This window comes from Uloborus diversus, chromosome 9 (assembly GCF_026930045.1).
Source record: "Uloborus diversus isolate 005 chromosome 9, Udiv.v.3.1, whole genome shotgun sequence".
NCBI lineage: Eukaryota > Metazoa > Arthropoda > Arachnida > Araneae > Uloboridae > Uloborus > Uloborus diversus.
The window spans coordinates 103604507-103676595 of NC_072739.1; the positions used below are offsets into that span (position 1 = coordinate 103604507).

General features: G+C 32.9%; 1 protein-coding gene and 2 non-coding genes across 3 annotated transcripts; all 3 read right to left on the minus strand.

The window, feature by feature from the left end:
- Positions 1–1388: 1388 nt before the first annotated feature.
- Positions 1389–1549, minus strand: LOC129230802 (U1 spliceosomal RNA). The gene has a single exon (XR_008581203.1). It is a non-coding gene; the product is annotated as a U1 spliceosomal RNA (small nuclear RNA).
- Positions 1550–2185: 636 nt separating this feature from the next.
- LOC129230788 (U1 spliceosomal RNA) lies at positions 2186–2347 on the minus strand. Its single transcript, XR_008581190.1, has one exon. It is a non-coding gene; the product is annotated as a U1 spliceosomal RNA (small nuclear RNA).
- Positions 2348–18493: 16146 nt separating this feature from the next.
- Positions 18494–33247, minus strand: LOC129229641 (uncharacterized). The gene is made up of 5 exons (XM_054863995.1): positions 32269–33247; positions 31902–31976; positions 30367–30417; positions 23980–24038; positions 18494–19985 (listed from the first exon to the last, which is right to left on the minus strand). Coding segments are annotated over exons 1-5 (1092 nt in total). The 5' UTR covers positions 33175–33247; the 3' UTR covers positions 18494–19984.
- Positions 33248–72089: the final 38842 nt, after the last annotated feature.

Here is a 72089-nt window from a genome sequence, read left to right on the forward strand (position 1 = left end):
AGAAACATCAAAACAGTCAAATAAGAACAATAAGCAATGTAAATGCTCAAAAAAAAAAAAAAAAAAAATAAATAAATAAATAAATAAATAATTTAAATTCTGAAATTTTGAATTCAGATTATGTTTTTCGCAATCACAAAATGAGACAGGACCCTACTCATTGGAGTTGTTGCTTCTAGAAACGACTCCTGCCCCCCCCCCCCCCCCAAGCCTGCCTCTCCTCCTGGGCGGTTACGTGTGCATAGTTGTGTGTGTAAGTGTGTAGACTTGTGTGTGTGTGTATGTACGTAGGCGTGTGTGAGTGTATGTGTGGGAAGTCGTGTGTGTATGTGTGTGAGCGTGCGTGTGTGTAGGACATGGACGCCTCCGACCAGGAGAATCGGACAGCTGAGGACCGGAGCAGCCGCGCCGCCTACAGAGGACGGTGGACAGTGGTGCTGCAGAGGCTTCTGGTCCAAGCTGAAAAAGGCACGGACCTCAAAAACGGTCAAATGAGAACAATAAGCAATCGTGATTGCTCAAAAAACATAGTATTCTTACAAATTCACACAAAACAATTGAAAAAATTCACCTGGTATAACGTTATCCTCTTTCAAAGAAAAGAGCATCGAATAGATAGCATATTCGTTGCTGATTTCATGCAATGCGTTAATAAATGCTCATAACAAACTGCCTATGTTTACCAACAGACACACGTGGAACGCAATGTTTTACCTTTTTCTTTAATTTTGTAAATCAGCGCAAGGTAGCGTATTCGAGCGCTGGAGTTGTGAATTGGGAACAACGCTCTTGAAAGCACAAGCAAAGACGTTGCCCCAAAATATTAATTTTATTAGCACAATATTTATTTTTTAATTTTGTTTTCTTTCTTTTTTTTTTTTTTTAAATATCCGATTTCGGAAATAAGTCACGGTCTTTATGACGTCACAAGTGATGTACTTTGGCGCGCTAAATGTGTGCACTTTGCTGTCAACCGCGTTGCCGGTTATGATAATTTGTGCTACACGCTAATGGCATCAGTGAATGGCATTTCATCACTTGTGATGTCACGCGCAAAACATGTATTTGAATTTGCGCAACAATTTAAATAATCGTTGAAAGTATTAAACTTTGTCAAATAATTTTAAAAATGGATAATTCCATGTTTTTAAGCATGTTCTTTCAGAAAATAAAAACTTTTAAAACTTCGGAGAACCCCTATATTGTATCCTCAGAGCACACTAAGACATCTTATCGTGGCTTACAACGGTCACGATCTAATTCAAGGTACTTATTACAAAAAATATACCTTGCGATAACCAAAAAATAAACCTTAGATCACATACAGCTCGTTTTAGATCCTTCAGGCATAGATAATACTTCTGCGTCGCACACTAATGTTTCACCATGAGGGACAGCGCGAACGCAGTCCCAGCTACCAAAAATTACGCACCCCAAGCAACCGCAATTTGCGGATGTGGCGAGCGTCAACCCTTCCAAGTGCAATGAAGGGCCTCTGCTCGGGGGAGCCTCCTTGTTGATCAAGGCATCCCCAGTGCCAGGTAAGTATGCTCGAGAAAGTAACGAACACATCTATATACTGCTCTTCGTCTCAAAATAAACTGGTTATAAAGAAAAAATTAGTTCTGTCGACAAAATGTCGTTCCTTGCTTCAAACAAATTGTGATGATAAATACCGTATCAAGTATTCTGTCAAGCGTTGGGTTTTGCTTGTCGAAAATAAAATTTTAGTTGAAAATTCTTTCCAATTAAACAGTTTTATTGAACTCTCAAAACGAATTCTTTTCAGCTTGTCAGCAAGACGTAATGATGCATCGGATGCGTAAGAGAGAAAATGACTCCAGGATTGAAAGAAATTATTATATCCTTTTCCAAAGGTTGCTAAACATTCTGATAGTTAAAAAATCAATATTGGGAGTACAAACGCAATGAAACATCATGTCTACGTGGTGTTGCAGTAACAAGAAATGCTTTTCAATTTCAGTAAATTTAGAAGTGCAACAAAATAAGGCACTTTCTTACATATTCTCGTAAAAACAGAAGTTTGCTCAAACCATTTTTTTTTTTTTTAAATGTCGTCTTGTCTTATGATTAAAATGAAAAAATCAATAAAATGTTATTGCTTTAAATGCAACACAACATTGCAAACTTACTACCTCTCATTGAGTTTAATAATTTCTAAAGACCGGGAGCAGCGCGAACGCAGTCCCGACACCCAAAAATTGCGCGCCCCAACCAACCGCAATTTGCGGAAGTGGCAGTCTTCAGCCGCCCGTAGTGCAATGGACGACCTCTGACTGGGGAAGCCCCCTCCTTGATCAAGGCATTCCCGACGCCAAGTAAGTATGAACGAAGAAAAGTCGTTTCTAGCTAGTATCATTGCAAGGGATTCTGGCGACTGGTAGTACATAAATCGGCCTGGCCTTGCTATGTTGAACAGGTAGGTAGTAGTTCTGTAGGATATAAGTGAAAGTGCCGAAGCACACCACGAGAAAAATGGGGGGGGGGGGGGGGGGGGGGGGGGGGGGGGGGGGCTCGCTAGGGCTGCGAGACTGCTTATGAGGACTTCAATCTGCTTTTGCTGGGCTTGAAGTTGAGCGAGTCATACACAAGCGAAGAACACAATCATAAGTTGCTTTGTTACGACAAATACAAAATCCTCATGCAAACCAAACTGTAAAAGAGAGATCGATACTCAAAATCCTTCATTCGAACCAAACCGTAAAATGGTGGAACGCTTCCCGATTTTGCGTGTCATCCTTGTGCAAGGGCCACACGGGCGCCCATATACAAAATTTTTAGGGGGGGGGGGCTCAAAAATTTTCACCATGGTTTAGCAGAATATTTTCCCCATGGAAAGCGATTTCAGTACATGTTAGACATATTAAAATTTGACATTTTTAATAAGTTTTTCATTAATAGCTGGAAAAGAAATTTGTATACATTTTTGCAAAGAAAAAAGCACTAAACGCAAGGAAGTTCTCATTCCCTTGCCCCCTTTAAGAAAATTTAACCAGTTGTTTCGTTTCTGAAATGTCTCTTAGACAGGACAGGTGGCTTTTACCTTCCAAAATTTTTAAACTTTGCAAAAGTACTAAAGCTGAAGGGGATTGATCCAATAAATTCGCATTCACTGCAATGTTTGTAGAAATGTATAAAAATTAACTACTTGTAATGAATTAATGTTTGATAATACTTTCCTCAGAAATGTTCATCAAAAAAATATTTCACGCAAAAAAATTGCTCAAAACTTCCACCTATTCGAGTTGGTTGTGTTTTGCAAAGAAATTTGCAACGCTACTGAAGTAGTTCTATTTATAACTCAAAGGAATGCTATGAAATATGCAATATTTAGGAGCAAAAAAAGATTGTTTTTGAAAAGTGTTTTAGCATAATATTTTACATGATGTTTTAATGATAATTTTTTTTTAGATCATAGATTTAAGAATAATAGATTAATAATAAAATTGAAGCAAAATTTAAAAACCTACGCAATTTTTATTTTAAATTTACATTTTTAATATTACGCATTCTATAACTAAAATAAACTATTTTTTTCGAGCTTGATAAATTTCACAAAAATTTTTCTGCATTTTCCTAAAATAGATTGGTGGTAACTTAATTTAAGGTCATGAAACTTAATTTTTGATCATGATTACTAGTCAAGAGAAGAAAAATTACAAGAGCTGTAAAAGAGTTTCACACATAATAAATTTTTTTTTTCGTGACATGAAAAATTGAAGCTGTGAAAGAAGTAATTGAAAAAATAATGTTGCAAAGTTTCCTGAGATTGTGCACAAAAATTTTATGAAATTTAGGAATAATATATTGCAAAAGAGTAAAATCGGACAGAAGTCATTAGGGTAAAAAAACATTTGTTGAGATGCATTTAGTTGATCATTTTGCCCCTCTCCCCTGTTGTATTTATCTATTTAATCTCTCTGTTTTGTTTTGTATGCTTATTTCCCCCGTTATTTTTTTTTTTTTTTTGATCATTTTGTTTTTGATTTTAATTGTTTCTATCTCTCGTTATATTTTCAGCATTTGTGTGTTGAGACTATCTTTTTGCAACTTAACCGGAACTGAAATTTTTGCGTTCAGAGTGTCCTGCAATCATCTTAAAAGTGTAGAATGACACTTTGTATCATTATTTTTATTTAACTCTAGTTTATTTAGTCTTTCATGCGACCGAAGCAAATAACCATTTTTGAAACTATACTTCGCTTAACTATTTTTCCTTCCAAAACAGTGATCAATGAAATTTTTATGTTACTCAATAAAAAATAAGATTTATATATTTTTTCTAACCATATATACATATGTTATGTCTTTGCATTTGATGCTTATGTGTGTACCTCAAGTTTCGCCGACTGAAATCACCTCCCACCCCCCAGTGGCGGATCATGAGATTGTGAGGCCCCAGGCGCAGCCTGATCCAGAGGACCTCCATTGACACAACAAAAATGATGTAATTTACTACAATGCAGAAAATCATAGCTTTTTTTATTTTTAAATTAAAAAACAAGTGTGGAGGGGGGAGGGGCAGTGGTATTTTTAGTTCAAAGAGAAAAAATGACATTTCTGACCAAGAAAAAAAAACGAGCTGATGTGTGCATCACGTCTTCCGTATTTCCTTCCTTCCTTATATTCCTTCCATTCCTTTCTTGCCCCATTATTGGCAATTTTAATGTGATTCAATAGTTTACTCTCTAAATATCACAAACAATGGCCACATTGAAACCAGATTTTAAAAAAAAATCGCCAAATTTGTCGCCAAGTTGGCGACCAAAAGACTGGCGATATATTGCCAAGTGCCCGCCAAATTATAACACCACTTGAGTTTGCATCGAAATTAACAAAGATTTCCCCTAAAAAGGTGTAAAAGACCCTGGAGAGCGGATGGGGTCGAATCGGATTGGGGTAGAGTGTAACCTTCGAATCTCGCCAATGTTCCCCTCGTTAGGCTTAGGAGATGGTCTTAGCATTGGAGTCTACGAGGAAGCTCGCAAGCTTTAAAAAATATTTAAAAATAACCCATTTGCTTTCTTGTTATCAAATGACCGGTTTTTAACCACATCACGTTGTCGGTCTGCTGAATATATACATCATTAAACAAAACAATTCTTTACTTTTATTTAGTAAAAGAATAAAAATTTGGCTCCTTTTCGGCAACCATTATTGCCAAGACTCGGGCTGACGTGAGATGACGTAGAAGGAGAGGGAGGAAACTTCCATCGCTCGGAGCGCTCGGAGATATGTTTTTCTTTTCCTTCGTTTTTTGTTTGTTTCGCTTAATAAGAGAAATAATTAACAGATAATTTGTTAATTAAAATTTTAATTGTATAATTAAAAATTTTAGTATTTTTCATCGAGAATGTAGGATTATTTAACACAGTAACACAGTACTTTTTAAACAAATGCAGATTTATTTCAATTTATTAACCATTTACCTTCTGTAAAAACAGTTACACGAGTCGTAATTTTTGCGAAAATGAACGTATCGGTGACTTTGCGAGATAAAAAATTTAGTGAATTGTATGTGAATAGAACAGAAAGTTTAAATATTTCGCGTGACTTAAATTTTCGCGATAATGATGAGCTAGCGAAAATTAAAGTAAAACGAAAACAAGGGTTTTCACATTCACAATATTGTTTTTGAATGTTTATCTCTTTTCTGCAGGGAAGTTTTAGGTTTTCTTTCTCAAATATTCAGCAGATATTTTGTAAGTATTGTGTTGTCTTCATAATATTTATTAAAATTTTTTTTTTTCAAAAACATTTAAAAAAAAACCCTCTTAATTTGGCTTTTAGCTATAATTATGAGGTAGATACTAATTTTTGAATCACAGATTTTTTTTTTTTTTTTTTTTTTTTTTGATCGTTAGAAAAGAATTTATAGAAGAAAAGAACTTATCAATTTTCCTTTTACACAATTCCCAGTTTTTTTTTACAGATTTGTAACGTATCGCATTATATTTTCATCTTTTTGAGAACTATTTCTTTTGCAATATAAAGAAATAGTTGGAAAAAAAAATATGTCTAAATTCCCAACTTTATTATTAATTATTTTAAATCGTTTATTCATTTATTCTTCGTTGATAGAAAAAAGTACAAATTATGTATTAATATCCTCTTGGTTTAATCATTATGAAAATGTTTCTAAGTAATACCGTGTATTTTTATACAATTATGGTGAAATTATATAAGGTTAAACAGTTTATAGGTATAAAATTCCAAAAAAAAAAGAAAAGATTTTGCGACCACATTGGAAGAAATCAATATTGACTTTCTCTTTGAACACTCCGTAATGTGAACACCCCCGATATTCTGAACACATTTTGAGGGCGAATCCATATAGTAAGATATCCTGCTGTTGCTTTTGCGGCGACAATGTTTTATCCAATCCCCCTTTATGGTGCACCGCCCCCCCCCCAATCAGAATATTTTTGTTCCATTCCATAAGTGTCCAGGTTAGAAATAATTTACTGTACAATATTTCTGCTCTTTAAAGAAGATTTATTGGCTTAAGGGCTTTTTGAAAACATTATTAAAAAAACCCATGATATTGTTTATTTTATTTTTTAATTGTATCGGGGGGGGGTTACCTTTCGGTGCCCCTCCCAAAAATTATTTCTGTGTCCGCCCTTGCACGTATGGGGGATTTTTGTTAGTGAAATATTTTTTTATATTTCTAAAATAGGTTTGTGACTGAATTGAAACTCATTATTTCAATCAAGTCCATGTTCTTGTATGCTATGTATAATAGTACAATTACTTCCAATTGTTCCTAAAAATGAAGATGAAAGAAAGAATAAAATTTCAACTCAATACATTTGCAAAAAAAAAAAAAATATGTATTTCAGTTCCTGTTCGTACTATAAATAAAACAAGTGTAATAAATCAACGAATTCAAAAATCGAAATATAAAATTCATGAAACCATTTCTTGTATACACAAAACAATACAAATGATAATAATGAAATGATACAAGTTTTCTATAGTAAGTCAAACATACACTTCTTTTTGACTTTGATTGCATGAGCAAAATATGTAGAAAGATAAATTTTTGAATTTTTAAAAACTGCGGAAAATGAATAGACTGGATATGGATATGTTGTGAGAAAGTGGACGCTTTGAATCAATCGTGAGAAAGTGTTTTTCTGCGATGACCAATGCTTGTTTTTCTTCTGCTTTTTATCGAAAGCATCACAATGCTGAGGATGTGTGTTCTTCGAATGAAACCCCCCTCCCCCGCTTGAAGATAGCAGTACAAAGAAGACAACACTTAAAAGGTCCTCTTTTCCCTTAAAACCGTAATAAAACTGTCCTCTTCCTCCTTGCGTTGACGAATTGTTTTCCGGCCATTTCCGTGGGAAAAGTACGAAAATGGTTAAAATTAAAGGCACATTTTTGAGCCTATATCCCAATCCTTTATTTTATTATATAAAGTTGAAGGAATAAGTTAATGAAAATGTGTACGCAAACGTAAAATGAAAAATACAAAATGAAATAAAAAATGCACTTTTGTAGCTGTATGAACTAAGAAGTAAAAAATAAATATCAGTAGCGAGATCCTCAGTAAGGAACCTTCCTGTATTATAATTAATGTATTGTTATATTTCTGGGGTAATGCATCGCCCTCATAGTTCATCAAATTTTGCTGTAGTACCCCCCATGAGTGAGTACGGAATGGGGGAAGGGGGGTACTCCCCCATGGGGGGAGGGATAAAGAGGGGTCCTTGCCACAAATGTTCATGCTTTTGAACGTTTTACCTCTCCTGCACCTCAGATGAATGTTCTCTTCCCCTCCAAATAAAATAATGAATATTTAAACTGTCTACTGGAAACTAATTATGCGATGCGACTTCGAAAAAGTTTTAAGTGAGGGGAGGGGGACAGTGGTCATATTTAGATTCAGGGGCTCATTTTTCCACAAAAAAATAGTTACTGCAAATCAGCAAGTTGTGGCAATCGTAAAATAATTATGAAAACGAAACAAAACATAAAAAGAATTCGCTTAGAATTAGAAAATACGTGATAAAACAAATGTATTTGAAATTCAGAGTGATGTTTCAGAATTAATATTTCAGAATCATTCCCCCATTGTATACATTAGTGAAGGGATGACAATGAGGGACTTGCTGCAATTTGATTTCAATAGCCAGGACCCAGGCGTAATAAATTTCTGACTTTAAGCACACAAATAATCTTAAACAAGGAAGTAACGATGATTATTCACTTTTCATGCATTGTTTTATTATACCTTTCTTATGAAAACAGCGTGGGGATTGACAAATGTTAAAAAAACGTTACCTGATTTGGTGAACTCGGATCTCTACTTTTTTCAGCTGTTAACTATACTAAAGGTGAATTCCAAGAAAAAGGAAACATGACACTTGAGTTTTAAAAATTAATAATCTGCCACTTGCCATATACCATTCTCTTCAGAGAGAAAAAAATCATTTAAATTTTGATATCTTGACGTTTCCGCAAACACGAATTGCGATAGGACCCCACTCGTTGAAGTTCATATTTCTACAGATGGAATGGAAATGGTAAAGAAATCTGCACCCGTCCTATTACGACTCATGATTTTCCAGAATAGATAATACGAGGCATATCCATGAAAAATAAAATAGTGATATGGATGCAGTAATTAAGATTGTGATTTTATGGCCGATATTCACCAGTACATTTATCATAAAGATTATTTACAGCGTATTACGTTATGTATTTTTATTTCTTATCAGTGTTAACTGATGGGAATGAGTAATCGGGAAATTTTGAATTTAGATAGTTTTATTGTTTAAATTCATCCATACAGGTGTTTTCGCCTGAAAAAACGCAATTTTTACCCAAAAAACCTTCTTTTTTAAATGTTAAGTCTGCTTGAGTTAGGCCCTGAAAAAAAAAAAATAATAATTATAATAATAAAACCAATCCACCGACGATTTGTAACTATGATGACGAAAATTTCGCTCTCTAAATAAATACTAAAAACAACCATCGTCATGGTAGTCTGTTAAAGGAGAGTAACATCCTTTCTGGTGAAGCGAGGATAGTATATAATTCGTTATTGCTGAAAAAAAAACCAGCCCTGAAAAAAATATAAATAAAATCAAACCGCACATGGTTTGTAACTATGAAGGCGAAATTTTCCCTCCTAAATAAGTACTAAAAACAACCATTGTCATGGAAATCTGAAAAATCAGAGCAACATCAAACTTGGGAAAGTGAGAATAGTACGCAATTCGTGATTGCTCAAAAAAAAAAAGTATTTTATTTTATGTGTTTGGACTGACCCGTTGATAGCAATCGAAAGAACACATTTTTCCTGCTTATGAAAGCATTCGTTTGGGACTTTAGATTCATATTGAACTGAAGTTATAAATAACCTTTCTCAAGTAAGTTTCAAGAACAATTCTAAACCTTTATTTACGCAATTGGTAACGATTTCATTATTATATTGGCACTCAATAGTAGAAAACTTAATCATTTAAAATTCTTATCTACTGTCAATTCTTTTGAGTTAACAAACAAAACACTCGTAATTTGTTTTAGTAAGGGATTTTCAATTTTCTCTCATGATTCTGCTTTTACGACTAGCAAAACTCAGTAGTTGTGATTATCTTTCTTTTTTGCTTGTTTTTTCATTTCTTTTAAAAAAATTTGAATTTAACGCGCGCTTTTTCCCGCGAGATTCATCTGAAAATGAGCTAAGGCAATCGAGGTCGCGATTATTTTATTTTTTTAATTTAATATAAGTTCTTGTACTACTAACTACTGTAATATATTTCACGTAAAATATAAGTGTCAAGTCCACCCTTTATGGTTTTACAACAGGATACGGTACACAACACAACAATACTTCATTTAAGTTTCATTTGCATCAGTTATTTCCTTTCAAGAGAAAAGCAAAACTGCCAGTCTTCCCAAAAAGCGCAGCTATTACATCACTGGTTGCATCCAATGAGATCAGCGATCGCATCCTCGTTAACACGCCCTCCAGTGCATCAGCAAAAATCGTAACGCCAGCGAAACAGCGATAATCTTACAAATCTAGTCTTCCGCTCTACCCCGTTCTCCCGCCAAGCGAGCTCAAGTTTCCACTATTGTAGGTTTTCTCCATTTTATAGAGCTCACTGGACGCTACTAGGAGTCTACATACCATTCAACTTTCTAGGACATACTATTCTTGAGTTATGCGACATACATCGGTAACGCATACATACGCACATATACACATACGTGCATACATACATACACACAGACGTCACAAGAAAACTCGTTGTAATTAACACAGGAATCGTCAAAATGGATATTTCGGCCCTCTATACCTTCTTAGGTATATGTGCACGTGTGGTTGGGTTGAGAAAAAATAACTCTACATTCATTCGGGCAGGCACGTAGCTAAAACTTCGTTAACGGGGGGGGGGGGGGGGGGGGGGATCCAAGGTTGCACATACTTCAAAAGAGAAGGCATGCTAAAGCAGAATTAGTAGCTCATATTTAAGTTAAAAAAATAAATCCAATTAAATCTAATTATGAAAATATGATAATTAATTAAAATTAATTAAATAATTGAAATTGATAGAGCATTTAGTTAGAATTAGTTTAAAAATTTTTTATATTAAGTGGCAAAGAAATTATTGTCAGTTTATAAAATTAACATTAAACTAAAAATTATCCCATACTAAGTTTCCAAATGTGGATAGAAAAATTCCATCACATAAGCTTCCTCTGTTCTGAGGCTTTGAAAATGAGCGATATAACTCATATTAATAAAAAATTCACAATAAAAGAAAATCAAAAAACGAAAATTGTTCTAGGGATTACTTGGAAAATGCAGGTGATAATTTAATAAAGTATTAAAGCTTTGTAATATATTTCAACAAAATATGTACAAGTCATTTTATTTGAAAAAATAAAGAAATCTATATCTCTCGAGTCGAATGTATATCTGTATGAATGCTATATAACATAATTCCGCCACCCTGCTCGATTTGAACAAGAATTCTGGCAAAATTTAACCACCTTCTAGACAAAAATATTAGCAAGGTTTCATTTAAAAAACTTGAACTAGTTCTTTATTTATTTATGTTTATAACATTCTCTTGATAATACGAAATTGAATGAAATTTCTAATTTTATCCGTTATCTAATTATTTCTAACCATCATTTAAAAGTTTGAACAAACTATTAACTCTTTGAGAGACAGAGACTTCCTCTGCTGCAACCATTTTTTTTAAAAAAAAGGCATATTACCGTTTTTTTATGGTTATTATTCTTTTTCCAACGAGTTGGTAAAATAAGCTGTCTTAGGATCCGTTATATTTTTTTTCCTTTCTAATGAGGATTCGTTAAAGGCTTCAGCCTTTTCGGACCTAGTGCAAAACACCGATATGGCATCTAGTCTGGCACAGGAAGATTTTTTGTCCCCTTTCACAATTTATTTATTCATTGTTCTGTGTATTTTTCAGAGCTGTTGTCTGGTTTTCATTTTTTACATTATTATTTTGAGTTAAAATTGTGAAACTAAATTTAAAATTCAATTAGGAATAAAAATGTTATCACAAAATTTCTACAAGTTTACTAATAGAAATGAACTTTTGAAGTTAGTGAACAAAGCACTGTCAGCCTAGTTTAAGTGTGTTAATTTTTCATATTTGATGTATTTTTTTGGCATATTAGATTTCAATTATTAACTATGGTTGTTGAAAATCTATCCTGACAGTGTCGTAATGCTGTGATTAGGATCTATGTTGCGTTTGCATTTTACTTACTGTTTGACCACGGATTGTATGTAATTCGACAATGTGCCAAGTAAAGACGATTCCATCTGATGAATCTAGCAGGGGAGAAGGGAAAATAATGATGGGATTTTGATGCACGCGTTTTATAATGTCACTAGTGCCTTATTCATTTATTGCATTCTCAAAAATAAAATAAGGGGAAACAAAATTAGTTACCATGGAAATAATAAAAAGAAAAAAAAATATTTTCATTTCGTTCAGGAACGTAAAAGCAAAATGGTAAGCTACTTTTTGTTGTGAATAAATATAAATCAATTATTTTTTGTCGTGGGAATATAGATCAAATATACTTTAGATTAAAAAAAAGTTGCTGTGAGCAAATTTTCATTTTTACAAAACTAAGCCTAAATAATAGAGAGGCAAAAGTGCACGTATGAAACAAACCAACTAACATCCCTATAAACCAAGAGATACTTCCATTTCCGCCTATAAACCGGATATTAGCCTTTCCATGTAATCGATGGTCAAACAGTACAATATGAACATCGTCATGTTCGCAAAATTAATTATTGTGTAGCGTGTTTACTAACGAGGGGGAGGGGGAGAGGCTGCTGTGCCCTGCATGTACTTAAGCAAGAACTTTTTTATTTCTCATAAATGTGCTTTCTTTTTTTCAAAAAATATCGTTACTCGTTCTACAATATCAATTATATTTAATGTTTTAGCTCGATAGCACCGTGAACCTCCTGGTATGGACTCGCGGACCACAATTTGGAAAACTCTGTTCTAGTAGATAACACTTTCATGTAAGAACGAGAAAAAAAGAAAATAGAAGGTTTCGAAATTGAAAAATTTTTGCGTTCAAAAGTTAGATTTTCTAGAGAATGACCCATATAAAACAAGGCTTGGGTCTTTTTTTCTTAAAATGCTGTTGAATATGCCCCGTTTTCTAATTTGTATGACTTTTATAGAAAGGGAATTTGAAAAGAGACATAGCTTAATGTTTGAAACTTCTCAAGGTTAAGTCATTTTTTGAAATGAAGGCTTCAAGACGTTATTCCAGGTTTTCTTTTGCAGTATTGTTGGAAATTCGAGCGTACTTCCAATATTTTTTTTTTCAAAATTGAAATCCTAAAAATGCATTTTAGACTTGATGACTTTGGAAGAAAGGTCAAGGTTCAGTATTCCCTTTGAAACTTTTTGACATTGAAGTTCAAAACTATAACTTTACGCTATGTTGAAGCAATTGGGTGCTCTTCTGCTTAAAATTTGTTTTGATATTAAAGGCTAAAACCCAAAAATTTCCAACACTTCCTTTTCTTTAGAAATATGACTTTTGAGAGCCGCAGTCATGGGTGCAAGTTAGGTGAAGTGTTCAAGACGGAAAATATTTTCAGCCCCTTGTCCGCATGTGGGCTTAAGGAAAAATTTATGTGTATAAATGTTGTACAGCAAAGTTTCAAAATTGAAGTTCCAAAAGTGCAATTTTAGATGGTGTTGGATAATGTTAGGAGTAAAAGCGTTCGCAGCTCCCCACCATTAGTTTTTTTCCGATCATTAGCATTTTTATTGCAGCAATAAAATCGCTTAGAACATAAGATTTTCACTTTTGCAACATAAATCAGTTCTGTTCGGAAAGTTTATCCAAGGTAGCACCAACAAACCAGAAAAGAAGGAAAAGTGGGGGGAGGGTATGGCCGACAAATGATATGAACTGGCACCATTCCCCCATATAGTCTTCACTTGAAAAATAATTCTTTTATAAAATAGCAGGTAGTGAAATTAGCAAAAAAAAAAAAAAAAAATCGCTTCAGTGAAGTAGATATATTTTTTAAACAAGGTACACTTTCCAATATTCATTAATTAAAAAAAGAAATAGGGGATCTGAATCCTAACCCCAGGCAGGGTCCTCGAATCACATCCCACTTAAGGCACTCAAATATAGCCTAAAGTGGCGCTTTAAATATTTCAGCATCAAAAAATTTTCGGAGGAGAACTCCCGAACCACTTCCACTGAGTTCACCACAAATGCCTTAAATTTCAATTTTTAAGGCTTCAGTTTCTGAATTTTTTTCTAGTAGTAATACCCCCTAACCTATAAACATGACTTATGACAGACTAAAAGTTTTAATACTTTCATTTTGGAAACTTTTTGAAAGAATCTTTCTATACCCTCCCCCAGGGGCGGCAAAGAGGGGGTTCAAGAGGGGGCGGTCCCAAAGTTTTTGAGCAGAATGGTAGAAAATGGATGAATTCAATTTATGTAAGTCGGAAATCAATGTTCATTAAAAAAATCTCACTCGTTCTCAGCAACTATTTCATGAAACTCAACACATTCCCAGACTAGAAAAAGTGTTTTTCATTATTTGGATGATGACTTAGAAATTCATGAAGTATTTTCCGGTTTTTTCACAACATAGAAAACTAATAGAGAACCATGGTTAATTTTAACTAAAGAAGACATTCCTTCATATAGGCTAAATATTTCATACTTGTGTGCCCACAGTGTAACGATGGTATGTCCAATAGGAGAGTCTCGTGCAAAGTGGTGTGGCTGAATGGTTTTCACAAGAAAATTCCTTGATATCTTACATTCACTTTTACGCTCATTTTTTAAGTGTATATTTATTTAATGAGTGTTCATTGCTTTCTTTTGCTAGAAACATGTTTCAGCTGCTCAATGCATTATCTGCTTTCATAGAAACTTCTTAAAAACGCATGTGCTTATTGAATAAAAAAAACATATCAACAAATACCTTTTATGAGGTTCTATAATGCAATCTCGGAGTAACACTAGATGGACTTCAAGAGTTGAAGCCATAAAAAGATTTCTCTTTAACTTCAAAGCAGTGATTTGACGACTGGAAGAATTATTGCAAAACGATTCTTTCAATATTGAAAAAGCTCTGCCCTTTAATATATGACTTGGTTTGAATTTTTATTCAATTTGTTTGTGTTGAGGAAAGTTTTTGAAAAATGCTTTACTCTATTAAAACATCTTCAATCCGCTACCCTTAATTTTCGAACTATTCAAGCACCAGTTCAATCTACAATTGATCTGTGCGTTCATACTTCCACAGTTCAAGCTACAAATGAAACTGAAAATAGATTTTACATAGATGTATATTTCACTCAATCGTGAAACTTTAAAAGAAAAAAATTCTTCCTCCGAGCCAACTTTAAAAAGACGCAGAAAAAAAAAAGACAAATTCACATGATGATGTGAAGTCAAACATTGATTTTTTTAATATTTTTTATGAGGTAATAGATTCAGTTTCGAATGAAATTAACTCAAGATTTGATGATAATTATTTTTCTGTGGTTTTCTTTATATTATCCTGGACTCGATTTTTAAAAATAAAATGTTTCAATTCTGAGTAAAATTTTTAGCATGAAGCAAGAAAACTTACAAGCAATATACCGACAGACCGGTTATCATATTTTCTTCAGTTTCGTCTTTGTTATGGACTTTTCAGTCTGGAATAGTGGATAACAGAGCAGGAGGCAGATGACATCTCATTGAAGCTGAGAGCGTCGACGCGACTAGATTACTCAATGATGAAAAATTAAGCCCCTCAGAATTTTTGAAGTTGCCTGTGTGATTTTGAAGAGCAAGACATAAAAAGTGTTTTCATGCATAACTTTGTTACTTCAATTATTTTTTAACTATTCCAATCTGCTCAGATGGTAGAGAAAGATTTCTTTTTATGTCTCGGGAGGTTAGAGAATTATTTTCGAAGCACAATGGGCAAAAAATAAATAAACCTTTCTATTTAGCAGTACTGTCAAAACAGCATGACACTCGGCACTGACAAATTCGTAACACGATTCCCTGCTCTTCCGAATTCCAAAAATCATGCATCAAAACTTTTCCAAAAGGTATAAAAACTTTAGTATCGTGATGCTTTGTATGATAACTTATTAGAAAATTAATCAAAATTTTAATTGCTTATAAACACTAATTTTTATTCACATTAAACCGATTTTACGACCACTTCCTGTTAGCTAATGTGTGTTTCGTATCGCACTGTGGTAATACATATTCAAGAAACTCGACCCCCCAAATGAAATGCTGAAATGCCGCCCCTGCCCTCCCCCCTTAAGTCATCCAAAGATAGCCCAAAGCACTTAAAGTTTCAGAAACTGAAATATTTCGTGCTGAGGTGCGGAATACCCACGCAGTGTAAGTTTGTGCTTAAGATTTATTTTTCTATTGAGAGAGCAACTCCCATCCACGCATCGCCAAAGACAACCCAAAGTTTTAAGACTTCAATTTTGAAAATGTTTCGAGAAAGACCCCTTAATTCCTTAACTCATTCCAAAATAGCCAAAATAGCATTTCAAAACTTCAGCGCAAAGAAATTTTCGGGGAGAGAAACCCCTCCTCCCCGGACACCTTCTCCTAAGCTCACTAAATGTGACTTAAATTTGTGGTTCCCCCTTTTCATCACCGAAGATTTAAGAATTTGAATTCTAAAATTTACTGAGAGAAAGCCTTCGCATTCCCTCGTCTTAAGTCCTCCAAAGATTACCTAAAGCTGAGTTCTGAACACTTCATCTTTGAATATTTTTCGGGGAAGGGGAACCCTGAACCCCAAGACGGTCTTAAGTTGCGCTTTTAAGACTCCAGTTTCGGAATTTTGTCTAAAAAGAGCCCCTCCTTCCTACTTCAAAGATAGCCTAAAAATTTTAAGACTTCAATTACAAACACTTTTCGGGGGAGGGTTCCAAATTCCCTTTCACTTTGTCATATAAGTATAGTCTCAAATAGTTTTTAATGCATAAGCTCCAAAACATTTTCATGTTAGAACACCAAAACCATCTCTCAAAAATTCACCGAAGATTGCCTAAATTAGTGTTTTTAAGACTCCAGTTTTCGATTTTTTTAAAAACCTCCCCCTCCCCACTTTTACATCATTAAAGACAGCCTAGAACTTTTTGATTTTTAAAAGTTTGCAAAGGAGAAATATCAAACCACTCCTAGCTTCAAAAACGGCTTTCAATTCAGTTTTTTGATATTTCATACTGGAGCCCTTGAGTAGCCCTACCCCCTCTTAGATTGTCGAAGATATAAACGTTTTAAGACCTCAGATTTGCGGACTTACCCTCTTTGCAAGAGCAGCGTTTTTTCGCTAACTCATGCTGCCGTTATTTTTCTCGTTTCGTTTTTCTCTCTCTCTCTCCCAATCGTACCCCATATTTCCATTCTAGCGAATGTTAGGTTCAGTGACATTGGAATTTAGTGATTCCTCAAGTCTTTGTCAAAAATGCAGGAACAGTTGCCCATCGGTGTTTCCAATAAGCTTGAAATTTCCCCTCGATTATTTCCAAAATTCTCATTTTCATTAAAATCTTCAAAATCCCTGACAGTTTCTGCTTTACCTGGTATGTGGAGGCCCTTTGCTTGGGCGAAAACATTTCATCTCGTCAGCAATCATTCTCAATCGGTGATTCAGATTCAACTCTTAAGACATTTTAAGAGCGTACATAATTTTCATTTTATGCGTGTAAAGTTTGCAAAAAAAAAAAAAACGCAAATGAAAAAAAAATCGAAAGGATGATTGAAAATAGCATGAGAAAAGGCTAAATTTTCAATTAGAGTCGATTATTTCAAAAAATCAGGGAGAATAGCGAGCAACTCCGCGGTCTGCAATGCAGTGAGTTGGAAACAACAGAGCTATACCTAAAAACAGTCAAATGACACAAGACTAAAAGCCACTCCTCCAAAAGCAGGTTGCAAAGAAAACAAACCCGTAGCAGAAAATTGAGAGAATGTCGAAGTAAATTCGTGGTTATGGAGCGGTTCAGTAATATTAACGCATATTTTTCAAACTCTCAATTTTTCTTTTTTACGTAAAAACTGAAAGAAAGTCATCTAATTTCTTTCCGTCCCGACCTCCGTCTCGGAAATTGTGTCCAAGACGGAAATCCGTCCTGAGACGGAAGGTCTTGCACCCATGCCCGCAGTTGGAGACGGCACCCTAAACGAAGTAAAAAGTACCAACTACTTTTAAGAGCATAAAAAGAAATCAAAGGTTAAATGAGAAGATAGAGAGCAAAGTGTAGAAGATTTACTTGTAAAAGTAATCTTTTACTTATACATAATTTGTACCTGTGTTTTTAAAATATTGTTTTGGATTATAACAAATCAACTAAAAGGTGCACCAGAAAACATGCCTACACACAATTTAAAACTTTCGCATTGAAAGTTATGAGATGCTCTTGGGCCGTAAAAAACGATACTGAGAGTGATTAATGAAATGGCTACCAACAGACTATCATCATATACAGTAAGTTCCTTCATGTTTTTTTTAATGCATGTCGGGCATATGTACTAAATCCAGTTCATTATGTTTTTGTCTATCACTAGTCTGAAGGTTTTTTTTTTTTTTTTTGTAAATCTATGGAACCTACCCTATTTTAGCACTAATATTAGGTCTCAGTTTAACCTGATTTTGATTTAAGCGGCATTTTCATGGAATGTAACCCTCACATAAAACGAGGGTCTACTGTATTTATAAGATGTTAAAAAAATTAAACCTCCAGCATGCAATTTTTGAAGAAACATGTGTTTGATAATGGCATATGTCTAAAACATGGGTATTAGAAATGGTGGAAATGAAGAAAAAATTCAGATCAAATACAAATTATTTTATTCTTCTAAGTCAAAATTTTGTAGACCAAAAATATTATAAGAAGTAATTTCTAGCGAAAATCAGAATTTCAAAGTATTTGATTGTATTTTATTTCTACCTTTATTCTAATACTAGAAGGTTTAAAGGTAATTTTTTGGAGATTAGAAACTTCCCCGCCCCTCCAGATAGAAATAAAGCATAAAAACAGGGCCGCCAGGAGCCAAGGCCCCAGAAAACTCAAAAGGATTTTCCGCACCCTGATTTTGAGTCAGGGGCCTCCAAAGGGGCAGGCCTCTAGTTTCTGACACGGCCTCTTGTAGACCTGGCATAAAATCAGTGGATTTAAAGTAGCATAGGCAAAAAAAAACTTCCTACTGCCAAAATAATTAAAATATCTTTAATTTGCAAAACGATTGAAACCTCTGAGCATGACAAGGACAAGCAGTTATCCACAAAGTATCTTCGATATTAGCATGCTTTCAAAACTAGGTTTTATTTAAACAAGGTAGAAATTAAAAAAAGAAAAAAAAATCAAGTAAAATATTTAAGTTTTCTGCAAAAATTTGTTATATTTATCGAGATGCATTCAAAAAATATTGGCAAGAGAAGTATAATTCCTCGCAATTCTCATGTTTAATTCATTAAAAATTACTTTCCACTGCCTTAAAAGCTCATTGTTGCACTGATTCTAGCATTGGAATATTTAAAAAGCAATGTTACTCAGTTTTTAAAAGTCAAAAAGATTTCTTACAGCATAAAACAAAATTTATGCACACAAATAAGACCAATGAAAGTTTTAAAAAAACATAAAGTAATTTATTAGATAAGGAAACTTGCAACATTCAATACAAAACATTTCAGTTAATACTCCTAACATCTAAACTTCATGTACATTGGTTGCTTCGCAAAATAACAATTACAAATCAATACAACAATATTTATACTACATGAAAAATCACTTCTCATATTTAGAAGCTTTTCAACAAAGTCAAAAAATAAAAAAGAATGATGCCTATGATCCCTTAACATTTACTGAAATTATATTCAACTGTGTAGTGAAAACAGTATTCAAACTTGTGGAAGTTTTATACAATAATTGTATCATGCTCAGGCGCCATAATGAAATTGCCTAAGAAATATTTTATAAAGGAGTTTATAGGGAGCACTGGAGCTTGGTTTGCCTCTATTGAGTGGATGACACTCTCAAATGTCAAATTAATAATTTAGGTATAAGGAATATCTTACCAACTAATGATAAAAGAGGAAAAGTAACCATTTAGCTATCAAAGTCGTGAGATGCTCAACATTCAGAAAGATACAGTAAAATTTGCAATTACACTGGTTGGCACTACAGCTAGAGACAACAACTGGTTCATAATAATTACATCAAAAAAGCAAAATTCCACCTACTAAAAACCCTGAACTAAACTCTAAAAACCATATTTCAAAATAACTTTAAAGCTTTTTATGAATCTTATTTACAATATGTATAACGTTCACAACAAAACAAGAAATATGCACAGGAAGACAAGTGTGGTTGAATAATGCAGTGTTACAAATTAAACAAACTTGACATATGTCGTCCTCCATGTAGAATCTGAAACAAATCATACAATTCAATATTTATTTTCTGAACGAAAACTTCTATGAAAAACTTAAAAATGAAGACAGAAAATGACTAAACACACACACACACACACGCATATATATATAAATATATATATATACATATAAATATATATATATATAAATAAATATATATACAAAAATAAATATATATACATAAATATATATATATATATATATATATATATATATATATATATATATATATATATATATATCAGAGTTAGTAAAAAGAAAAAAAAATTTAAAAAAAAAAAAATTAACTGGATTTTTTGGTTTTAAATCTATTTTTCAGAAAAACATTTTTATTTTAGCAAAGTCATGAAGTTTTCATGAATTATTTATTAAAGAATGTTTAATACTTATATTTATACCTAATTTCTTCATAATTAATTAAATAATTAAGAGTAAAATCTTGTAATTTCATTTCCACATACATAGAGTTTTTCTATAGGGGAATATTGTTTGAAAATCTTTAACTATTAAAAAACTACAGTATCTAAATGGGCCTTGGTATAAATAATCAAAGAAATGATTTACTGTGATAGTTCAGAAATCATTAATTATAAATAACCAAGAATAAATTTTTGTAAATTAATTTCCTCATAATTATAGCTAAGTACAATAAATAAATGAATAAAACTAAAACTAAAACCATGTGCTCTTAAACATGTCTGATATACATTACACAACTTTAAAAATCCAAAGATCAACAAATTCTGTTTAAAGATTTACAAAAAACAAAATAATATAGATCAGGGTTTGAAAGAGGGCAGGATTGCGCGAAATGTGCACAAAATTGGTAAATCCTGAGGAATCCAAAGGTGGGGATTTCCCCCTCCCTAAATTCTTAAACTCGATAACAAACCCCAGACCCAGATGGGGAAAATTTCCTCCGTGCGGTAGTATTGGCGAAGAACGAACGATTTCCTCCTCCCTCCACCAGCACAATCCGGATTTCCCCGTCTCATCAAACTTAGAGAGCAACCCTACTGGAAACGCCACGTCATTCATTCTTTCATACAAATAAGTAAGAGAGATCATAGGTCACAACGTGTTTCTTTAAGCACTCGTCTTGTTTTGAAATGCATCAAATTCTTTCTGCCATTGTCTTTGCGAGTTTAAACATTGTATTTTAAAAATTTTCAAACTCCATAGCTCTTTTTTCATTTTGGAATGATGGATAAATTTTTAATAAAGCGTCTGTCAATTTCAAAGTAATTTAAGTTACATCGACGAATTCCGATCCGCCGCATCAACTGATTCCGATCCGCCGACATCAACTGATTCCGATCCGCCGACATCAACTGATTCCGATCCGCCGGTTGAAATGTGATCCGAAAGCTGAAGGAAACAACAGTCTGTTTTCAACAGGTATAGACAATTTTTTACTTAACTTTTTGATCGTCAGAAAAAAAGTCTGTGCAGTAGAAGAAATATTATTCTAATCAGGGGTGCGCATCCCCAAGGGGCGCAAATTCCCCCCCAAAAATTTTCTTGCCTTCGAATTGGGTTAAATATAACAGTGTTTAGAAGCCAAACTCGGTGTGTGAACTGAAACATTGTTAGATTGCTGACAGAGTCGCATTCACTAAACTTAGACAGGGTGGCGACAGGAACTGTGAAAAAAAGTTCCCTGACTTTTCCCTGATTTCCCTGATTAAGTTCACCAAATTTCCCTGATTTACGTTACCAATGATAATAGTTTTCTTTCTTTGCTCTACTTGAAGTCCGTTGTATGTTTGTATAAAATGCAGTATTTTAAATGTTTTAAGTTGTGTAAACTTGTTGAACTAAAGATATATTTTAAAAAGATGCTACTTTTTTAATAAAATGGTTTTAAAAAAAAGACATTTTTTTTGGGGGGGGGGGACCTACAAAACAGTATATTAAATTTTTACACATGGAAAGATTATAGAAAATTTTTAAAAAAATACTTCACTTCCAGAAACCACTTAGCATAAGAATTTTTAGAAGCTATTAAAATGACATTTAAAATCATATGTGTCCTTATGACAAAACTAAAAAGTAATTGAAATTATTTTGAACTAAGTTTTTAAACAGTATAATAATTGTTGCAAGAATAACAAGTAATAGTATTCTTATATAACTAATTGACATATTTATGCAAAACAGATGAAACCATTTGACATCCATTCATAGGGAGCTTTTCTCTAATCAAGAGCATAGGTTTTAATGAATGAATACAGCATTTTAACAATAAAAAATAAAGATATTTACTTAAGTACACAAGTTAACTCTATTTCAAATGATTTAAGTATGTAACGAAAAAAATCTTAGATTGCTTTTGTAACAAACAACTTTGAAATACAAGGAAAAAAAAAGCAATTAGTTAATTTCAAAATATATAAAAGAAGAATACAACTTGGTTATAAAATTAAAGAATTACTTAAGTCTGAAGAAAAGAAAACCCTGACGATCTGTGGTGACAACAAATAGTATAACGGCAAAAAACAAAGTTTTTTTAAATTGAAAGTTTAATTTTAGCAATTAAATTAAAAATGTGAAGAAGTTTAAGCTTTTATAGTATTAATTCAAAAACCAAAGATTTCTTCTTGAAATCGTTACAGTACTTAATTACTTCGAAACAATGAAAAAAGGCAAAGGAACTAAGGCATTAATGAAGGCTTCCTCTTTGCCAGTACAGTTGTTTATTTTACGTAGCATTGAAAGCATAAAAGGAAATTTCAAGCTAGGTAAAATAAACTACCTAACAGACATAGAAGCAATCTTAGGAAGTTCATCCTGTGGTTAATAAGTAAGATTCAATACTTTGATGTTGAGAAAAAAAAATGCACAAATATGCGGTAGTGTATAAACACACCTCATTAATTGTACCTTTTTTTTTTGAACAGAAAATTGGTGGAAAATGCGTAGGGAATTAGAGTATTTAATTTTGTAAAGTGAAAAAAAATTTTTTTTTTTCTTCATAAAATCAATTTTCCCTGATTTTTTGTTATTTTTTCGAAATTCCCAGATATTTCCCTGATTTCTCCCTGATTAATAAAGTTCCCTGACTTTTCCCTGATCTCCCTGATCTGTCGCCACCCTGTTAGAATGCGGCCCTTGCGTGGGTGCCCATATGCAAAATTTTAACGGAGGGGGGCTCAGACATTTTCCCCATGGTTTAGCAGGATATTTCCCCCTTGAAAACATTTCAAGACAGATTAGAGTTATTGAAATTTGACATTTTTAATAACTTATTCATTAATGGCTGAAGAAATGTTTTTACATTTTTGCAAAGAAAAAAGAACTAAAAGCAAGAAAGTTCTAATTTCTAGGGGGGGGGGGCTTGAGTCCCCACTTACCCCCTATATAGGCGCCCATGAATGTGATGATTGAGGGAAATAAAATATAATTGGTTCTTGAGGGAACTATGTTGTATAATAATTTGAATGCCGAATAGGCTTTAGAAAAAGACAAAGTTGAATTTTCCTGAAAATGGCACACATTTATCTCACTCCACCCTGTTTGTTTCGACTCTATCTCAAACCTAGATGAAAAGTCACAACTTAAAAGTTTTGAAAGAAAAAGTAGAATTTTTGCCTTTTTTGTCCATCAAAAATTTTTATTGAACTCTGAATTAGGAATTAGCAATTTCAATAATTGAAACTAAAAGCTGCAACTACAGAAAAGATTTTAAAATAACATGAGATTTAAGTTATATACAGTTAAATTCTATTACAATGAACTTCAGGAGACAATTTTTTTTTTGTAACAGGAATTCCACTGTAATGAGTTAAAGTAATGTGATGACAACCAAAACCAGACTGAACATCTATTTTTTCAAGCGAATATTTTTGCTGTAACGAGATTTTAGACTTGTTTAAATAACTTTTCACGTTTTTCTTTTTTTCTCTCTCATTTTTTAAAAGATGGATTTAACAAAAGAAGGAGGATTTAAGGCATTATTGATGTTTTACCAAGACTGAAAACTTGCTTACCAATCAGGATCCGGAAGCAATTTACTAAGCATGCCAAAGTCCTTGTAACTATCCGGATCCTAGAAATATATATATATTTTGTTATTAGTATTGTTAAAGATTAAAATAACCAAAAGCAATGAATTAAGTTCAATTATTTAAATGACAGAGCCAGAGTCAATGGAAAGGAAAGGATTCTAGCAAAAAATGCAGAGTATTTCATTTTTCAAAAGCAATGGGAAAATTTTAAAACAAAATGTGATATAATTCAACACAAAAAGAAATAATAAAACTAGATATATTCTTCAATTACATGGAACATGCTATTTTACTTGGATGAATTTCACTCTAAAGGTTATAATTTTAAGCATTATCAACGAAATTCAATGCAGCCCGAAACTGGTGACAACTATTTGACTGTCCATTTGTGAATTCTATTTTAATTCTTGGCCAAATATAACAACTAAGTAACTACAAACTTGGCAAAATGAAATATTTCACTTTGTGAAAGAAGTCACAAATACTTTGAATTAAATTAAAGTTAGAGAGGGTAGTTTACTAACATTTAAATCAAGTTCTGACATTTTTTTAAATTGTGAAAATACATCAACTTGCTGAATTCTTCTCCAAGCAGTATGAAAAAGTTGATTTGCATTTACCAAGTTGATGTATTTACCTCAAGATTTTACTTTGTATTTTATTTTTTCTGTAAAATGTAAAACTTTTATTTCCTATTGGTGGGTAAATTTCTGAAAAATCATTACCCACACAATATAAAAGAGCAAAAAACAGAGAAGTGTATATTTGTAACAAATATGTCACTGTCAAAATATATTCAAATGCTGAAGATGACATCAGCTTTAGAATGAAGTCCTCTTACTGGGGGGAGGGGGGTCTACAAAGGGTTTTTTACAGATCTAAAAGGACTTTTTGTACGAAAGCTCAAAGTAAACTGAATTTCTTGCTAATAGTTGTTTCATTTTCCTGTCCCTCAAAAAAGAAAAAAAGTTGAGTAAATTAAAGCTTTTGCCATCGAGGATTAAAAAACAGGCGATTACTCTATGTTCCTAACAGTTACAATTCTGTATAATTTCATTCGATCTTTTCCCTGTTTTTTCATTCAAGCAAAACATTATACAGAAAAAAAAAATCGAATGAATCATAATATTTAAAGTAATACCGTAATACATAAAGCAACGACTGAAAAAAAATATCTACACAGTAAAAAATGTGCATGTTAAATTATTTATGTTATTTAACGGGAGTAAAAAACAAAAAAGCTTTCTAATTGAATTCATTTAAATGCTTTTGGTTTCAGAAATTCTTACGTTAGATCTCATTAAAGAATAATCTATAATAATTACAGCAAGCATTTCGAGTAATAAAATAATAACGCAAAGAGAACATATTGAAAAAAAAGAGAAAATAACATGACTTAAGGAATAATCAATAATAATTATTTTTTATCCAAGCATTAAAAGGGAAAGAATAAAATAGTAATTGTACAAAGTGTAAGTATGCAATTTAGAATCCAATCAAAAAAAAATATAAATTAATTTTTTAAAAAAAGTCAATAAGATGAGATTTATTATCTTCAAAAATAAAATGATCATTTTATTGCTCACTTCTTTTAAAGAACCACCATTACCTTCCCCCATTACCTTGTGAAGCCATGGGATTCACAAGGTAATGAATCCCATGGCTTTCTATCTACTAATCACAGGGCCGGATTTGGAAGTGTGTCATCTTATTTTCAAAAATATCCGGTACTTCGATATATATCTGAATATTTTGATATATATATGTACAAATCCGATATTTTTGACCCGTAAAAGTTAGGATATTTTGTAAAAATTTTACTGTGGGGACCCCTTTGTTGTGTGAGGCCCCGAGGCAGTAGCCCCGCTTGCCCTCCCCTAAATCCGGTCCTGACCAATCATAAAGCAAATAGACCAGACAACAAGACCACGGGAAAGTGAGAAAGATAAGCAAGCTTCAGGGGCGGCAAATAGGGGGGTCAAGAGGGGGCGATTGCACCCCCAAGTTTTTTGAGCAGAATGATAGAAAATGAGTGAATTCAATTTATGTAAGTCGGAAACCAATGTTCATTAAAGGAAATCTCGCTTGTTCTCAACAACTATTTGATAAAACTCGACACATTCTCAGACTAGAAAAAGTGTTTTTCGTTATTTGGATGATGACTTAGAAATTCATGAAGTATTTTCCGGTCTTTTCAGAACACAGAAAACTGATAGAGAACCATGGTTAATTTTAACTAAAGAAGACATTGCCTCATATAGGCTAAATATTTTACACTTGTGTGCCCAGTGTAACGATAGTATGTCCAATATGAGAGGATCGTGAAAAGTGATGTGACAGCGACAGCATGGTTTTCACAAGAAAATTCCTTGATATCTTACATTCACTTTTACGCTCATTTTTTAAGTGTATATTTATTTAATGAGTGTTCATCGCTTTCTTCTGCTAGAAACACGTTTCAGCTGCTCAATACATTATAATGCTTTCATAGAAACGTCTTAAAAATGCGTGTGATTATTGAATAAAAAAAGATAATAGACTTTTTATAGATGTATATTTCAATTAATCGTGAAATTTAAAAAAAAATCTTCCTCCTAGCTAATTTTAAAAAGGCGCAAAAAAAAAAAAAAAAGTGACAAAAACCCACATGATGATGTGAAGTCAAACATTGATTTTTGAATATTTTGTATGAAGTAATAGATTCAGTTTCGAATGAAATTAACACAAGATTTGATGATAATTATTTTTCTGTATGGTTGACTGAGATTATAGTTCTTTGGATTGGATTTTGAAAACAAAAAATAAAATGTTTCAACAGTGAATAAAATTTTTAGCTTGAGCCAAGAAAAATTACAAGCAATATACCGACAGAATAGTTTTCACATCCAGAGACTGCAGTTTCGTCTTTGTAATGGACTCATCAGTCTGGAATAGTGAATAACAGAGCTGGAGGCAGATGATATCTCACTGAAGAGCGCCAACATGACTAGATTATTCAATGATGAAAAGTTTAAGCCCATCGCAGTTTTTTAAGTAGCCTAAGTGATTTTGAAGAGCAAGATATAAAAAGTGTTTTCATACGTAACTTTGTGTTACTTCAATTATTTTTAAACTATTACAATCAGCTCAGCTAGAAGAGAAAGATTTTTTTTATGTCTCAGGAGGTTACAGAAATATTTTCGAAGCACAAAGGGGAAAAAAAAAAACCTTTTCCATTTAGCTGAACTGACAAAACAGCATGACATTGAGCACTGATAGATTAGTAACACGATTCCCAGCTCTTCCGAATTCTCAAAATCATGCATATTAACTTTTCCAAAAGGTATAAAATCTTAAGTAGCGAGATGTTTTGTATGATAACTTTTTAGCCAATGAATCAAAATTTTAATTGTTTCTAAACACTAATTTTATTTATACTAAACCGATTTTATGACAACTTCTTGTTAGCTAATGTGTGTTTGGTTTTGGTTTTTGGTTATACATATTTAAGAAACTCGACCCCCCAAATGAAATGGTGAAATGCCGCCCCTGGCAAGCTTGATTGCTCAAAAAAAAAAGTGACATTGTTGTTTGGTGATTGTCTGAAAAGTGTTATTTGGCTGAAAAAGATTTTCAACCAAACAACACTTTTCCGACAATCACCTAACAACAATCTCACTTTTTTTTTGAGCAATCAACCAAATAAAGTATGAAACTCTAGTTTTCACAAATTCTTTTTTTGGAGCAAAGCTGTTATACGAGTTAGATCACCTAATAAACCACCAAAAAAAAAAAAAATGTTATAGGCAGGTTATCGTTATAAACAGTTTAATTTTTTATGCTGACCTTTCGCTGGGACCAAGGAAAATAACTTCGTAGACAGGTTTATTGTTATAGACAGTGTTGTTGTACACAGGTTTCACTGTAGCACTTTGGCCAAGTACCAAGTACTTCCACCACTCGGTCAAGTACAGAGTTACTGAGTACCAATTATGTTTTAAAAAGAACCACTAACACACACATAATGAATTTCGAACTCATTGGAATAGTAGTACAGACCTCCATGTCCATATAATAGTTTGAAAACAAAATTCCAGATGAAATTTACTTACGCATTATTTAAAAGATTTTGCTTGTGTCAAAAATTTTAAAAAACGGTAATTTTTAAAATAAAAAAATAAACGAATAAATAAAAGGTATGATTAATCAAGTTAGAATAAAAACAGATTATATCAATCTGTTATAGTTCTAGTCCGCCAAACATAATAATATAAAACTTTCATAAAATTTTTTCACTGCCCCCCTTTTTAATAAATAAGTTTTATTAACTTTGGGGACATTAAAATAAAGATTTACACCATTGAAGCATAACAAACTTCATTATGCTCAAAATTTAAATTTGACTTTTAAATGATTGCAGTATATTATATGGTTGCACTTTTTTATTAATTGTAAAATCTGTCTTAACAATATTCAATTTTTAACACCTACTGGGTATTGGCAGAGTTTCGGATCAAAATTTGGCAGAGTACTGAGTAGTTACTGAGTACTTGGTACGTCTGTAACTATAATTACAAAACTCAAACGAACACAAACTAAGGTGTCTTCTCTCTGTAGAACTACTAACTTTTTAAAATAATATGCTATTTCGATTTGGATTGGTAAGTTATATTTAAAACTGATGCAGTGCCAGACATCTCATCTAGCAGTGTATTTAGAATTACACACTTGCTGTGCCTCACTTTTTCTCTGCCTTCCGAAAGTTAAATGTTAAACAAAAAATGCTTTTAATTTAAAATTATTGTATTTTCCACAATTTTTTAAAATTATTGTATTAAGATTGCATTCTTTAGAAAGACTTTTTTTCATTTTAACTCTTCTCAGGAAAAGTCAATTTTTGATTAATGAAAAATCAGGCAAGTTTTGATTTATAGGTTGCAATTTAATTTGTCAGTTTGGATCCTTATTTGTCCCAAAGAAATCAATAAGTATTTTTCATTTCATACTTTTTAAATCTCAAACAATTATTTGGTAAGAAAAACAGAAATATACTTTTGTGTACAAAAGTAAAATTAATAACAATAATGTTTTAGCGCACAAGTAGCACACTAAAAACAATAAAACATTGTTTTTAATTTTGATTTTTGGTAAGCTCATTTTCCAAAGCTGTTTTTGCTAATACAAAACATTTTATTTCTATAGTTTACTATAGAAAAAAAATCATCCTTTACTTTTAAGTCATTCATCACAAATCCTTTGCATTTAAGTTATATAGCACATTTTCATTTTTACTGACCTCGACTACTTTACTTTTGAATACATAGTAAATTAAGGTGTCCCCCCCCCCAAAAAAAAATAGGCAGTCGATTTTTCAAGTTGCACCCCCTCTTATATTTTTTTAGGCCAAAACAATTGTGAATAAAGTTTAATAAAATTTGAACAAAAGCAACCCATGCCGACTTGCGTCTGAAAGTGTAAAATCAATATTAGGCCGTATAGTTTTTTTTCTTCCGGAAGTTCAAAATTTCACGGAGATAAAATGTTGCCCCTATAGCCCACATGTTGCACAAAAATAATTATCCAAATTAAAAGATATTTAGGTGTTCAGCAGGAGGCCAAAGATTTTTCTGATTTTTTTCTGTATAAGTATATATATATTTTTTTTAATGTAAGGTAAATTTTAAAAAGATATCAAGCTGAAAAATATAAACAATAAAGTTGATAATTAGCGTTAAATAGAAATTTTCGCTCTCTTACCATTCTTAAGTCCCTCACATAATACTCAAAATATACATTTTTTCAAGTTTAAATTAAATTTTTCATTTGAAATATATATTTTTTTATTATTCATTTGCAAATGTTGATTTGAAAATGTATTCGATAATAATTTTTGAACTTGATATTTTATTTAAATGTATATGTAATTTTTTAAAAAATAAATAGAAAAAATCAACTTTTGAGGAAAATTATAAATTTTAGGCTTTCTGCTGGACACCTAAATATTTTTCAATTCGGATAAATATTTTCGTGGTACATGCAACGTTTTATTAACATGAAATTTTGAACTTCCGGAAAAAGTTTTTTTGATACAGTTTAGTACACAAGGCTGGTTCACACTTTCAGTCGCAAGTCGGCACGGGTTGCCGTTGTTCAAAGAAAATGAAATTGTTTTGAACTAAAAGGAAAAATATAAGAGGGTGTGCAATTTGAAAAATTGACTTTCATTTTTTTGGGACCTAATAGTACATACACGCTGCTTTGCTCTCTTAGCAAGCAAACATATTGGTGTACACAAAATAGGAGGTATTAAAAAATTATTTTTGCTTATTACACTTATAATTGAATTTAAAATAATTCAATGCTAAATAAAACTATTTCCTTGAAACTTACGCTGAAGTCCATAAATTCTTCCCAATAATCCGGAATGTTTGTGCTTTCATCCTGCAATTAAAAATAAACAAATACATATATCCTCAATTCTTAAAAGAAAACATGAAATTAGAAAATATAAATTATTCAAAATGTTTTACTACAAACAAAAAAATTTCCAACATACAAATTTTAGTTTTAATTTTTTTTTCTAAATTTTCAAACTTTTAAAAAACACACATGCTTTATGTTTTTAATGTACTTAAAAATCAAATATATTTTATAAATATATTTTATTCATTACTTTTTTAGTCAAAATAGAGAATGATGCATAGAGGGAAAGGAAACAAAATAATCATAGGTAATGAATTTGATTTTGAGTATCAATTTAAAATGTTAACTCTTGTTTAATGTTTCAGTTAAGTGATTCAGAGATGCTTTTTCTCTCCCCTTCCAGAAAGGTTAATTGATCTGAACTTCTTCAACTTACTAACTTGGGTTACCTGACAAATTTATGAAAAGAAGAAGAAAATAAAATGGCAATGAAGTGATTTCTTGCTGCATTTTTGTGTTATTGAGATTTTAATTTAAAAATTCCTTTTTGCAAAATAATCAAAGTAACGATTTTCTCAATCAAGTGCCTTAAATCCTGTTTTAATCAAGTTGTTTTAAATCAAACTATTCTAGTTTCAAAAACATTAATACATAGCAATCAAGTAGTTAAAAATATTTTTTTGCAATCTAACATTCTAGGCTAACAGGAAAATAAAATTAAACTGAAGGCTTGAAAAATAACATTAGTATGCAATTTAATAGGCGTTAAACAGAAATGAGGAAATATTTTAGATCAATTATGGCTTAGGGGAAACATTTTAGTTATCGATGAAAGGTAATAAATTTAAGAAAAGTTTGATTGGCAAACACGGTTTTCCTATGCTTTAAAAACTTGATTAATACGAAGCAGTTGGGGAGAAATAAGATGTTTTTGAGTTTAAAAGAAAGTAATAATAATTACATAATTTCATAAAAGATAATACTGTACACAGGGTTGCCAAACTTGGAGGAAGAATTTGAGGAACATCAATGGTGATGTTGAGGAGCAATTTGTAATTTTGCAGAGCAGTTTTGGTATTTTGTATAGGAATCAATAAAGTAACTAAAACCACTTATCTAAAATTGATTTAGAGCTTTAACAATCATTTTAATCACTAGTATTGAAATAAATATTTTTTAATTAATAAAACAGCTTTAAACACTATTTCAATCTTTTAGTATAAGCATTTTTAATTTCCTATATTTACAAGTTTGACATGAAAAAAGCAGAATATAAGCTTGAAAACATCAGACCGGGAAATGAGGAGCAAAGTAACTTCTTTGCGGAGCCACGGAGTTTCGCCATTTTTGCGGAGCAGTTGGCAACCCTGCTGTACATGATAAATCAAAGGATGAAGAAAAAAAAAGTGTGACAGCAGTGTGTGGCTATAACATTTGTTATAAACTTTTGATTAAGTTTCTAATAAAAAAAAAAAGGATTTAAAAGATTCATCAATGCTTACCACAGTTTTGGGTGCAATGGTCGATCCAGTATTAATTACAATGGTAGGGTTAATTAAAATAGGTCGATCTTGAGCCTAAAATTTAAAAAAAAAAAAAAAAAAAAAAAAAAAAAAAACAGAAGTATAGTTTATAAAAGTTAAGTAAACAACAAACAAATGCTTAAAATGTAATGAAAGCTTTAAGAACCAATTAAACTCACTACCAAGCCTATGAAGTCACATATAATATGTCACTAATACTTTCTAAATGCTTAAACTAAAATCTATCATAATCAATCATTAATATTAACAAATAAATAAGTAAAAAATCTTCATGCTGAATATTGCAAACTTTAAGGATATATTAGTTAAAATTTTAGATACTTACCATACGTTCAAGAGGTATTCTTTTTCCATTCTGGTCAAAATAATGGATTTCAAAATTTTCAGCTTGAGGAACATTACCATCTCGAGTTTGACAAAATGGTAGTTGTGTGTAAGTAATATTTTTCGATAATTCTTCCATTTCAAAAGTTGAAATTGTTTCCTTTTCTTTAATAATAGGTAAAATAGTAACATTGGATACATATTTATTTTCATTTTCATGAACAGCAACTGATTTCATTTCTTTGCTAATAAGTTTAGCATTGGCATTGACAAGTTTTTCATCTCCTTGTACAGTTATTTCTTCCATTAAAAAATTATCAAACATGGGATTGAAATTTGATTCATAATTTTTTTTATTTTTTGATTCAGGAACTACATTATTTTTCTTATCAATGAGTGAGTTTGCATTGAAAATATAATTATTTCCATGTCCTTGCTCAGTAACTATTTCCATTTCCTTCCTAGGAAGAAATAATTTCGTAACATAATTATTTCCATTTCCTTGTTCCCCGATTACTGCCATTTCTTTCTTAAGAAGTAGTTTCTTGCTGGTTCTGGAAACATAATTATTTCCATTTCCTTGCTCCGTAACTACTGTCATTTCCTTCTTAGGAAAAAGTAACTTGCTGGCTTTGGAAACATAATTATTTCCATTTCCTTGTTCCGTAACTGCTTCCATTTCCTTCCTAGGAAGAAGGAACCAGCCACCTTTGGAAACATAATTATTTTTATTTCCTTGCTCAGTAACTACTTCCATTTCCTTCCTAGGATGGAATATGTCAGGACTGAATACGTCATTATTTCCATCTCCTTGTTCAGTAACTACTTCCATTTCCTTCCTAGGATGGAATATGTCAGGACTGAATACGTCATTATTTCCATTTCCTTGTTCAGTAACTACTTCCATTTCCTTGTGAGGAAATAATGTGTCAGAGCTGGAAACATAATTATTTCCATTTCTTTGGACAGTAACTACTTTCATTTCCTTGTTAATGGGTGGCATGTTTGCATTCAAAGAGTAAATATTTAAATTCTTGAGTAAAGCTATATCCTTAATTTGACTGAGGGCAGGTAAATCATCAAAAGAAATCTGATTTACATTTCTTTCTATCCCAGTTTCAACCTTCTTAACAACTGGTTTAATTAAGTATGGACTAACAGTTTTTTCACGTTCGTTAACTTCTTGAGATAAAATCTGGAACAGAAAAAAAACAGGAAACATTATTAAACACAAATTGATATACGTTAAAATAGTTTACTCAATAAAGCACTTTAATTACATACTGTTTACTAGCATAGTAATAACAAGCTTGAATTGTATATTTACACAAATTTGCATGCAAATGGGCTCCTAGTTTCCGACTAGGCTGACTCTGTTGACATCTCGTTGGTCCTGCCCCCTAAATCCATTTCTTTCCTCTAACTCCTCTAACGCTTTTATACGAAGCCTAACAGCATAGGCTCCCACCAAAGATCAAAGTGTAGGCTGTACCATCGAACTTTTAGGAAGTATTTTTCTCTTTTTGAGGTGGCTCTCTTTCTTGGGGAACTTCGCTCAGTTTGAAGATAGTGTGCCTTTGCTCTTGAGGGTCACGAACACCCCAGCTGCAACTGCATTTTTTAAACCTTCAGTTTCAAAAAATACCTGAGAGAAAACACCTCCCATTCTTTTCTTTCCAACCCGATAGCTAGAAATTGCGTTTCTGAAACTTGAATCAAAAAATTCTGGGGGCAGCTTTCGAATAATCTTGACCCTGTTTCTAGCGTCATTAAAGATCACCTACAGAAATGCGTTTTCATGAGATCTATTTCGAAACATTTCCAGAAAAGGGTCCCTAAACCACCACCCTATTCCTTAAGTTACTGCCAAAGTAGTCTGAAATAATACCGATTTTGAAAAATTTTGGAGGGAGATTTCTAACCAGCTCTTGCCACTTACAGTCTCCAAAGATAACCTGAAATTGCTTTTTTCAATTTTCGAAAAACTTTCAGGGGAATATTTCTGGACTCCAAAAGATAGCTTAAAATTGACTCCAGGTTTGAAAAAAAAATTATGAGGGAACATCTTCTCCTTTCCTTTATCATTATCAAACATGCCTTGAGTTGCACTTTAGTGTCGAAATATTTTGGGAGAGATTGCTTGTGTCCTCCTAATCCTCTTAATGTCATCAAACCTAATCGAAACTTGCATATTTAGAACTTTAGTTTCAGTAAGTTTTACAGAGGAGCTCTGATTACCAAACACCAAATATAGCCTACATTAACTTCAATTTTGAAAAAAAGTTCTGGAGGGAACCCAAACTTCTCCCTTTTCTTATCTATACCAATAACTACACTATATTTTACTTCAATTTTGAAAATTTCTTCCAGGCAGCCTCCTCTCAAAACACTCATGTTCTCCTTTTCCTAATAAATACCCCAAAAGATTGACTGAAAGAATGTTTTTACACTTCAATTTTCCACGGAACTTCCACGATGTCCCGATACCACTTTTCTACTGACGTCGCCAGACATTTTAAAATTGGTGTTATAAGACTTTTGTAACTATTAGTATCCATTTTGCTTCAAAGTAATAAGTTACACATAAAGAATTTCTCACTATTAAACTAATTTTAGTTTCTACAAATTCTCTTTTTCTACGTTTAAAAATAAATAAGTAAAACTTGATAAAGAATCTTGAAGAAGGATGAATAGAGAGACAGTATTGTCTTTGCCCCATCTCAAAAAGAAACTGAAGATCTCGCACTATTGCTTCCCTTTCCAAAAAACTGAAATTACAAAAAAAAAGGGGGGGAAGGGGGTCTAAATTTGGTTTATCGGCACCCTCCAAATTAAAAACATGTTATACGCCACTGATATAAACATAGCTCTAATACAGCGGTTCCCAACCTTTTTCTCTTTGCGAACCCCTTGGAACAGGCAAAAAAGTTCGCGAACCCCCTGATGTTGAAATTAGTAACATGTAAGAAACAATAAAAAAACAGCATGTTTGCTTTCCATTTTTTGCAGCATTTGATTGCAATAAACAAAAATATAATTGTAAAATATCATTAAGTGCAAACATTAATAAAAAGTTAAAACTACATCTACAAGAAAAATTATAAACAAGAAGTTTTATAAACCAACTATTTTTTTAAGCATACTTTAAATTGGGGGGAAATTCCTTAATGCGATATTTGTGGCTGTTTGACGGAACAAAGAAACTGAAAGTTTGGTTCAATGTCTGACAGTTTGAGTCTTAAATCAGGCTCTGCATTCAATCTGCTTCGGTATTTATCTTTGAGATAAGTATAGGAGGAAAATCCTTTCTCGTACAGATATGTTGTACAAAATAGTAATAAAATTCGAATTGCTTTTTTGGACAAAACGGTATAGTCATTTCTTACACTGAGCCAGAAGTCAATTAACGAGAGCTCTTTAAAGGTAGTTTTCAATGAATTATCACAGGATAACTCGATGAGCATTTCCTTTTCAGGTAATGTCAGGGTGTTCTCTAAGCATGGATTTCCTTCAAAAGGATTGCGTATCCAGTTGTTTGAGAGAGGGACGTTACGCCTATTAGGAAAATACTCGTCAAAAGTTAGTTCAAGATGTTGCAGATGTTCACATACATTTCTTTTAACGCTTTCATCAAGTTTCATTGAGTTTTCTGATAAAAAACTACTAAGAGAAGTGAAACAAGAAAACTCACCCATTTCCAGGCATTGGATCCAGAAATTCAATTTTTTTTTACCATAGCTTCAATTTTATCATATACAACGAAAATATTAACAACTGCACCTTGCAAGAATAAATTTAATTCATTTAATTTTGAAAAGATGTCAGCTAAATATGCAAGCCTTTGCGTCCAAAGAGGATCGAATATGCAAGTGGACAAGTGAAATGGATGATCAACATAAAATGCTTGGACTTCTGACTTCAATTCAAATAAGCGTGTCAAAATTTTGCCACGGGAAAGCCATCTAACTTCTTTGTGAAGAAGTAAAGTAACATGAAGGCTTCTCAATTCCTCACAAAGCGCGTGAAATAGACGGCAGTTTGTGGCTTGTGATTTTATGAAATTTACAATTTTTACCGCATCATTCAAAGTAGCGGATAATTCTGCGGGAATACGCTTACATGCTAATGCTTGTCTATGAATGCAGCAATGAGTCCATTCAATATTCTCGTTAATCTTCTTTACTCGCACCACAAAGCCAACAAATTTTCCTGTCATTGATTTTACACCATCCGTGCACACACCCACACACAAAGACCAATCTATTCCATTTTCTTCAAAGTAACTGTTGACCAGTTCGAAAATTGCTTCTCCAGTTGTGTTGGTTTTCAAAGGTTTTGCAAATAGTACATCTTCTTTAATTGTATCGTTAAAAATATACCTAAAATAGACAAGTAATATTGCAGCGTTTGCTACATCAGTCGACTCATCAAGCTGGATCGCAAAATTATTCTCTTTTATTCTATTCACAAGTTCTTCCTCCACATTACTTGCCAAATCAGTAATTCTGCGTGATACTGTGTTGTTTGATAGCGGAACCAGGTCAATTTTTTTTGCTGACTTTTCTCCCAGCATAAACTTAGCAATATCTTTAGCATACGGTCCAATTAAATTTTCTGCAATTGTATGTGGCTGTCCAGATCTTGCAATTCTATAACTGACTCTATATGAAGCTTCAAGGGCCATTTTACTATCTTCGTTGGATTCTAACAGAAACGTAGAGACGCTACACTTTTTATTATATTCCAATTTTCTTTTAAAATATTCGATAGGTTTGTCCTTGTGTGTCGGATGCTTTGTTTCGAGGTGTCTTCTCAGAAGTGACGGTTTCAAACTGCTGTTCCCTAGAACTTCGTTGCAGAGAAGACAAAGCGGTCTAGGTTCAGACTCTTCTCCAGTAAAATAAAAGCCCATTTGTAAATAGTCACTGTCATATTTTCGGTTTTTTCCTTTTTTCTCCCCTAGTTCACTTTTCTATTTAGTCGGGGGAGGCGGCAGTTCATTACAGCTATCTATTTCAATATCCTGTGTTGATTCGAAAGTTGCTGCTGATGTTGAGGGTTGATTGATTGACTGCTTGTCCATTTGTCGCTCAACCAAACTACCAGTTTTCAACCATCGATCCATAACAGCAGAAAGTTATTAAATCATAAAAATTACCAACACGATTATAACTTCACAAACAGAGTAGCAAGTTCACGTAGCAAAACCAATTGCAAACAAAATCACTTGTTTTCAAGCATCTCTAAAGTATCTCTAAATACGTCTGTTAACAATTATTTCCCCAGAACTATGAGCATGCTGATGTTATATATTTTTGAAAACGAACAGATGGGTAAAATCCAGTAATAAATTTTAAGTTTGGAGCCTTTTGCTGTCATGTCTGCTATTCGATGACTGAATTCGACGGAAATTCCAGAGTTATATTTCAACCAGATTAGAAATAATACCCCTATGATGCATTGTTTGAGAATTCTTTATATTTTTCAACATATGTATAGTATGTATATTGTTTGATTGACTCCACGCGATGGCGCCTTTTTAAGGTCATCGTGATCCCCGCCACAGCTTAATACAATGTTTCTGCATGGCGCCTCGCAATAAAGAAGGAAGGATATCTCTTTTTGGTGTCTATCGAAAAAAAAATGAGAAAATTTCTTTTTAACCAAGATTATAAAACCGCTGAAAGATTTTTTTTTTTTTTTGAGCTTAATACAAGAGTCTGGAGCGTTTTCAAATTAAAAAAAAATTTAGTAACTATGTGTGCAAATTGAATATTTTATAATTTTTTACCAAACTAGGAAAAATCCGCCATTGCACCGAAATTTTCGCGAACCCCCTTCCTGCACCTCGCGAACCCCTGGGGGTTCGCGAACCACCGGTTGGGAACCTCTGCTCTAATACATGCATTTGGTGCATAAAAGCTTACACACAGATTGTCACACAGATATCTTACCTCATTTATTAATCTACCAGGATAAAAATCCTGGTATTTAGAAAGAGTAGAGTAGTGAGATGAGGTATTGAAAAGATAGAGATTTCTCATTTGATTTTGCCTTGATTGTGGCCCATTTTGGACAGAATCAATCTACATAAATACAGATATACAAATATATACATTAGGGTGGTTCAAAAAAACTTTTTTTCAGCTAGAATCCAGGACACACCCTATTTTATTAGACTTACTAATAGTATTATGCTGTAAAAGTTTTAGCTTCTAACTCGAATTTTAAGAGGGCGCTCAATGACCCCTCAATTTAACATTAGCTGTAGCATAGAAAAAGTCACACATTTAGAAACATTTAATTTCCCTAGGTGTTTTTTTGTAAATATTTATTTTATTGCAATGCATATGCATATTATTTGCGTATATTATGATATATAGCATTGTTTTTTCAGTTTGATGTATTTTTTAACCCCCCTCCCCACACTTATGAAGTTTGGGGGAGGGGGTTGAGCACTCCTTCAGTTGAAATAGGAAGCTAAAATTCTTCCAGTATATTACTATCCACAAGTCTAAAAATATTGAGGGGTGCCCTGTTATCTAGGAGAAACTATTTTTTTACATGTATTTTTGAACCACCCTAATATACATATATGTATAGTTATAGTAAATAATTGCATAAAAAAGCATACATACTCTGAAATGTCATAAAAATTTATTTAATTTGTAACAAAAAAAGGTTTATAACTTCGGAGAAAAATAAGGCTAACTTGGCACCAAGTGAATTTCAAACTAACTATTCCAAAAAGTGGTAAAATGCTTTAAAGAGTGGCCCGAAGCATTAATGTAGACTTCTGGACATTATCTTCACACTAAAGCAGCCGAATGAGATTCCTTTGCATACAGCCTGAATTCTCATCTCAATGAGTATGTCTAGGTATGGTGTAATGTGTTAGTTAGCATTATGTGCTGAATCTTTTTTACTTGCAGTTCTCTTAAATTGAAGGCCTAGCTTGGATATTAATCAGTAACTTACTGTCCCTAAGACAGGGGTAAGGGAGAACTACATGCAATATACCGACAGCCTGGTTATCCCAGTAAGAGATGCAGTCAGTTTGCGAGTTGAACCGCACCATGTCTGTGGACTCTTGCTCGTGAGATAAATTTATTTTATCTACCAGTTTGCACGCTCAGCTTCAATGAGATGACATCTGCCTCCAGCTATTCCCTATTACAGACTGATGAGTCCAAGCAAGGTAGAAATTTCAATCTCTGGATGGGATAACCAGAGTGCCGGTATATTGCATGTAGTTCTGTCTTAGCCCTGGATTAGGGGGTGATAGTTTATTGCTTAATATAAAAATTACAAAGATTTTTCAATACTTATTCTCCCTAAAATAAGATGAAAGGTTTTATCCAAAACCAAATTGAAATTATCCATTTAATTACGTACAGGGCTCATAGTAAGTGAGAAAAAATATATAGGAGTTTAACAGGAAAAATATAGGAGTTAGATAGCAAAATAATATAGGAGTTTGATAGAAAAACAATAGGAATTTCAAAAATGTATAGCATCTAGTATGTTTAGAGTCCTAAAAAAATATAAAAAACAGAGAGCCAGTATCAATACAATTCCAGAATTCATGAAGTCATAGCAATGAAAACAATCACAGAAGTGAGAGCAAATGAATTTTTGTACCCATGGTTACTTATATTAATCCTGCTCGTTTAAGACAACTTTGATTCAACTAAGCAAAATTGTTTGTGCATGTTTTTTTTTTCTTTCTTTTTTTGTAAAACGTGGAATTCACCATACAATTTCAGAGAACTTTATTAAATTTTCGGTCAAACGAGATATCATAAGAAGTGTACCGCCAAATGATCCATTCTCTGATTATTTAAAGAATTTTTTCCTAAAACAGTATGAAAAAGTAGTTATAAAATTCAGATTTTAGCTTACATACTTCAGAAAATACATCTTATTGATTGCTAAAACTAGGTAATAATTAATTTGACATTCTTTTTTCAATATCATAAATCTACCCATAGTTCTCAATATGAGTACCTCATTGCTTCAATGCTAACACTAACGATGAAAAGTTGAAAAGTCCATTCAACTCCATGTTTCTCTCGTCTCACTGGTTTTGTTGGACATATCATGAGAAAATCGTTACAAAAAGTGTGCAACACTCTGCCTCCCCATTGTTTCACTATTTACAGAAAAAGAAACTAATTTTTCTAAGCAAAGGCAAAGAAAAAAAGACTGTGCTAATGCATCACGTTTTTGGGAAATGGTCAGTCTCATAGGCTTGATTCATTTAAGCGGCAAGTTTGACTCAAATATTCTGCAATTTTTTAATGTTAAACCTGGATTTTATTTCACTTTTGAGGAATTGATTCATTAAAGTGACGATTCAATTACCTGGCGCTCACTGTAACGGCATTATCCATAACTTACAGTTAATGTGTGTATTTATATGCGCACACATGAATAAAGAATGAATTTTACCTAATCTGCCAAACGAAAGGGGGTGTTTAGAGAGCCTAAGTGGAGCATAGATCCATCTATTATCCTCTCCAATTTGTAACCATAACGTAGTAGATAGAAATAATAAAAAAAAAACTGAGAAGAACGAATTCTGAAATCTTCGGAAAATCTACATGGAAAATAAGTACACATTTGAAAAAAGCAGACAAATTCCCAAAAAATGATTTTTTTTTCACTGAGATAGTTACATTTTTCAGCGAGCTACAAGCTTTGAAAAATTTGAAGCACCCAAATTTGAATTAGTACCAAAATCTGTACGTACCATTTTCGAAAACAATCGTTTGAGCTACAGCCGGTCATTTCAACTACGTAATGTAAGATTATTTGTGACAAAATTAAAAGCTTTCAAAACCTTTACAGCAGTACACTTAAAGTTAACATGTTATACTATTAAAATTACAAAGTAAACTCATTGAAAGAAAAGGAATTAATTGAACACAAGTTTAAAGTTGCAAGTAAAACCATCTATTTTGTATATTTCATAAGAATAATTGAACAGAAGTTTAGTACAAATGCCAACATTAAAGATGCAAGAATGCACAGTGCAGGAGAGAAAAAAGAAAAATTGATCAAAAGTTTTCGTATTTTTGGGGAGAATTTAACACCCAATGAAGAAAATATAGGAGTTAGTGAGAAAATATAGGAATTATAGGAGAATATCTGACGAATTGTGAAAATATAGGAAATATAGGAGATATAGGAGGACTATGAGCCCTGTACGTAACTGAACCAACAAACTTAAAGACAGTTCACAAGAATAATCTTATAAATAATTTGAAATATTGCAATAACAAGAGAAAAACTCACTTTTGAATTTGAAACCTGAACACATGCATCTAAACTTAATTCTGCACCTGAAAATCAAACAATTAAAATTATTAATTAATTTGATAAAGTCAATCATCTATTGTTTTAATTGAACATTAAAAGAGAATAAAAAAGAAAATAGTGGATCAAGTCAGATAATATTAAATACAGTCATTTTCATTAAGTTAATTAGAACTTTCACTCTTCACTTATTTCTAATTTATTTCTTTACTGTATGATAATTAACCATTTATTTAATGTTCAACTTTTTTTTCAAAGTTTTCATTAAAATAAAAAGCAAGACAGTAGCTTTCTTTGTTTGAAACATCAAAAAGTATCTAAATTAGCCTGCTCATCATTTAACTGTTGATTTTGAAAAAAGATGTGATTTTTGTAAATAGTTCAATGATTATATATATATATATATATATATATATATATATATATATATATATATATATATATATATATATATATATATATATATATATATATATATAATAATAAAAGTGAAAAATATTGAAAAGACCACACCAAGAGCCCATAGATGTGCAATGCAGCAAAACTAAAAAGCCAAGTAAATATAAAATCAAGCAATCAGAATTTCAAATATTAAACAAATTATAAATAACAAATGATGATAAAAAGGAAAAATGCAAACAGATACCGTGGAAGGCTAATTATCGGAACTTGTTTTCCTAATTAGTCGAGGCGAAACCCCCTGCTTTTAGTTTTAGGTTTGAGCTCTAGTTTATTGTTTTTAGCTTAGCAAGTGGTGCTTTTGCCCATTATATTGCATGTACTGGAGCTTAAACATTCTCTTCTAGTTCATAGTTAAAATTTTGGTCTTTTGACCATAATTAATGAATCCTCCACGGCTGATGAGCTCTGGATTCATACTTTATCTATTCCTACTTAATAGCTGTTTGCATTTTTCCTTTTTATCATCATTTATTATTTATAATTTGTTTAATATTTGAAATTCTGATTGCTTAATTTATATATATATATATATATATATATATATATATATATATATATATATATATATATATATATATATATATATATATATATATAGTTTAAAAAAAGAAAGATTTTTCCTTTCTTAATTGTGAGATTTTAGGATGTTTTCATAATTTTATATATTTTCTTTTCTTGCTCTGACTGCCTCGTCTATTGGGGATTTAAAAAGTGTGCAGGCATAAGCACAATTTTATGCCTACTGTAAGTGTTCTTGGACTTCTTTAGTAATTTCATTTCTCTTGTAATTTAAATATTCCAGTATTAAGATATTTTTACACTATGCATTGCTTTGATGGTACATAATCTATCTCAATAAATCTTAAGTAATCAAGCAAATTAGGTAGCATATGAAGTTTTGGTTGAAATATGCTTTTTGGGCTATTTTGAAATGCAAAAGACTGAATAAGGATAATTAAAAATTATAAAAGAGCTACTTGGATTTTTTTTCCATGTAATTTTTGAAAAACTTAGTTGGTCTACCTTGTATATTTATGTACCTAATAGAAAAGCTGCATAGATTTAAAAAACGAAAAAATAAAATAAAAACTATTTAGCAAACTTGCATTACCTTAAAAAATATAAGTTTCTGAATTTATTAAATCTGCAATTTATTGTATTTTTTGCTAGTTACTTTGCATTATTTAGATTTTACTGTTTGCAATAATATGTAAAACTTATGAAAGCATTTGGGGGAAAACAAAGAAATTTTACAAAAAAAAAAAAACATTTTTGAAAAAAACCACTTGGTTTTAACCAATGTGGTTTAAACCAAACAACCCTGCCAATTACCTCGTATTTTCGAGACTCTACTGTATTTATACTAAGTAATAATATTGATACACTAATTCTGTTCTGTGCATATAAGTTTTAGTGAGAAAAGCAGCAAATAATACTTTACAGGGATTTAAATTATCATACAGCTTGCAGTATCAATGTTAGTGTTTTCAAATAGGATACCGAACATAAAAAGCTTTTTTAACGAAAAAAGCGTCAGAATGTTAACATGGAAAATTTCTGAATCTGAATACATTATTTCGTGCCAGAAATATTAACATTTTCAATCCCCCCCCCCCCCCCCCCCCCCGGAGTAGAAAAAACCTTTTCGGGGAAAAAAATATTTCCACAGAAAATTTTCGTTTTTTTTCCGACCATTCTCATTTCTAGTTGTCATTTATGTAAAGCACTAAAAGTAACCAAATATTTGGCTGTCAAAAAAGCACTTTTCAGTCAATAACAGATCCTTAAAATAAAAGTGCTGAATGCTTAAAGAAAATATGTTGTAACATTGAATAATCAAATATGTTACTATGCTCCAAAACTAAATCAGAAACAAATACTATTTGGTGAATGAGACCTAAAGTGCAATTCACCTACTTCTTATTAAAAAGCTTATGTTAATCTATATGCCTGAAGTTCGTCCACATCTGGCTGTAAAACATGAAATTATAAGTTTAGTGTAAAATTTATTCAAATGTTTTTCAACTTACCACACTTTTTACTGAGTATTTTATAAGTTTTCTTTTTGATTGTCTTCTCAGAACTTTCACTCTTATGGAGATTCGTAGTCTCTTGAAGTCTATTTCTGCACAGTGAAGACATTCTCGCAAGGAATCGACCACGCTGACTAACAGAAGATTCGTATTCTTTATTGAAAAGCATATCCTGCTCCTGCAAGTGACAGAAAAAAACATTTAGATAAAGTAACATTTACTTAAACTATCAGTTGCAGTTAGAATTTTTTCAGCTTGGGGGCCTCATAGGGGAGAATGGGCCACAATGAGACAAAAAACACATATTTTTCATTTTCCGCATATTGGTGAGTTCTAAAGCACAGGAACATACTTGATTATATTAAAGGTATCAAATTAGTAAATTGCACCAAATTTAGCTCATTTAATGTTAGAAAAAAAAATTATGAGGCTTTATAAATTCGAGGAAAAGTGTCTCATTGTGGCCCAGTGATGGGACACTATGAGACATTAAGTAGGGCCACACTTGGACAGCTGAATAATCACTGTATTTTTACTTAAAATTTGCAAAATAAGTACCTTCAACTAGTTTATTTAAAAAACTTAATTCAGTACAGAGTTATTCAGTAAATTACCACCCATTAGGCAGGGCTAAAGCAAAAATACGTGAAATACACTGCCAGCTCAGTCATTTCCAGCCGAGGACTGCAGTTTCGTGCTTATTAGCACTCTGCTAATTCTATATTAGCTACCAGTTTGTTTCGCACTCTTGACTTCCTTAAGAGGTTCTCCATCTCCAGCTCGGTCACTTTCCTATGCCAGGCTGATGAGTGCTAATAAGCACGAAACTGCAGTCCTCGGCTGGAAATGACTGAGCTGGCGGTGTATTTCACGTATCAGTACAGAGTTATTGAAAAAATTACAACAACACGTGATACGGATTGATTTTTTCCACAATTCCAACAAAAATATTTTTTTTTTCATAAATTTGATGGATTCAAGGTCCTGTGTCCCCTTAAAGCATATTTAAAATGTTAAAAACTTTTTTTCTTACATACGAAACAATTTTAATTACAGTAAGCAAAAAAAAAAAAAAATCCTTAGGATTTAAAAAAAACAGGAAAAGAATAAATTAATAAATGTCAAATATTAATTGATAATTAACTTATATAATTAATTTTATACAAGCAAAAACTATAATTATAAAGTGCTTTGAAATAAGTACCATGTTTGGCAACCTTATCAACACCTAACTGACATCTAGTTTTGTTTTGTACAAAGCTCTGTAGTAAAATAAAAAGTTCACTTGTAACAATTAGTTAAAATATTAACATTTTTAAATATATTTTTATTGGTAAATTTCTTTTTTGTAAACTAAAACAAAAAGTAGATAAGTATTCTACACTTGCTTATTGCTGCTTGAGCCACAATGAGACCAAAAAATTTGTCTCATTGTGGCCCAAACAACAAAATAAAGATTTTTGCTAAAGACGTACCGAGTAGCACTTTGGCCGAGTAGCCGAGTACCGAGTACTCGGCCTTTCACTACTCGGCCGAGTACCGAGTTACCGAGTACTCGGCTTTTCACTACTCGGCCGAGTTACCAAGTACCAATTATGTTTTAAGAAGAACCACCGACACACATGTGATGAATTTTGAACTTATTGGAATAGTAGTATAGACCTCCTTGTCCATATAATAGTTTTTAAAACTAAATTCCTGCTGAAATTTAATTACGCATTATATATACAATTTTGTTTGTGTAAAAAATTTTACAAAAAAAAAAAAAAATTATTTTTAAAATTAAAAATAAATAAAAAGTATGATTTATCAAGTTGGAATTAAAACAAATTACAGTGAAATCCCTCTAATGCAGACACTAAAAGGACAATTTTTTTTTTGTCCGCAATAGAGAGGTGTCCGCAGGACAGGGGTTAATAATGTTATTCGCATTGGAACTGGAGAATTAAAAATTGTCCGCATAAGAGGGATGTCCGTTAGGAGGGGTTTCACTGTATACCAATTACAGTTCTAGTCAACATAAATAATTTTTAAAAACAGATAAAACAAATATGCAGGAACACTGCAGACACGTGTTTCTGACCCCCCATTACAAGGAACGTCTTTTTCAGTGCATAACATGTGAGCTAAAGAATGTAAAGACATACGACAAAAAAATCCGAGTTTTGTCTTTAAATTCACGAGCTCCCATTTTGTGCATTGAAAAAGAAATTCCTTGTAACACCAAATACGTGTCTGCAGTGTGCTTTTAACGTTGTTTTATTTCCTTTTATTTTTTAAGCAAAGGTGTTTTTATATTTTTTATAACTAATTTTTGTTTGTAGGAAAAATTCATTCTTAATATAAAAATTCCATATTTTCTATACTTACCTTTTTTGCATAATTTTTAATAAATAAGTTTTATTAACTTTGGGGACATTAAAATAAAGATTTATTCCATTGAAGCATTACAAACTTCATTTATCTCAAAATTTAAATTTGACTTATAAATTTTAATTGTAAATGATTGCAGAACATAATGCTTGCTCTTTTTTTTTATAGATTTTAGTATCTGTCTTGGACATCATTCAACTTTTTGCAACTACTCGGTGTTGGCCGAGTATCTGATCGGAATTTGGCCGAGTACCGAGTACTCGGCAAATTGGCCGAGTACCGAGTAGTTACCGAGTACTCGGTACGTCTCTAATTTTTGCTTCACCCTAAAGCAGAATACTACTAAATTTGAGAGGTACCTCGCAGAACAGATACCTGAGTTGCAGAACAATTCTGTTCAAATGTGAGAGGAAAACTGACAAATTTTCTGAAGAAATTCTGCAAATTTCAGTAAAATTTCCGCAGAAAATCTGCAGAAACCACGGTGAAGGATATCTGCAGAAACTGCTGTGCAGAAAATCTGCAGAAACTGCTGTGCAGAAAATATGCAGAAACTGCTGTGCAGAAAAACTGCAGAAACCGCTGTGCAGGAAATCTGTAGAAACTTGCAGATTTTCTACAAAAATCTTTCAACTCAAGATAAGAATTCTGCAGATTTTTTAAAATTAGAAGAAAATCTAAAATTCTCGCAAATTAAAATAAAATAACAACACATACGTTTTGGAAATATGCCAACATTGAAACATGTCCATCGCCGGAAATTGTGTGTCTTGTTTGAGATTTCAATCCTTCTGCATCCAGAAAATATTTAAATTATTTAGAAAGTTTTGAAGTATTTTATTATATGCAACCGAAACTCTACTCATTTCATTTATTATTTCAGTAATTTTTATTATTCCTTCATACCATGTAAAATTTACCAAAAAAAAAATGTAATTTGACATCTAGGTTCGGATTTTTAAAAAATTTTGTATCTTTGTTCTTTCAATACGAAAGCATATAAACAATTTTGGAGAATCTCAATCGGTTTAGGTTTGACACCCTGTTGAAGTTTTTTTGAGATTTTATAGTTTTCATGATCAACTAATTTTCCAAGTTCAGTGCTCTTTAACTAGTCATTTGATTGAAAGCAGTGATGTTTCTGGAAATATCTCATTTCCACGGAAATAAATAGCAACAGTGCAGTTAAAACAAATTTGAAAAAAAAAAAAAAAAAAAATCCTATATGAAACAATTTTGATTTTTGGCACCCAATTTGTGTAAATGTCACGTTTTTTCGCGTACAATGCTTGAAGTACTTGCAGAAACATTTTGATCAAATGGTTTTATCTTGCAGAACATCATAAAGTATTCTGCTTTGAGGTTGCTTCATATCATTAAAATTAACCATGAGTTAAAAATAATGTAGCTGAATATAGGAGATTAAAGTGTCAGAGTACCAACATAAACTACAACACTTATCTTAACTGTTGAAGTTTTTCAAGATTATGATAGATGCATGAAATTATATAAATAACTTTCAGTGTGTCCAAACAGTAACTTATTTTTTTCTACAAAACAAAAGCATAGAACAGCATGAAACTAGGAATACTGGGAAGCATTTTGGTTATGTTTACTACTCCTAGGTGGTGGTAGCTGTCAGAATTGTATTTATTTTTGAATTTGCAATGTCTCATTGTGGCCCATCCTCCCCTATATGATAACTAACTACAGTAAAACCCCTCCTAACGGACACCCCTCTTATACGGACATTTTTTAATTCCCTTATTCCAATGCGAATAATATTATTAAACCCCTGTTCTGCAGACACCCCTCTATTTGGACAAAACAATTTGTCCCGTTAGTGTCCGCATTAGAGGGGTTTTACTGTATAGTAGAATACTTTTACAATGTTGATCTACATAACACAATTCTCTATACATGGCACAATTTTTCAGAAGTAAACATTAGGTTTTTAAGTTTAAAAAATCTCTCTGTTTTACCTTGCAAACATAAAAATTGTCAGGCAAATTCAAGTTTGAAACAGTTTTTAATCTTTCTTTTTTAATTTAAAGCTTTTAAATAAAAATTAGTATTCACAGCAAAAAAAAAAAAAATCAGAGGAACCCCCCCCCCAAGAGTACCCCCTAAATATCATGTGAAGATCCCCCAACCCCCCTAATGATTTTGATGGCCCAGTCTGCGCCATGACCTTCCTTAGGTGGGCACCCCTGAGCAAATATCAGAATGGTACTTGAAAATGCAGCTGTTATGCAAACTATGAAGCAAGCAGAAGTGCAAGAATTCACTTCCTTTTAATTGTGAAGCATATTTATTTCTGAATGACTAATTGTACAATTAGTGCTTTAATACTCACTATAGATAAAACTCAATCTGAAGGGCTAATATATAGATATGTAGGTACGGGTTACACTATTTATTAACTGAACATTTACATAGATATTTACAATGTATTTACAAGTTGGAGTTGTGGACGAGAAATGGCGAGGAGCTGGCGTTGGTGGTAGTCGCTCGTCCACGTCCTCGTACCTACTGTCGCTGGATCCAATTCGGTCTAGAGGAAAGGAGTGCGCCTCCCAGCGGGCGCTGGTGGCGCCACCCCCCCCCCCCTGTAGTTCATTGCTTACGCTTGGAAGATGTCCCGGAAACGGACACGACGCCCAGAACGGGTGGTTACACCTCCGGCAGCCTCTGGAGCGATGTTCTGCGGTTTCGGCTCAGCAGGTAAACATTTGCTGTCGTCGTCCAAGGAGTAGGCGGGTTTCTCCCTATCCAGACTCACCCTTGTATCCTTTGTGCCGACTTTAATGACAATGGTTTTACCTTGTCGCAGGACGACTCGGTGGGGTCCGGAATAGGGAGGCTGAAGGGCTCCTCGAATGGTGTCGTCCCGCAGCATCACGTGGGAGCACTTTTCCAGATCCTTGGAGACGAAAGGTGTGTGCCTGTAGTGCCGAGTTGCAGGGGTCGGCCGCAGCCTGGCCATGTGGCTCCGGAGTCGGTTCACGAGCGAGGAAGGGTCCGTCGGGTGCTCCTCTATCGCAGTCTGTGCTATCAATTCCTCTGGTAAACGAAGAGGCTCTCCATACACCAATTCCGCAGGGGAGGCGTCCAGATCTGCTTTGACCGCACTTCGTATGCCAAGGAGCACTACTGGGAGGGCTTCCAGCCAGGAAGAGTCGGAGTGGCACATTAAGGATGCTTTCAGCTGCTGATGGAACCGCTCAATCATGCCATTGGCACAAGGGTGGTAACTAGTGCTTCTCGAGCGTTTGAACCCTGTGTATATGCCTAAGCGTTTGAAGAGTTGCAATTCGAATTGACGGCCCTGATCGGTGGTGACAATTTCAGGACATCCGAAGCAGGAAATCCAACCATTGAAGAAAGCGTTAGCTACCTCCTCCGCGGTGATGTCTTCCAGTGGCCAGACTTCCGCCCAACGTGTGAAACGATCAGTCGCGGTGAGGCAATAGCGGAAGGACTTCGCTATGGGGAGGGGTCCGATGATGTCGGTATGCACGTGTCTGAATCTGATGGGAGATGGAGCGAACTGTTCCACGGGGACATCGTATGGCGAGTGATTTTCGATCGTTGGCAGCTTAGGCAGGCCCGGGGGTCCAAGATCGACAGTCGCTCTGCACTCGAGGCCAGACAAAACGGGCGGAAACCAGTCGGGTCGTAGCCCTAGCTCCAGGGTGGCTGAGACCATGCAAGGAATGAAAAACCTGGCAGCGTAGTTGAGCAGGTACAAAGGGGTGTGGCTTTCCAGTGGAAACGCCGCAGATTAGTTTGGCATCGGATCCTGGTAACTCCGTTGTCCGAAACTGCAGTGGAGAATCTCGATTCATCAGCGTATGCGGCTCGAGATCCGATTTCTGTGCCCTGGCGAGGTCCTCAAGTTTGACCGGGGTAGGCGATAATGCTGCTATCCGGGAGAGTGCGTCGGCCACCACGTTGTCTGCGCCGCTGACGTGCTGGACGACAGTAGGTACGCCTCCTAGCGGGCGCTGGTGGCGCCACAGATATATTCTGAATATTATTTTCAAAATTTATGAAATGACCTATTATAACGCCAAAACCTGTATAACCCGAAAGCTCTGGTCCCAATGTGTGCCTTATAACAGTGTTCTACTGTACTAGAAATGGGAAACAGAATCAATGCCAAGAGTTCTAGTGAAAGCATGGATTTTTTTATTGACCCTCACTTTCCTAGCTGGATCCTTTAAACAGGGCAAAGTTCGCATGACTGCTCAGGGAAGATATGCACGTGTACTAAATTTTGGGTGAATTTTTACAAAATTTGATTGACTACTGACATAGAATATGCTCTGAAGACTATTAACTTTCTGAACTTTTTATTGTCAGGAATATTATACTATTACCCTCAATCAAATAAAAATAAATCTAAAATTAATATTACTAGGGGGCTGTGCTCGCTAATGCTCACCAACCCCCTCAAAAATTTAAATCGTCAATTAAAAAGAAACAGATTAATAACCAATTATGAGCTCCCTTTGGAACAAAAAGCAACCCTACCCCGGGTTTCAAAATAATTTGTACCAACTTGCGGAGCCGTAAGGGCTAAGCGGCTCCTGAGCATTGCATAATTGCAGTTCTGTATGTTTGAAAAGTCGCTTTCATATTCGTGGTCTCAAGTAGGGCCATCCGAAGAGCTGACGGCGCCCACGGCAAAGGTTTCCTAGCGCCCCCCCCCCCATACACACAAAAAAACCAAGTAATCAGTATAACATCAGTGCATAATACACACTTGAATGTTTTACACATTAGTAAACAGAATAATCAGAAGGCTATGCATACTACAAATTAAAATACAATCTCTTGCCCTTCCCTGTGACAGGCAGACTTACACCCTTCTGTCTTGCCTCGCCAGTGGACATCTGAAAAGTCTCACTTTCTCTGAAAGCGCCAAGAGGTTCCCCATCTGCCCTAAATGCCAACAAGATCAGGCATCACCACAGCATATCTTGAGCTGCCTGGGATTGGACTGGAACAACATATTCGACAGACCGCTGCTAGTGTCAGATTTCATAAGGGTCAACGGCTTCATCGATTTGACGGAGTCAGACCAAAGGGAGATTAAAAACAACAACAAAACACAAGCAATGAATCTGTTTCTAATATTTGTAAACATTAATGAACCAAAAACTTTTCGAAAAATAGAAATGCTAAACATGAAACATTTGTCTAGAAGAATGTTATCCCATTAGATAAAAAACAAACAATTAAACCTGAATTGGTTATTCATATTGATCAAGCTAAGAACACAAATAAATAGTTTGCTGATTATAAATAGAAAATGTATTTATCGAAGTAAATTACATCAAAATTAAATTTCGATCTGGACTTATCCAATGATTCTTTTCAAGAGTTTTTTGGTTTTACTTGTACCAACTTAATACCAGCTTTCACATATATTATAAACAAAGATGTTATTCTTTTGCATCAAATATTTGTAAATTTTAGGGAGAAGCCCACAAATACTCCACAACATTGAAAATCGCTCAGAATCGCGTTTTAGGAGCTCTAATTTCGAAAAATCACTGGCCCTAATATTACAAAATAGGACCTTATATAAAAAAATAGGCACAATTTTAAACTATTTAGGGCCACTACACGCCAATGTACCTTACCAAATTTCTTTGATGTCTAAAATTTATTTATATGTATTTTTTTTTTCTAACATTCATAAATGATGAGTAATTTTGAAATGCATTAAAAAGCACTTATAATCACAGTTCAATGGGAGCTATAAAGTTGTATGAAAGCATTTTAAAGAAAACTACATACCCATTAATTTAATATGTTTATGTAACTGGAATAATTGTTGAGAATTTCTTTACTTTCCATAAAATGTTAAGTTCGAAAATTTTGAAGATACAGTTGGACCCTGATTTAACAAACCTCTATTTAATGAATTTTTTTGTTTCACCGACTAAAATAAAGGCAAAACCCCCTATTTACCGAATAATAAACTCCAAATTAACGAATTATTTTAACAGCCGAATTTTTTTTTGGTTAATTTCAGATAGGCAATATTGGATTGTTTTCCAAATATTCCATCCATATTATTAGAAAATGGAAATAGAAAAATACTTTTCTTGAAATCAATCAGCAATTTTTGACAGGGGAGGGAGCAAACAACGAACATTGATTTTGATGCAGAAAGCCATAATGAAACTCCTATTAAAACTGTTACTTTTTCAAATGCTTTAATGGCATGGGAACTGTAGAAACATCTCATGCAGCAGGCTGCAAATGGAACGGTATTTTCTTCTCTCCATCAATTCGAAAGAGAACTATTTCAAGTCAAGTATCAAGGAAATTGTCAAACATCATTACTCAGTAGGGTCTGTTGGGGTAATTTGGGGTTGGGTATAAGTTATATTTTTTTGAACAAAAAACTCATTTGAAAACTACTCATTTGATAAGCTTATAAAAATTCACAGTTATAAACATCATCCTTACCTATGAATATATGCTGAAAAAATACTGCCAGCCCTCTTTTTGAAATTGATAAAAAATAAATTCAACTTTTCGGAGATGTCAACGCAGTGCAAACGAACTACTTTCAAATAGTGCTGCTAATTAACCTGTGACTATGTTTATTAAGTTTAGGTATGTAGACATTACATATGTTTACTTTAATTTGGCATTGAATTGAAACATTTAGCATGTAGTTAGTTTTCATATAATTAATGATTTTAAAACATGGGCTAATTAGGGTATACATTACATTTTACAAATCAGGACAAATAATTTTTTTATTGGACTACAAACATAGGCATGTATGTGCATCCTCACTACCCAAGGTAATATATGCTAAAAATGAATTGGAAGGTTGTTTAAAAATGTTCTGTAACAAAAAACTACTTCCCGTCCAGTAACGGCTTATCGTATTGTGCTATTTTCAGTCTAAAATCCATCTTAGTACTTAAAAAAATTAGTTTTCATACTATCCCATTATTTATGTTGTACCTACATTCAACCTAAGTTTGAAAACATTCAGTTAGATTGTTATTAAAACCAAGCTATGCTCTTTAACCATTACTATACCCAAATTTCCCCATCCATGGGGTAATTTGGGTACAGTGAAACATATGTTTGCCATTTATATGCAAATGGGTCTAGTATCATGTAGTTTGTAGAAAACTATTCTGGAAAGTCATAATGCTAAGCTGAAACAAGAAAAAAAATGTGCATATAAATTTATTACAGGGACTAGAAAGTTCAAAGTAGGTCATTTTTATACCCAAATTACTCTGACAGACACTAGTTTTAAAATGTCAAATTAACTAGCGTGTAATAAGTCGTGAAATGCAGAATAAAAAGTTTCTAATTTAGTTTCACTTTCTAATAATGGATATTTTTGATTATTAGGGGTTTTAGATAAGGTAAGTGTAGTTTAATTTTTTTGAACACCCCGATATTACGAATAACACCCATTTAACGAATAAAAGTTTTGTCCTGATGAAATCATTAAATCGAGGTCCGAGTGTAGCGTCTTAAAATCTTTTGGAAAAAACACAATTTTTATGGTACTTTAATGTCTACGGAGAATTTCAGAGTGAGACCACGAAAGGATCATCAATTACTTATTTTTGAGCGTAAACATCTAGGATATATACCCGGGTAAATATCAAACAAGTGCCTTTTTTTTTACACTTTGAAAGGTTTTCTGTTCAATGCTTATTTCTGTAATCAGTATTTCATTTTGATCTTTCTTCCTCTGACTGAAATGGAGGTTTCAGTCACATAGCAAGCTCTTTTCCGATCATTTTTAATTATATTTCACAGTTCCATGTAAAAATTATGGAACATTGCAAAAACATGCACTAATAATTAAATTAAATGCTTTTAAAATAGAAATTTCCAACGACCGATTGTTTACATTTTGCTATTAGACAAAAAGTAATGCTTCAATTCTGTGCTATCTATATATGTCAGAGAAATTCATTGATAGATACCTTATCATTCAGTCAGACTGAATACCTAGCTAGGTTAATCATTGATCATTCAAGTTATGATCAAAAGTGACCCTATAGCAGACACTTGACATAAATGTCTAAGATCAAACCAACAAAATACAAAAGCAAATATAATCCGTAACATCAATATTTTATTTACTGTATTTGATTTACCTCTAATAAACTATTATCATGAGGAGTCCATGTCGGATTTGTACGATCTTTTAGAGTAATTTCAAATTCCAGTTCTCCAACCCATTTCAACATATGTGAATGCTTTTTTTCTTTAAGACATGTCAAGAGGTGCTTAAAAATGCCCGATGTTCTGATCTGAAAGTTAAACATTTTAAAACTTAAATGAACAATTCAAAAGGCACTACTTGGAAAATTTAAATAAAATAAAACATTTATTTTACAAAGGATTTAAATTTTAACAACACCAGCATCAAAAGTAAAAAGCACAATAAAATTTAAAGCAAACTCCTCTTCAGTTAAATAATAATATATTATCATATCTTATGGATTGGTGTTGAAGAAGGTAAATTTATAGACTAAGTATCTTGTTAATCATCTCAGTGGCCGCCACTTATTTGAATCATGTTTGTTCTTAACATTTTTGATTCCATAAAACGGCTGATTCAATAAAGCGGCAAATTCAATAAAGCTGGATCTGTTTCTGTTTTGATTGATCAAAGTGGTTAATTCATATAACAACTGATTCAACCGGCCTCCACTGTAGTTATTTTTGTATACAAGAAATATTTTTCTCTTTATAGTCATTTCAAAGTTAAAACTTTTAACGCTGATAACTTTTCTAGAGTTCATATTTTCTATGAGCAAAAGTAATAATCTTAAAGTATTAACTTTGCTGCATTTTCTACAGGTGAAGCAATGAGAAGGAGGGGGGCGCAGATGGTTTTCAACAATGGACTTCTTTTATAGTCAAGAGAAAAACAAGTCTTTGAAAAACAAAGTTATTTTAAAGAGAAGAAAATAAACAATGTTGAGAAAAATCTTTTTTTTTTTTCAAGAAATCTTTCAGTTCAAAATTTCCAGTAGTTGTAGATCATTGATCCACTAATTATGTTCCTACTCCCTCCTTTTTTATTCCCCCTTTCTAGCCTTTCTGAAAATGAAGAAGTCTTCAAAATGTAAACCCCACAACGCTTCTCTTCTCTCCCCTTCCAAAATCCTTGTAGAGTATCTCAAACATTGTTTTCAGAGCTTCAATAATGTAAAAATTGCCGAAGGAGAGCACACGGACACCTAACTCTCTCAAAACATTGAAGATTGTCCTAACTTGGGGGTTATTGGAGTTTCAATTCATAAAAATGGTGGGCCCCCAATGCTACCACATATGGTCTCACAATCCTGATTTTGAGACATTAATTTTGAAAAATTTCTGGGAAAGACACTCAAAACTGTACTCTCTAATATTACCTTTCATTTTTAAAGACACAAACCTCTGGAAATTTTTCCAAACATTGTTGAAGAAGATCTTAAAACTTAGCTTTTAGAACTTCAGTTTTGAAAAAATTACTGGGGGACTAATAAATACAGCTGTGATGATGAGCAACAGGCTTTGGGCCCAGCCAGGCTGGTCCTATTCAGTTTATAAATCCCCAATGAAGATCAGTAGCCCTCTTAAAGCTATCCACCCCCTTGCTCATTACCACCTCTTCCAGTAAACTGTTTCAAGTGCCCACTACCCTGCTAAAAAAGTATTTTTCTTAATTTAGTGGGTTAGCCTGAGGTTTGAATAGCTTAAAACAATGTCCCCTTGTCTTGCTTTCTGTGAAAAAATTTAACCTGTTAACATCTTTCATTTTGATAAATTTAAACAACTGAATCATGTCCCCTCTGGCTCTCATTTGCTTCAGGCTATACATATTAAGCGTATTAAGTCTGTTATCATAGTCTAAATCTGAAAGTCTTCTTACTAGTCTAGTAACCCTTCTTTGATCCCTTTCCAATACAGAAACATCTTTCCAGAGATAAGGAGACCAAAACTGAACAACATACTCCAAATAAGGTCTTACTAAACTCCTATATAACGGCAGAAGAACCTTCTTAGATTTGTTTGAAATAGATCTATATTTATAAAGGTGATGGTTTTTCTTTGTTTGTAATTTTGTTTCCCGATGGCCAGAAGACCCCATAGCACCTACAGCCCTGAAACTTGGCACAAAATTCGAACGTACCCTGGGGGTGTGCACCTCGAAGCCTGAATACTAAATTTTTAATTAGTTTTTTCTAATTAATTAAGGTAAATTTGGCTAATTAGGGAGTAAAAAATCTCCCCACCCCAAACAAGATGATGTTTGTTCCATTTTTCTCAATATTAGAACAGGAGATATAAGTGATTCTAATTGAGCCAATTTTTAAGGCTTATCTTTCGAGAAATTGCTATAACACTAGGTCCACTTTCCAGACTTTTTCAACTATAACACTAGGTCAATTTTCCAGACAATTTTTTCAATTACTTTCTTTTTAAACATTTTGGAGGAAGTAGACTTTGTTGCTTATGAATATTTTACTGTTACAGTAAAACCTGTCTACAACGATACTGTTGGGACCTAAAAAAAATATCGTAATAGACAGTTTGATTATTCATGCTGACATTTTGCTGGGGCCGAAAAAAAAAAATTGTTATAGACATGTTACCGTTATAGGCAATATCGTTATACACAGGTTTCACAACAGTCAACCCTTGTTTATCGCAGTTATTCAGACTTTTCCGCAATAACTGAATTTCCACGAAGTAGGATTCTGTATTTATAAACTGAATATTTTCCTTATTAGAGCACATAAAACTTACTTACGACTATTTTAATAGGTTTTAAGAGAGAGCACCCTATACATAACAGCACCCTTAGCCAACATTAAATTTGTAGTATTCAATGTATTACTCGAAATAATATACTAAACTAAAAAGATAGCACGTTGTTAATTTTTGGGAAATAAACTACACACACAGTTGCAGTTCCTACACCCTACTACTAATCTATGAAAAAAGCTCAACTTGTCTGATGATTAATTAATTGCCAGTTAGTGACCGTATGTGTCCCCATTTTTCCTCAACATTCATCATCATTAAAGGTATTACGTATACAACTTAGAAAGCTAGTACCTTGTTGAACACCATCTACACTACAGATGTATTTATCCCCCAGTAATAATTCAGTGGTTTATACTTTTCAGTTAGTGCTTAATGGTTAATATGAGATAGCGATTCCCTTCACTTTCTTTAGAGATTTTATACCTCCACTCCCTCAACTAGTACAACTACAGCCCCTCAAAAGAGCTCACCTTACTTAAAAGACATACTTTGTTATTCTTTTGAAGTAAAAAGTTTACAGGAGCGCATAAAAAAGGTTAATTACTATATTTGAAAAAATAAAAACTAGAAAAAACCGTGATGTAGTGAAGCTGCGAAAGTCTAAGCGCAAAGTAGCGAGGGGGAAGACTGTATTGCTTTATTTTAAATTCATTGTGTGTATGTTAATTGATTTTCTTTTTAACTAGAAAGTCGCTTGGCAAATTTGGAGATGAATTATGGAGTTTTTTACATTTGAAAGCTAATACAAATATAATTTGTTTTTCTTTAATTCAACAGATTTTCTTTAAATTTTTAGCACAGGGTACTGCTAGTCTATATATATATATATAAAGGTGACAGTGTTTGATTCTTTCTTTGTTTGTACCTGATGGCCAGAAAATCCCATAGCACCTACAGCTCTGAAACTTGGCACAAAAATTGAACGTACCTCGGGGGTCTGCACCTCAAAGCCCAAATTCTTAATTTCTAATTAGTTTTTTTAATTAAATGTTTTATGTGATTTTTAGCCCTTTTTTGTGTTTAACTAGTCACAGACCCTGAACCAATCGCGCCAGGAAAATATTTTTTGTACCACATTGTAGGGAATTTAATTTTAAATATGACGACCGAAAAAATTTCGAAGATTGACCTATTAGATTGAAAAATAATGACAAATAAAAATTATAAAAGAGCTACTTCTTGGATTTTTTCCCATGTAATTTTAGAAAAACTTAGTTGGTCCGCCTTGTATATTTATGTACCTAATAGAAAAACTGCATGGATTTAAAAAAAAAGAAAAAAAAAACTATTTAGCAAACTTGCATTGCTTTAAAAAATGTAAGTTTCTAAATTTATGAAATCTGTAATTTATCTAATAAAGCTTTGCAAGTTACTTTGCATTAATTCAATTTTACTTTTTGCAATTTTTCTGTAAAATTTATGAAAACATTTGGGGGAAAAGAATTTTTTTTAAAAAGCCATTTTGAAAAAAAAAAAAAAAAACACTTGGTTAAAACCACGGTTTAAACTCCTTATCATTTCAATAAATTTAAACTGAATCATGTCCCCTCTGACTCTCCTTTGCTCCAGGCTTTAAATATTAAGCCTTTTAAGTCTGGTATCATATTCGAAATCTGAAGTAGCCCTTAACGTAACCCTTAGTAGCCCTTCCTTAAACCCTTTCCAATAAAGGAAACATCTTTCTTGGGATACGGTGACCAAAACTGAACAGCATTCTCCACATGAGGTCTTACAAAAAATCCGTATGACAGAAGAACCTTCTTAGATTTGTTTGAAATAGATTTATTGATAAACCCATCATGCTTTCTTTTAGAAGAAGTTTACAAAACACAAAATATAGGTACAGTGGCTCCGAAAAGTGTTCGTACACTTTGAATTTTTTTAGAAAAATCAGTATAACTCGAAACTGAATTCGAATATGAAGTTCAATATTTTTTCACATCATTCCTATGTCATTCTAAATAAAACCCATTGTTTTTTTCAAAATATTGACGGATCTTCTTTTTGAAATGGGTTAGAAAACGAAGAGACAGGGAAAGAAGACGCCACAAAAGTCATCGTACACTCAAATATTTTCGAATAAATTCATGATTAAAATTATCATATGCCATTTTATTAATATTTCTGCATTGTTTTGACCATTAGGAGTCATTTGGCTTTTAATTTTTTGTTTATTTATTCCTTAATATTGTGCTTATTACTGTAAAATGGTTGGTATTCGTAAAAACCCACAAACACTGTTCAAAATTTGAATTTTTTTCCCACAGTAGCGGTAAATTAGTTTGAAATGTCCCTAAATTAGTTAAATTATTTGTTTGTATAGTAAAGTGCTTGATAAAATGCTTTAAAGAAAGGAATCGGACCGAAAGCAAGGTAAGAAAAGGTCAACTGGCAAAGTTGACAGAACGTGATTGGAGATTTAAAGTTAAAAAATTTATGAAAAATACACATTTGAGTGCTGTAAAAGTTTCCGCAGAGTTAAATGAAACATTTTACATTTAATTTTCACCTAAAATTGTTCGCCAAGTTCTCTGATTAGCTGGAATAAATGGGACCTCTTCCGCAGAATTTTCTTGGTCGTGCGAAAAACAGAAAGCTTACGCTTTTCGTCGCAAAATCAATGATAAATAAGCTAAAAATGTTTTAGAATCACGTCTTACTTACAGATAAAAATAAATTCAACATTTTTGGTTAAATTGTTGTATAACTGTAAGTAGAAGAAAAAATTAGGAACTTAATCTTAAGAACTTATTTGGATCAGTTAATCAGGACGGTGGAGGTGTTCTAGTGTGAGGGTATATCAGCATCAGGACTTGATAGTTTGTAATTTTTTGATGAAATAATGAATCATGCTGTTCCTTTAAATATTTAAAAAACCAATTTTGAACTCTTAGCCAAAAATTTGGTTATTGAAAACAACTTAGTTTTTCATCAAGATAGCGATAAGAAGCACACGGTTTTCAACGTTTGCGTCTAGTGCCTCAAAAATTGGCCTAAAGTTTAGAAAATACCTCCTCAATCTCCAAATTTTAACTTAATGTAACGTATTTAGAGATATCTGGAGGCTTGATTATGAAAATAGGGTTTTAGAACGAAAATAGAGCTAGAAACAGTAAGTCTCGAAGTGTGGTTGAACATTTACTCAGAAATTACGGAAAAAAAAGAAAGAAAAAGAATGAAATCTATTCCCAGACGTTTTAAATATGTTATGAATACTGTATGATATTCTACTAATTAATAACTTAATCAAAAGTTAGATTATTCAATGATATATAGACATTTTATAAAGTGTACGAAGACTTTTGTGAGATAAAATTTCCGGTATAACTTTGATATACACCCCCAAAAATTACGCGCCAAATCTGGCATTCCCTACGGACTTTTTAGGGTTGCTGTTCCTTATTTTGGTGTTGCCAATTTAGGTTTTTTCAGCTTTTAGGTTTTTACTGTTGCCAAATTTAGTATTTTCATGTATTTTGCATAGACTAATAATAAGAGTAGACCGAGCTTTCTCATTCTTGCTGATAAAGAAAATTGGTTCATAGATGTATCATGTGACTAGTGGAAGGGCTTGGCGAAGACTTTGGCAGCATGGTTGCTAGATGGCAGCATTATCTATAGTTTGGCACTCGACATGTATTTTACGACAATGTGTTTTCATTAAAAAAAACTTCCAGGTGCAGAGATTGAACTGTTTTTCTTTTAGTTATGCATTATTTTGACATTAGTAATAGTTTTTGATCAGTTTTCGGTAACTTTTATTTCATTTGGAGCTGTCAGCGTTGGCGTGAACGAAATGGCGTAAACGTTTTGCGTTAACGCAAAAATGTACTAATCGGTATCTTAAATTGAAACTGTAGGTAAAAATCTTACCGTTTGCTGATTCTTCTTGGTCGCTTGCATCTTTTATTGCTTAGAGAGTTATTGAAATTGACTAAAGAAAATGCACAATACTATCTAAACGAAAAACTCACTATATTAACAAAATATTTACAACTTAGAATAACAAATTTACAAATCGGACTCCATAAAAGATCATTCTTCCGTGTTCCATCAATTCTATTTATTTTATTTCGCGCTGGCGTTGATCGTCTGCTACGATTAACGCCCGCTGTTGCTAGGATATCCACCAGTCACATGGTTTGGTTTATGAGCAGCAAAAGGGTTGCCATAGCTCGGTCTACTCTTATTATTAGTCTATGGTATTTTGTACCATTTTTTGAGTTTTTTTTAAAGTTTTGTGGCAACAATTTTTGTGGCAACAAAGTTTTGTGTCAACAAAAACAAAAAAAGTCGCCAAATTTCCGATTTGGGGGGGTATATCAAAGTAGTTCCTTTCCGGCACTTTTTGGTTTTTGATTTTTTAAAAATTAAGTTTTAATATATATTTTTAAAATTTCATGTAGTTTTTTTAAAAATTGATCATAGATCTTATAATTAAATACCCATTCCGAAATATTAATTCTAGCTAATGGATTGGGGCCTATTTCGTTGAAAGTCGTAGGTGTATGAAGACTTTTGGGAGCCACTGTACATAATATTAGCATTGTAAAAATGACAATCGTAGTCCAATTCAATAATCAAAACGCCAAGTTTGATTCAATTTACTAGTTATAGTTTGGATCACGAACATGTATCTTACAACAATGAATTAAAAATACTACCAAAAAAAGTATAATTACGTACTGAAGATTTTCTTCCCATCATTAAGAAATTGATGACCACAAACAAAACATGAATGAATGCACTTTTAGAAAGCATAAAATTTGGCAATCAGTTAGAAAAAACTTTCATAGAAATGACTTTGATTTAACCTTCCGTTTCAGTAACATATAAATAATTTCTTATCTTATCAGCATTGACCAAGCAGTGCGTAGTCCATCATTCAACACAGTCGACGTCAACACATATAGACATAACAAACTAAAACTTTAAATTTATCACCAACCAATAAGATCGCAGCTTCAAAGTTTTGGTTTGGTCTGCATTCATTTCACTACACTTCGTAACTGCCTGCTAGAGAGATTTATTAGCTAAAAAGGAAGAAGAAAGGTAATAACAGCTAAAAAATGAAAACATACGGAAGTGCTAATGTAAAATATGTATAACAATGTTTCATAAGACAAATTTGGTAGATTATTGCCGTCTCATGCTTTGAGGCTTTGCTTACGTTCGACGAGCACGACCGGTAGCAACCGGTTGCTTAATCAGGTGACAGCAATGACGTCAACGGTTGCTGCAGGGTTTTCTCTGGTTGCGTTCGACGAACGTCACCGGTCGACCGGTAAGTAACTAGTTACAAACCGCAGCGTTCTATGATCAAACGGTTACCTCACCGGTTACCATTCTAAGCAGTTGATTAGTTGATTGGAGCACGTGATCATTAGTTGTCACGTGATTAACTAACCGGTCGCTCTCGGTCGTGCTCGTCGAACGCAACCTCTGAATCAAAAAAATCACTTTTTTTGCGAATTTTTTGTAGAAGAAAGTTTTTGATTAAATTTCTTTAAACGTTTTGTGTATTATAATGCATGGTTTTCTGAATATTCTACAAATTTTTGATCAAAAAATATCCACAGACAAGCGGTGACAATGCTTTTCCTTTACCTTTGGAGAAAGATGATTTGCAGTGTCCACTGTAAATGTATCTCAATTGACATTAATCGGAAATCAAAAGTCTATTTGAATTTAGTCAACGAATTAATTAATCCTCCTTCCTTCTCTAGGTTCTCAGATCTTTTTTTTTTTTTTTTTGTTTGACTTTAAACAATCTTTCGGCCATTTGAAGTAAAAAATGCTAATTTTCACGACAAAATCCGCTATTTTGTAAATAAAAGACGCATTAAAAAAAAAAAAAAAAAAAACTCGAAAACTCAATGAACAGGGGAGATTTTTTATGCGCAGAATGTGTGTGCAAAATTTGAATTGGATCGGTCAATTGGTTTTAAAATTGGAGTGAACACCGACTTTTAAAAAGTGGTTTTGAGAACAACGCATTTAAAATTTTAGAAGCTAAAATGCATCCATTCCAGCTCCATAGAAGACAGTCCTTGTACCAGCTTTGATTTCCTTTGCCTTTTCTTTTTTCATTATTTATTTATATTATACTAGCAAAAATACCCGCGTTGCCTGGGTCAGTAATATTAGAAAAAAATCGTTACTTGCTTTTGTTTTCTGTTTTAAGTGAAAGAATTTAAAACACATCTTTTTGACGTGATTAAAAATCGAGTTTCCTTACCCATAAAACTAAAATAGCAATAAGTATAAAGAACAAAGTAGTATTGATTTAGAAACGAAAGCACTATATTTAAGCATATACAAATTTAAAAACATGAAATTAATCTTCTCATGTTTAAAAAGATTAATCTGTTGATACTTTTTTTTAACATGGAGTCTAAAACCTTCTCTGTATGGCTAATGAAGTACGAAGTGATTAAAAAAAAGTAGCTGCGCTCGTAATCCCCTTATACTTGCTTTTAGTTATTTCGAGAAATTTCAATCATTGTGGCTCTTGGTGCGATTTTACCGAATTTGCGAAAGTCGTTTCGGGGTACCTTCGATGATGCTCCCCCATTCTTTCCTTACTTTGTAAAACGATATGATATTAATTTTCGTTACAGAGATATCGTCGCCAGATGCTGAGATATTTTTGGTCACCATAAAATGGCGCTAAACAGTTTCATCCGAAATGTTACCAAAATAAGTAGTAAAATTTGGTGATTGTTTGAAATTGTGCAAAAAGGAAAATTAATGGAAGTTTTTGTGCTGTTTATGGATTTGCCTAATTTAGTTGCTGGATTATTTAACACAGTAAAAAAAGTCTTTTGAAAATTCTTTGACTGGCGATATTTTGTTTACATGGTGAAAGCTGAGAAACATTATGACGTAGTCTTCGGCTTCAAAAACAGCAACGTTGAAAAAACTGCCAAATGCATCAGCTACGGAAATCTTTCTGCAAAAATTTTGGCGATCTGCTGGTTGTTTGGATAATGAGTAAGTGTTCAATCAGCATAAATAATAATAAAAACCATTAATTACATTAAAGTTCCGTTTAAATGGAAAATCATCAGCCAAATCATGTATTATTTGCCAATCTTGTGCAAAAATCTTACTTCAAGATTTGACTTGAGGAAAGCCTTGAACAATCACGAAAAGCAAAGAAAGTCAACAATACAACAATTGTCGCTATCGACAGGGAGTTGAGATGATACACTAAATACTGTATTGAGTTGAGGAAAGCCTTCGAACATGGATCTAAAAAGCTCATAACTCGTTTTTTATTCTACTTAGAAATTTCGAACAGGTGCCATTTTCAGCAGAAAAATCAGAGCTTTCGATGGACATATAATGTAAATTTGTGCAAGTATTTTTTCATCCCAATATTAGAGAATTTATACAAAATTGTGTTTTATTGCCCCCCTAAGGGGGTTTTGCCCCCCATAACGGGACGAAAACTACCCTATGTGTTATTCTGATGCATAAGCTATATTATTGTAAAGTTTCATCAAAATCCGTTCAGTAGTTTTTGCGTGAAAGAGTAACAAACATCCATACATCCATCCATACATCCATACAGACAAACTTTCGCATATATAATATTAGTAAGATACTAGCGGTACCCGCCCGGCGATGCCCGTGCTGAGAATTTAAAGGAATTCCCTTGAGTAAAAAAATCCACGCCCTCCCCCCCTTCCCCCATGTAAAATAATCAATTTTCAAAAAAACCTTTTAAAGTCTCTTTGAAATTTAAAACTGTTCGCAAAAGCATTTTAAAAGATTTACAGAAGCTATAAGACTCAAAATAATCGTCCAACTGTATAGTTCATCGCTTAGCGTGCCAAGGTTCCCAGGTATCATAACCCTAATACCCTTTTGCGAATGAAGCGATTTTTATCTGCAATTTGAAATGTTTCAACACATAACCAAAAAAGACATCAAATTGTACCTTTCAAAGTAAAATAATTCTGAAACTCCATTCTTGTCGCCAAACTCGGCAAGCAACCACGCTATTGTAACCCAGCTCTTAGCGAGCGAAGCAAACTCCGATTGATTAGCCATCCCATTTAACGAAAAAAGAAAAAAAATCCCGTGTGGGACATTCGAAAATCGTCGTCAGAAAAAGAAGAAAAAGTCGTATTTCATTTGGTTAAAAACAAATCAAACGTTTCTTTGGAATTCAAAACATTGAATTACATTTACATTTAACAAATAAATACCTTTGTGCTGAAAATTAAAATAATTAGTTATCCATCGTTGTGCTTCATAACTTTAGGTAACTAATTATTTTACATTTACAGCTGCTTTAAAACTTTAAATAATTTTCCAACTATTGTTATCGCCTAATTTGCCAAAGGACCGTGATACCGGAACCCAGCATTTTTGCGAGTGAAGCGGATATTTTTTTTTTTTTTTTTGCAATTAAAGAAGTTTTGTCAAATAAACGAAAAAGACGCCAAATTACATTAACAGTAGCTTTCAAAAGTAAAAAATTCCCCAAATCTATTGTTTATGGCCAAACTCACCAAGTGACACCACTGCCGTAACCCAACCGATTAACGAGTGATGCAAACTCCGATCGATTAGCAACATGATCAAAGAAAAAAAGTTCCTTGATTAAAAGGAATCCCTCCTCCCCCTCTGATGTAAAATAAGCCATTTATTTTACCAAAAAGGCGAAACAGCCTTTAAATAGCTGAAAACAAATTATTTTCAATTTTAATATTTCGCCAAATAAACAAAACATATATAAAAACTAGAGGACCCAACAGACGGTGTTCTGTTCAAACTTTGTAAATTGAAAAATTAAAAAATTTCAATAAACCATCAAGTGTTTGAACCGTTTTGTTGGAAAAAATAAGTAAAAAGAAAAATGGTTTAAGCTGCTTGGTGTCAGAATGTGTATGTTTATTACAATTTGATTTATCTAATGCCCACTCAGCAGTTGTTTTATTAACGATTTTTTCTTCCGTACTTGATGGTTTGTTCCTTAACCCATACTCAAAGGATAAAAATCGGCCTCAGATATTAAGTGTAAAAAACTAATTACTATCTAGAACAAACGGGAAATCCCGCTGCAACATCCCTCTCATAACAAAGAATAAAACAATCGAAACGATATCGTTTTAAAAAATGATAAAAGTAAAAACAGTTCTCTGAATAAACAAAAATCACTCATCCCCCCCCCCCCCCCGTCCCGATGTAAAAGAAACACATTCTTCAACTAAAATGACTAAAAACTCTTTAAAAACAAAAAACAATTCTTTGCGATTTGAAATATTTCGCCAAATAACCAAAAAATACAATAAATTACATTAACAGTAGCTTTAAAATGTAAACAAATGATCACGCAACTCTATTGTTTATAACCAAAGTCGCCAAGCCACCACGGTACTGTAATCCAGCCGATCAGTGAGCGAAACCAACTCCGACTGATTAGCGGTCCGATCTTTTAAAAGAATATTTTGAAACTTCATATATTTGCCTTTCCACCAAAGATAAAGATCTTCCACTGCACTGATCTTTTGTGTACAGAACTACCCTGTTGTAATTTATCTGGACGAAAATTAAATTTGTTTTGTCTTTAAATTCCATCACCTTTTCCTTTATATTATGTACTAATTAGTTTGATAATCCTTAAAGTCTTCTTGACATTGGTGCCAAAACTCAGATGGATTTGAGCAGAGAAACAAATGTTGCTAGGTACGGTACTTTCTGATTATTTGGTTAAGAAAACCTAAAGCACTGATCCGGTCACATGGTTCAACTACGACGACAGAACACACGTTTCGCGTAAACTTTCCAGTACTTTATTTTAAAATATATCACGGAGCTTAAAATCGTTGCTTTCAAGAAATAAAGGCTTCTCTCTCTCTCTCTCTCTACATTTTATCTATTCTTAATTGACATATCACAGTAGGAAATTTCTTTACAAAAAGCAGAGCTGGCTTTCTTATTGTCCTTTGGCAACAGTTTAAATATATATTTCAGTTCTCGCTTAACAATAGGTTAAAATAAATATCAATCATTTGGGAGATATAACTATCCAATGCTTAAGTTAATTAATTAATTAACAAAAACGATTCCGATTCGATCCATCGCGCTTCGAAACCATGCTTGCCACAACTTAATTACACACAAAAAATTTGATCGAAATCGGTCCAGCCTTATGGTGACAAACGTCCGCACAGAAGATTTTTATATATTAAGATTACATTAACAGTAACTTTTAAATTGTAAAAAAAATCCGCAATTCTATTGCTTATTGCCAAACTCGCCAAGCGACCGCGCTGCAGTGACCCACCCAATTAGCGAGCGAAGGGAACCCCGACCAATTAGCGATCCAATGTTTTTAACGAAAACGTTCTGTTAAGTGAACTCCGTGAATTTGTTATGTTTCTTGAAGAATAATTAGAGATCCAGATGTATTTTTACTTGTATTTATTTAGAAAAGGACAACAACGAAAATATAACGAAACTACAGCAACGACTATTTCAAATAGAGTAAAAGTACTAATGTGTTGCCACAATGGTAAAGATAAATGTATCATAATTTAACACGCCTCCTTACAATTATCTTTACCAATTACAAACATAACAGAAATATAATCTTTTTTTTCTTTTTACTACGTTCAACGTTGTTGTACAAAATGTCCAAATTATTAAATAATATATTTTTTTTATACATATAAATCCACAACGTTGAACTAAACATGAATACAATTTAGTTTTCTACCAAAACAAAATTTATATAAATTTCAACATTTTTCTGAACTTGGTAAATTTAATTTTTCCTAACGACTTAGTAAAGATATCAGCAATGTTTAACTCTGAATCTATCTTAAGAATTTCAACAACTCCAGCTTTAACATTTTTATGAACATAATGATATTGTACTTCAATATGCTTAGAATTTTTTGTAAAGTTTCCGTATTTAGCTATGGCAAGAGCTCCAGAATTATCTTCATAAATTTTAATAGGTTGAACAATTTCAACAAAAACATCATTAACAACATTTCTTACAAAGTTTTTCTGTGACAACTTCAGATTATGCGTTATATTCTGCAAAGGTAGATGACTTAGTTACACAATTTTGTTTTTTAGACTTCCAATAAATGGGATTTCCAAATAATTCAATTACAAATCCGGTAGTTGACTTCCTATCAGTAACATCTCCTGCCCAGTCGGCATCAACATAACAGCTCACAATATCAGCTTTCTGATTTTGATTATAAGTTAGTTTAAGATCTTTAGTTAAATACAATGTACTTCAAAACTCGCAAAGCATACTTGAAATGTCTTTCACCATAACAATTCCGAAATCTACTTAGATAATTAACACTGAAAGATATTGTAACGGATTCGGTGCGACTTCCACTTTCTTGAAATGAAGACACAGTTCTTGATAAAAACACAGGAGCTTTATTTACACTATGTACAGGAGAAATCGTTAACAACTGCTAAAATAATCATCAGCAATTAAGCAAATATCACTCAACACCGTAAACTCAACGGTTACACACGTATTTACTTCCAAATACGAAAACAACACAGCGAAATGCCTCGCTATAAACAGAGCTAATACACACTCTCAGTAAAAATTCTCAATCGAAACTCCCCTTTTTATCACGCGCTAACGGCTTTATAAACATCGAAAGAAATCTCTCAAATACTCCAAACGCTTCTGGAAAATAGTAGACCGTTATCAAATTTTATCAATAAGCAAAAAAGAAATAGGGGGGTTGTATACTTTAGCCATATGTATGGGGGTTGTATATTCATTACGGGAAACTATTTACAGGTTACGTTACTACAATAATTACTATTTACAGGATTTGTAACATATTGCCCCCTTCCCAAGGACCGCACGTCCCGGGCGCGAATTTAGAAACACAACCACGTACGCAGGTCGCACAGATGGCGCTACGATCGATTGGCGAGGAGAAACGTTTGGGAAGGGATTCATCGCCAGTCTTCGAGCCGCAAGCGCAAGTCGCGATTGCCGCTTAAATTTCTAACTTTTTTACAAATTCATTTTTATTTTACTAATGACTTCATTTACGAATGTTTGCTGCAGGATAAAAATGAACTTATATTGCCTAATAGTACCAAACTTAATTATATAGATAGGCATGAATTAGCTAAAATTGCTTAGGTCCCAAATGTGCAGCCCCTATTTTTTTTCTTGGCTTAACTGAAACATCATCTCTGAGATGGAACTTGAAAATATCATATTAGACAGTGAAGTCAATGAAATCAGTGACACTCTTGACTATCAAGAAATCAAAAACGAAATACAGGCACCATCTACTAGTTCTCAAATTATTAATACCTCAGCTGAAGATAAGCAGTTATTTGTAGACGAATTAAAACGACTAGTGTCATATGAAAATATTGACAAAACAAAATTAACAAAGTTGGCTATTTGATAAATATCAAAACGGGCACATAATTGAATCAAAAATTAAATTTAATAAGTAAAATTTTCCCACACAGACGGAAAGGTAGAAAATTAAAACTACAACTGACATCTATTTCAAGAAGTGGAATGCCCAAAGGGTCAAACAGAATCCCCGCAGGGAGACCCTTTAGGTGCAAAGCACAATATAAAGCCAAAAGAAATCGTAATCTAACTCAAAAAATAAATTTTAATAGAGCTAATGCAAAAATCCATAGCATTTTGTATTATTATTATTATTTTTAAATAAAAGCATGTAGTAATACAATTATTTGTTTCTTTTTTTTAGTAATTTTGCAAAACACTAGCTTGTGCACTGAATAGAACATTTTTCAAACATTTTTTCCCTTTTAGAGCTACAGATCATAATAAAAGCAAAACTACACATGTGTTATTACTTAAAACGTAAACAAATATATTAGATACAAAAAGCAAGCAAGGTAAGAAGAATTTTCTAAATCATAATTAACATTTACTAAAAGCACTTTTTAATAATCATACAAGATATATGCAGCATTTAAATCTTTTATGTGCAATTATTACACGGATTTCAATGAAAAATTCAATGAAATTATAAGATTAGCATATAAATGAAACAACACATTTCTCCCTTTATTTTTATTATTATTATTACTTTAATTTTAATACATTCTAAGACAGTTATTTTTCCTTCCTCTCTTAGAACCATTTTGTATGAGATAAAAGGAATATTGTTTTAAGTGTAAATTCTACTTGCAGTAGGTTTCTAATTGATATCTATTATTTGAGAGTAGAGAAGTTAAAAAAAAAAAAAAAACTATTTCATCTCAGATGCACAGAAGGAAGGAATGGGATCCTCATATCATAGGATGCAAAAAACAACTTGCTAATTTTGTTCAAGGTTAACTGCTAATGATATTTGTGTGTGTACACCCTCGACTATGCTTTCCAAAGACAATGAACACAAAATTAATTTGGTGACCTGTTCTGCTTATGCTAAAATAATAAAATGTTTTGATATTTATGTATTCATGCAACCAAATCAAATTTAGGGTGATAATATCTGTTCCTCTGAGGCAGATTAGCGTTAGTCCATTTTCGTTACTTTTCAAGAGAGAGCGAAAACGTTTGTTTAAGGCATAGAAAGGATGGGACTTGCGCTCTTTTAACGCAACTAAATATTTGTGAGGAATATCTTTCATAGAATAAGGATCTCATATGTTAACACGGAATGATATTCTACATTCAATGCAGTAATAAAGAGAAGATTGCAAAATTTTGGAATCATGTTAGTCTGGCTCTGAGGTGTAAAGTTACGGTACAAGATATGCGACATACAAGGTGAACAAAGAATATGGAAAAGTTTCGAAAAGGGTCAGAAGGGCATATATAACAGCATCACAGTCCAGATATGCCATATGAAAGAGGTAGCGGGCGACATTGTGTAGGACAGTTAAAAGAGCAAAGGCTTTTCGTTGCTGTGGATTCATAGAGCATGCTGTACTATAGCATAAACATCTCATTACTGTTCAATAGAGTGCAATCCGCATCAGCATAAACAACATGTTCTGGATTTCTTTAGCAGTATTATAGCACTAGGTGCTTTGTAAAATCTCGATGCAGACAGCTTCTCAGTATATTTCTTCGACTACCCAGCAAAGTACCCTCTACAACTTTCAGCCTGTCCCAGCACACCACAGAAAAATACAAGGGAGGGGGTACATCCCCACTGGTAAATTTTTAATATTCAAAAAAGTTCAAAAAAGGCCTTTTTAGGCTATCTTTGATGCTAACAGAAGGGAGATTACCAAGATGTGTAGTAAAGGATACGTAATGAAATCAATCACCCCTCCCTTGAAACATTTGTCCTTGCAACATGCTTTTTATTGTGCAGTGTTCTCAGTGCTCGTGCTCGTCCCCCTTTTTTTCACTTTACACTTCATTCAAGACTTCGAGATAAAAGAATATTCGAGTAATAAGTTTCGAGTTATCGAGACTGTATATGATATTCTTTCAGCCCATTTCTAACCTTGGTGATGATTTTCATTTTATTTACTGTCACTATGCTTGTTCATTGTCCTATTGAAGTTATTCACAGTTGAGTCTCGATAACTTGCAGTGTTATAACCCGAATATACCAGGGGTGTCTGCCTAGGGCGGGGGTTTTGGGTGTGGTCATGGCGCAAAGTGTGACATTAAAATTTTTAGGGGTGGGGGCTATTTTGAGGGGTAGTTTTCACTTTTTTTGGGGAGAGGGGTCTTCCCGATATTTAGGGGAGTGCGCCCCTGCTCTTAGGGGATGGGAACCCCTGAATACACCCTTCACCTCAAACTTTTCACCGGACCCCAAACTCTTGAGAATACTGTAGGAACCTCTTA

Bases quoted from the DNA above. Each gene is read 5' to 3' on its own strand.
- LOC129229641 (XM_054863995.1), bottom strand. From the start codon at position 33,174: ATGGAAGTAGTTACTGAACAAGGAAATGGAAATAATGACGTATTCAGT. The intron at 31,977-32,268 runs GTAAGTATCTAA...TTTAAATTTTAG, and splicing joins GAATACCTCTTGAACGTATG to GCTCAAGATCGACCTATTTT. The intron at 30,418-31,901 runs GTAAGCATTGAT...TTTTAATTGCAG, and splicing joins CCATTGCACCCAAAACTGTG to GATGAAAGCACAAACATTCC.